The 72,089-nt window shown below is 38.5% G+C and overlaps 3 protein-coding genes across 6 annotated transcripts in view; 2 read left to right on the top strand and 1 right to left on the bottom strand.

Moving 5' to 3' along the window:
- The first annotated feature begins 19,866 nt into the window (after positions 1–19,866).
- On the top strand, positions 19,867–30,629 carry DHRS7C (dehydrogenase/reductase 7C). Its single transcript, XM_026861024.1, has 7 exons — positions 19,867–19,995; positions 20,462–20,617; positions 24,604–24,716; positions 26,107–26,317; positions 26,876–26,968; positions 28,783–28,938; positions 29,447–30,629. The coding sequence occupies exons 2-7, from the start codon at positions 20,464–20,466 to the stop codon at positions 29,653–29,655; spliced, it is 936 nt and encodes a 311-aa protein (XP_026716825.1). The 5' UTR covers positions 19,867–19,995; positions 20,462–20,463; the 3' UTR covers positions 29,656–30,629.
- Positions 30,630–34,939: 4,310 nt separating this feature from the next.
- GSG1L2 (GSG1 like 2) lies at positions 34,940–49,879 on the bottom strand. 4 transcript variants are annotated; one of them, XR_003399653.1, is made up of 6 exons: positions 49,458–49,879; positions 47,798–47,845; positions 45,567–45,719; positions 41,665–41,776; positions 37,137–37,475; positions 34,940–37,103 (listed from the first exon to the last, which is right to left on the bottom strand). XR_003399653.1 is itself a non-coding variant. In XM_026861021.1 (5 exons), exons 1-5 carry the CDS (start codon positions 49,870–49,872, stop codon positions 37,220–37,222), a joined length of 984 nt encoding a protein of 327 aa, XP_026716822.1. In that variant the 5' UTR covers positions 49,873–49,879; the 3' UTR covers positions 37,089–37,219. The 4 variants fall into 4 exon arrangements, 2 of the variants coding, with proteins under 2 accessions (XP_026716822.1, XP_026716824.1); XM_026861021.1 differs by having other exon boundaries at positions 37,089–37,475; XR_003399654.1 differs by lacking the exon at positions 34,940–37,103 and having other exon boundaries at positions 37,357–40,512; positions 40,563–41,776.
- A 4,418-nt stretch (positions 49,880–54,297) lies between these two features.
- GLP2R (glucagon like peptide 2 receptor) overlaps positions 54,298–72,089 on the top strand; it is a 39,982-nt gene continuing 22,190 nt past the window's right edge. The window contains exons 1-6 of the mRNA XM_026861117.1: positions 54,298–54,402; positions 61,246–61,339; positions 66,955–67,059; positions 69,187–69,308; positions 71,692–71,798; positions 72,027–72,089. The exon at positions 72,027–72,089 is cut by the window's right edge and continues 94 nt beyond it. Coding sequence (XP_026716918.1) covers positions 54,298–54,402; positions 61,246–61,339; positions 66,955–67,059; positions 69,187–69,308; positions 71,692–71,798; positions 72,027–72,089 — 596 coding nt within the window. The remainder of the gene's footprint in view (positions 54,403–61,245; positions 61,340–66,954; positions 67,060–69,186; positions 69,309–71,691; positions 71,799–72,026) is intronic.

Here is a 72,089-nt window from a genome sequence, read left to right on the forward strand (position 1 = left end):
ATTCCCCAGGAAGTATATCCCTGCCTCTACTGCATATGCATTTTGTTTTTGTGGTTTAGTTTGTCTAAGAGGTCTTGATTTAGCAACCTGGCCTTCTGCCTCCCCTTCCTGACTTCTTGCACATTGGGATTGAGCTCTTGCACCCTAAGAAAAATGTCTTTAAATATCTCCCAGCTCTCACTTGTTCCTTTATTTCTGAGGGTGGTTTCCCAAGGCATCTCATCACTAGTGCCCTAAACAGCTGAAAGTTTGCTTCTCTAAGATTTAGGGTTCTGACTACTTTTTACCTATCCTGTACCACTCAAGACTGAGAATTGCACCAGGGCATGATTGCTGCAGCCCTGGCTACCTTCAGACACCAAGTTAAAAAGATAAGCTTATTTTACTTTAGTTTAAAGCAGCAGAAGGAATAACTAAGGTAGCACGTGATCATTACTACATAAATTTAGCTATAGTGGTTAAGAAAGATACATCACCCTTTGCCCCAGTACTTTACCATCATCCAGATCCGTACTTCCCCTGGGGAGCCCCATCACAGCAAAGGATCGGAGAAACACTCCCAGCACTCACAGGTGAGGTCTCCATCTTTGCTGTGAGAGGCTCCTGCTTTTATATAGTTTAACAAACAGATTATATATATATATACATATATATATATATATATATATATATATATATGTATATAAGCCCCAAAAAAACCCCAACAAACCAAAAAAACAACAACAACAAAATCCCATGAAAACATCTTGTAGACTGGCTTCACTTCACTCAGGTGCATTCCACATCTGGCCAGGATCCTGGGCACATCTGAGGAGATCCTGTCTTCTAGGAAACAACTGGCTTAGGGCCCAAAAATATATATTCTTGATCTATAGTTTTCAGAGAATATTGCCATGGTCATATTTCATGCTGAAATGATGCTGGTCAGAAGGTTCACTCAGAAGTCAACTCTGGTTTGAGGCCTGTTGTTCAGGCATTTTTATGTCACCTCTCCAATAAGTTCTTCCACATTAGTGAGCAACAGGTCCAGCAGTGCCTCTCCTCTGGTCAGGCTCTCCATCACCTGTTCTAGGAAGTTGTCCTCAACACACTCCAGTAGCGTTCTGGACTGCTTTCTGCCTTCTTAAAATAAATTTCTGTAGTGCGTTCCTAAATAAATGCTGGGGTGGGAGGAGAAGTATATTATTTAGATGTAACATAGCCTAGAATTTTTCAGAATTGTGGTGAAGGTTAGGAGAAGAAATTATAATGAAATGAAGTATATAAGGATCCAAATAGTACAAATACAATTTTTCCTATTTTTTTAGTCCTTGATCTACTTATGAATAAAAAAAGGAAAAATTTCAGAAGCTGTTTTCCTCCCTTCGTGATACTGCAATGTTAATTCAGTTAAGATCAGTCCTGGTTAGAGAGTTGTGGGTGTTTTCATTCAGAAGTGTATGTAGCTACCATGGGTTGTAAATAATTATGTGATAAGACGTTCCCCAACTTCCAAATCAATAAAAGCTCCTGGTTTGCCAGACTTCTTTGAAACACCTTTTCATTGTCTAAACCAATGAATATTGAATTAAATTTTTAAAAATTGAATTGATACTTTCACCTGTGCTGGGAACACTTTACATCTTGATGGGGAGAGATCCTGTGTGACAGAGAAAGACAGCTGACCAGCCTTTCCTATGTCTGCAGCAGCTATAGTGCTCTGCACTTTGTACTGGCGAAGCCAAAGAGCAATTTGTTCACAGGTGATGTACATTAGATGTGTCCCATGGTACAGTAAACCCATCTGGCTGCAGGTGAATGACAAGAGATTTGCAGTGAAGCCAGCACAATGTTCTGTTGGCTATTATATACTGAGAACAGCTGGATCCATGTGCTGTTACGAGAATAAATTCTGCTTTGCTAAAATGAGTGGACTTGTAAAACTTAATTTGTTTCAACTTGTTGAGCAATTATCAGAAGTGTCCTTTAGAAAATTTAAACTTGTCACATGAAACATCTATCCATTTTATTGATGTTTTAAAATTTGTGTTATTTAACACTGAAAATACTTCTCGGTGACTTGAAACTTGATTTACTCTGTGAAAATGTTGTTTTCACATTCTGTAACCAGAGGATTTTTTTAATAAAATATTCAATATTTTTAAGATCTTGCAGATTTCAGTGGGATTTCAGACATGTTCTAGCTGCAGTGCTTATTTGATTGTCAGGACACATACAAAAGATTAAAAAGGAACCTTATTGATCCCTTACATTTTTTGTTGTCCTCCATTTCTAGGTCTGTTACCACATGCTGATGCTGAAAAACAGCTGTATGTTTTCCAGGTATTGGTGTGGCATCTTTCTTAAGTAGCTTCTTGTGTTTTCCTTACTGCTTGTTCAGCTGCCTAAATTGGGAGTACATGTGCCTTAACAAGGAAAAAGTCAGAAATGTAGTTGCTGAGGAGAGGGTTACCATGAATCTGCCAGTAGTCATTGTCCAGGGGGTGATATGTAACAGCCACTTCACTTTCTGAACACAACACTTTGCAAATTCTGTTCTCCTCTTTCTTTGTTACCCTTTCTTCAGGAGTTGTCCAAGGCTGACACTGAAGGGCACTGTGTATGGGTTTCATAATGGGTTTCATAAATATGGATGTGAAAATAAATGAGGAAAATGGAGACCATTAAAAAAAAAAAAAAAAAAAAGTTGAAGTAATGGTTTACTGCATGTTGGTGAAAATATGGACATAAAATTTCTTACATTTTTAAAATAAATGAATAAATAAATATTACACAGTATATCCATTACTATGTTTTGGACCTGTATCAGTTGTATTTTTAGATAAAATATAAGATTTTTTTTTTTTTTTTTTTTCTTGCTGCATGGCTGAAAGAAGTCCAGGTAATACTTTCTTTTCTTTTCTTTTCTTTTCTTTTCTTTTCTTTTCTTTTCTTTTCTTTTCTTTTCTTTTCTTTTCTTTTCTTTTCTTTTCTTTTCTTTTCTTTTCTTTTCTTTTCTTTTCTTTTCTTTTCTTTTCTTTTCTTTTCTTTTCTTTTCTTTTCTTTTCTTTTCTTTTCTTTTCTTTTCTTTTCTTTTCTTTTCTTTTCTTTTCTTTTCTTTTCTTTTCTTTTCTTTTCTTTTCTTTTCTTTTCTTTTCTTTTCTTTTCTTTTCTTTTCTTTTCTTTTCTTTTCTTTTCTTTTCTTTTCTTTTCTTTTCTTTTCTTTTCTTTTCTTTTCTTTTCTTTTCTTTTCTTTTCTTTTCTTTTCTTTTCTTTTCTTTTCTTTTCTTTTCTTTTCTTTTCTTTTCTTTTCTTTTCTTTTCTTTTCTTTTCTTTTCTTTTCTTTTCTTTTCTTTTCTTTTCTTTTCTTTTCTTTTCTTTTCTTTTCTTTTCTTTTCTTTTCTTTTCTTTTCTTTTCTTTTCTTTTCTTTTCTTTTCTTTTCTTTTCTTTTCTTTTCTTTTGTTTTCTTTTCTTTTCTTTTCTTTTGTTTTTCTTTTCCCCATTGCATGAGTATTTATAAAATGTTGTCTTTTAAAGAGAAGTCCTATATGAAGTGGGACAGGAAGTGTTTAAAAATATATAAAAATAAAGGAAAACCAATATTTCATATGTAGCTTACATGTTACAGCACAACAGTGGAGTTTGCAAATGGGCAAATACATACATAAAATATCTGTAGAGTAAAAAAAATAAAGGAAGTTGATGCAAATGACATCTTTAACAAGTCTCATCCAAACACAGTCTTTCTATAGCTCTATAAAATATAAAATTAAAGCTTATCTCTGATAAAAAAAAAGAACTGAGATAACAGTAAAATCAACAGAAAGAAGCAGAATAAATAAAAATAACAAAATTAATCAGAAACAAAGAAATTATCTTATAAATATTTTCATTGATCTTCATAAAATTAATACCTAAATATTATCTCAAATAATGAAAAAGGAAGAGATGAGAAACCCTAACCCAACAACATCAAAGAAAATGAGCAAAAAACAAGCCCATTGAGAAAAAAAAAATATTGACCGTATACAGCCAATAAGATCGGCAGTGAATGGTAGGCTAGATTAACAAGTTTTCTTAAAACAAGTAAAAACAACAAAAAAATGAAAGCCTATAACAAACTTCTGAACTTAGAAAAAACTGAGGAGCAATAATTGGCCAGCCACATGAATAAAACCAGTAAGAAAGAACAGGAAATACTAAACAAATTACTACTTACAATAGGAAATAAGAGGAACAGTCAATGAAGAGCAAAATGAGCAATAAATGGGTGGGAAAATAAATTACTATGATGAAATGATGCAAAGACAAAAGAAAGCATTTAACCACCAACCTGGGTAATAACAGGAAAAGAAAAAAAGGAAAATAGAGATAATGATCACCCTGTAGAAACCAGACAGCACATGAACAAAGACTGTCACTCAAAAAGGAAAAAAAAAAAAAAAAAAAAAGGGAAAATTAGTAAATAGAAATTAACTGTTTCAAGCAAGATGAGAAGCAAAAAAAAGCAAAGTAAGAACTGGGCAAAGAAAGTAGTAAATGATGTTAATGAACAGCAACAATGTTAATGAATAAGGAACATCAGAAAAGAATCCTACTCTCTCAAACAGAAATTAACAAAAAACAGTATATAAAATATTCAAAGTATGTTTTTGCTAAAGCAAAATGATCAACTGAAACACCATTAAAGAAAAGTCTAAACAAAAATATAAACTAAATAAAAAAGAAATTTAGAGCTAATGAGCAGAAGAACCAGTTAAGATGACGGGATGCAACACAAGCTGTGAGAACAGCAATTATTGCACAAAATCTGTGGCAAGCGGCCAAAAGAGACATTATTGCACAGAAAGTGAACAGGAAACAATATTAAAATGGGCAGTAAATAGTCACTGAAAACAAAAGAAAACAAAAAACCCAGCTAGTCTGCTGGTTACTGTGCTGTCAATGCTGTGTAGCTGTAGCTCCATGGATGTCCGTTGTTATATTTACCTGTATGACAGTATCACTTCTGCTGGGGAGTCACTTTGAATACCTGCCTAACAGCTCTGTGTGACCTCATAGATTTAAAAAATGTGAGTTCTGTTACCATCCTTTTAATGCATCAGATTTTTCTTATTTAGCTGAATACAGCTCTTATCCCACCAACCTTTCATCTCACTTCATCCCACCAGCAGTGGGCATCCGGGGCAGTAGCATTCATTGTAAATATTTTACAGCTTTAAAAAGCTAACTAATTCAGTGGTGATGCTGCTTTAGTCTTTCCTTCACAAGATTGCAAAACTGTAGTCCTAAGATATGTCTGGAGCCCTGCTGCAGCTGGGAAACGGCATGTATTTGGGTGCAGCACAAAGGATCAAAAGTTTGGTTCTGGCTTGTCTGTTCCCTTCTTACTTTTAAATAAAGTGATCCTAATTTATACAAGGTAATCAAGCAGGAGCTCGATTTCCTATCTGAATTTAAAACAGAAAAAGTTATGTCTTTGTTGTCAGGCTATTTTTTTGTCTTTTATATATACATATGTATATATAAACCTTTATGAGTCCCTTCCAACTAGGGGTATTCTGTGATTCTATGATTCTATGTATATGTGTATTTATGTGTGTATATAATTTCATGTGTGCATGTTTGTGTATTTATCTATTTCCTCTCTGAAAGCTTCAACTGATACCTTGTCTTGTACTTGCAATGTTTCCCAGGAACTGAGCTTTTAATTAACCTAATATTCATGCACCATAAGCTGCTTCAAGGCCTGCCTTTAAAATCCAGTGAGTCTGCAGTAGAGTTTCAAAGAGCTTTGAGACTTCAGCTGATCTCAGGCAAGGTTCATAGGCAGGATTTGACTTTGGAAAGACCCTGAGCAATGCACTTGGGCTTGCTTTGTCACTTGCACGCTGCTAATTGGGAGGGTCTAACCGACAGCAACCCCAGCACAGAAATCCTGAGCTAACTGATATCCTGTGGCTCCTGAGGAGGGTGTCTGATTGTGTCAGGAATTGCCTTCAGGAGACCCATGCAGACTCAGAAGTTGACACCATTGACAGCACCTGGGAGCTTAGTTTCACCTAGGATGACCCCACCACCCATTATGATGAAGGAAGATTTGATACACCATGTCTCCAGACAGTCAGTGTGCATCAGAGGATTGAGTCTGTTAAAGCAGCAGAGACAGAGATGGGTTTTGCCATAGGTGCCCCCTTAGCAGAGTTCTGAGGAAAGAACTGATCACAAAGGAAACCTGAGCAGCCCACAAACAGGGACTAAACCCCAGTGACCATGGAAGTTACAGTCTGGGTAAGGAGTTAACTACAGATAGTTAAGATCCTGGGGCAGCAGCTGGGACTGGGGTGATCTAAGACAACTCTGTACAGCTGATAGTGTTGGATCTCCAGATATTCAAAATGCAATCTGGTGGATGTAAAGTGAGTCATTAGAGAAGAAAGACTTGATCTCACATGTCTTCAGGAGGCACGATTTGATATCGGCCTCATATTTGAAAAATAGATGAGGAACAGACCTAAGAGGACCCTAAGCATGGTCTGAAGTAAGATTTTCCTTAGTTAACTGCTGAGGAGGCTTCAGGATGGTGCTTCCCACCTAGTAAACCCTACACTGCAGAGTGGCTTGATGGCTGGCTGACCTGAGAGCAGCATGCACTGCCTGTGCTGGATCTCCAGTATCCCATGGGCCACATGGGGACCTCAGCTGGTTGCTCAACACAGTCAAAGGGAAGGGATGGGAGATATGCCACCAGAACCTAAACACGACAAACCAGGGAAGGAGCTGTACCTGGTGGACTTTATGTAAGGGGACACTAGCATCCCCCTCTCCCAGCAGCTCTGCAGGTGGGGAAATCCTGCAAGCCATGCTGTAAGAATTACCATGTCCACTGCTTGTGTGGAAGCAGTTTGCAGCTCTGCTCTCAGCCCCGTGGTGCTGGCTCAGCAGAGGCACTGGCCACCCTCGTCAACAGTGACAACCCCTGCCACTTATGGGGCACTGGGGTGAAGGAACAAGCTCACACAGATATCTGTGGCATGCCTTGAAGCTAAGCCACTTCCCCAGTCCCCAGCTCACTGATAGAACTATAGGATCCTGGGACAAACTCTGCTCAAAGCCTTGTTGGAGTCAAGGTAAACAAGGCTGTCCTGGTTTCAGCTGAGATAGAGTTAACTTTCCTTGGGCTGAGAGGGAGCACAGGTGAAGGGCCAGGTCCCGATCGATCACTGGATCTTTCCCTGGCACGTGATGTTATGCTCAGCACATTGGCAGATGTGCGCTCTCTCATTTGCGTTCGTTGTGTTTCCAGATCAGCAGGGCTTCTCTGGTGTGGTCGGGTCGTTGCTGGGGACGGGCTCTGTACCGGTTGCCGCTCAGTGAGCCACTGCTACATTTTACCCATTTTGGACTACTATTGTTACTGTTGTTTTTGTTAGTATTACTAAAATTTTTTTCATTCAATCGACAAATTTCTTCTTTATTCCCTCCCTTATTTCATGGGGGAAGGCAGCAGGGGAGTAAACAACTGGCCACATAGTGATTTGTTACCGGCTGAGTTCAAACCACAACAAAGATCCACCACTCTCCCCTCATGCACACAGTCAGTCACCTGCTCAGAGAGAGTCGTCAGGTCGAGCAAGCACAATCTGCCCCTGTGAAGGACATCCTGACTGGTTTACTCTGAACAATCCTCTTACAGGCATGAAGGGAAACATCCTACATATGAGGCCAAGACCTCATTGTTGATAAAATTGAAATGGTAAAGACTTCTCCAAGAATCACTGTAAATCCTGATTGAATCATTACAGAAAAAGAAAGAACAACAAAATACAGGGCACTATTACAGAAGAAGTTTTGATAATAGCAATAGCCACGATTGGTTTTCCCATGCTCGCTCCCTGGTATCCACCTCATTCTCTGTAGCTGTGCTTATTCTTCCTCTGTTCCTTTTAGTCTTGAGGTCAACAACATTACTAGGACCCCCTCACTGGAGCACAGTGTGATCACGGGACTTTGAGTCCTTCATCCTTCATCCCATAGGTATCCCACTAACCTTTAGGAGGTACCTCTTCCTGCTGTCCTTTCACATTTCTCTGGGACAAGTTTCCTGGGTAAAGGACCCCTGTAGATGTTGGATGCACTCTGGAACCAGCTGTGCACCAGCCAGAGAGACAGCCTGCAGGGGCAGGACTTTCAACAAGGGCACTTGCTGGCCCATCCCTGTCCAGGATCTATTTACAGAGGCTTCAAAGAGATGTGGAGTTAGGACTGAGGGAAGAAGGAATAAGGCTGTTATAGAGGACTCACGTGATTTTCCAAGGGATAGCTAGAACTGCAGCTGACCTCAGTCTTGGTGCTCAGATCCTACTTATGGAAGCAATGACCATGGTATGGCATCGAGGTCCTGAATGCTGAAGCATTATTCCTGTCCCACATTACACTCATTCAGTCTCATCTGAGTGACTGAGCTTGTGAAAAGCCTGAGAATACTCACCTAGAGTTGTCAGCATACATGTAGAGATTATCAGTCCTAAAGACTTCTAGGTGTGTTTTGAGACAGAAATAAATTCTTGCCCAAGATGCGATTCAAAGCCGTACACTGTCTGTTAGTTGTCAGACAGAGGAACTGCTTGGCCATCATGTGTTGTTCCTATCATACCACATTAGAACTCCAGTTGGTTAGATGTCTGAGATGGAACTGTTCCACTTTTTGTTTCAAAAGTGTTCTGGGGAAATCAACTCACTCCTCTCCCTTCACAGGGGTGGTTCAAACCCCCAGGCACAACCAGAAGACAACAAGGCAGCCTCCTGTTTCTTTGTGAACAACAGATTTTCAACAGAACAAGAACAGGATTTTATCCAGTCTACTCTAAGCAAACACATTTTAAAAGAATTTTTTTTCCTCAGGCCTGACAGATTGTGCCTCTAATAAGTGCTCTCCTCATTTTTCCTGAGTGAAAGGTGTTGCCTAATACCAAGCTTCACATCTGTCTGCACAGATATACAGATTGGGCACCAAAAGTGTCTTCAGTTGTGAGTTCTTCCTATACATCCAGTGAAATTTTATTACAAATTAAAATGAAATCAACTTTTGGAGGTTTACTGCAATAATACTTCACACAATTCAGCTGCTAGAATTTTATGGTAAACTGTGAGTAATTTTTTTTTTTTTTTCTGATTTATTATAATTCATGTAATGTACCAGGTAGCAGCTTGGTCTGAATTATTCTAGATTTTATTACATACTTTTATAAAACTGAAAATAACTCTTCTTACTCCAAGAACATTTATTGAGTTAGCTCAAAAATCTTTTAAAATGTCTAAGACTGAAGTTTTCCAGATTTAGAGAAAGATATGTTGATCACTCATTTAGAGTTCTGGGTAATTCTCAAAAATAATAGGAAAGAGTATATGATTGATTTATTCTAATTCTCTTTTATGAAAGACTATATCCACTGTCAGCTGATTTCTGCTCATCATTCTTAAAGAATGATGCATCTTCTGAGGCATATCTTCTCTCAATTTCTCCTAGGCCATTTGGTATATGCAAAACATTGAAAAGCTTCTGAAGCTTTTGTGAATACTTTTACTCTCCTTAGAGTAGATGTATTAATTTAAAAACCTATTCATGTTTTCCTTGTTCAGTATGACAGCACTTTGTCAGAATTTGCAAAGCTTTTAGCTCTACCCTGGCTAAGATTTTCCTGGGCTGCATTAGGAAGAGTGTTGCCAGCAGGGTGAGAGAGGTGATCCCTCCTTTCTGCTCAGCACTGATGAGGTCATACCCAGAATATTTGTTCAGTTCTGGGCTCCTCAGTACAAGAGAGACATGGACATACTGGAGAGAGTTCAGCAAAGGGCCACCAAGATGACTAAGGGACTGTAGCATCTCTGCTATGAGGAAAGGTTGAGGGAGCTGTGACTGTTCAGCCTGCAGAAGAGGAAGCTCAGGGAAATAACAGTGTATATAAATACTTGAAGGGAGGATGCAAAGAGGACAGACCCAGGCTCTTTTTAGTGTTGCTCAGTGACAGGACCAGAGGCACAAACTGAAGCAAGAGGTTTTTATCTTAATACCAGGAAATATTTTTTCACTTTGAAGGTGACTGAGCACTGGCACAGGTTTCCCTAAGAAGTTGTGGAGTCTACATCCTTGGAGATATTCAGAAGCCATCTGGACATGGTCCTGGGCAACTGGCTCTAGATGGCTCTGCTTGAACAGAGGGGTTGGCCCAGGTGACCTTGAGAGGTCCCTTCCAACCTCATCCATTCTGAGCTTCTGAGTCTGTGATACCCAGACATCCAGGGGAAAACTACAATCTTTCTAACAGTATGAAGTAAATAATCACAAAGTACAATGCCTTTAGAGTTTGAGATCAGGTCTTTCAGAAATTCCTAGAGAGCTCTAGCTAATTTTCCTTAACATGAGCCATAATTTTTTTGTCTCTTTTTTTCCCTTGATATTACTTTCAATATATCATGTGCTTCATATGCCAGGGTATCACAGTAGCATCACTAATTCGGGTGTATTTAGCTTATTACAGATATATTCTCACAATTCCTTCCACATGTTCAGATACTGGGAAGCTACTGAATTTACAATAACATTTTTCTATCAGTCATAAAGAATTCTAGGCAGTTCTAAATAGTTACGTTTCCTAATGCATTCCAATAATCCCTTGAAAAAGTGAACATGCTAATTGATAGATTATGTTGTGTATTTATTAACATTTTGTGGAAATTCAGCACAATGTAAGATACAACCACATTTTAATGATCTAGTCAATAAATATTCATTTATTATGATGGATAGCTATTACACAGTATTTATTGTTACAATGAATTCTTTCTGTAAAACGGGGCTAACTCTGCTTAACTCTAAGCTTTATGAGGCATATTTAATTCTTGAGTTTAATTCTTTTCCTCAACTCTTGTATGTCAAGTACTACAATACTTTGAAGTTTGTGGTAACATCTTCGCATCTTTTTGGGAAACCAGTGAGAATTATAACTTTTCTGAGAAATATTTGTAATTTGCTGGTTTTTATGTAGGCTACATACACAGAACATTTTCACTCATGATGAGTTCTTATCATTATTTGGGGCAATTTCAAGATCTATTTCCCTGCAATGTATTAATTACATAGTATCTATTAACCTAACTTCAAGTAATTGTTTCCATTCTAAACAATTCTTTGTATATCAAGGTTTACTTATCTTTGTCAGCTTGAATATGGCCACATTTCTGATAGCTGTGCTGAAACTTCTGAAGTTATGAAGAGTTCTTTCTCCCATCCAAAGGGATCTAGACTAATTCTGTCATGTACTTGTAAAACTTCCCAGTTATAGACACCTAGTTAGTCCTGTACAAGGAAGTATATTGAAGTTCAAGTCAAATTTGTTTTGTTCAACTTATTAATAGCTATCTGATATATTCCTATGCATTTTATATGTCAAATACTATAGTAATTTTCCCATAGGTTTTTTCCTCACTCCCATGGTATTATGAAGATCACAACTCTTGCTGACTCATTTCAACATCTGTTCAATAGCTCATCATGTATGTATTTTGTCTGAGTTTTCACCTTCATTCCTCAAAAATGTGAATAACTACACATGTTGCAGGGCATACTTGTTTTTGTTGATTCATTTCCACACCATTTTTATCTTAGATCATAGAATGGCTTGGGTTGGAAAGGACCTTAAAGATCATCTAGGCCCAACCCCCCTGCCACAGGCACGGACACCTTCCACTACACCAGGTTTCTCAAAGCCCCGTCCAACCTGGCCTTGAACACTTCCAGGGAGGGGACAGCCACCTGTTCTCTGGGCAAGTTGTTCCAGTTCCTCACCTCCCTCACAAAAATGTTTCTTCCTTATATCTAATCTAAATCTTCCCTCTTTCAGTTTAAAACCATTACCTCTCATCCTATCCCTACACCCTCTGATAAAGAGTCCCTCCCCCCTTTTCTGTAGCCCCCTTTAAGTACTGGGAGGCCTCTATAAGGTCTTCAGAGAGCAATCTCTTCTCTAGGCTGAACACCTCAACTGTCCCAGCCTGTCCTCATATGGAAGGTGTTCCTGATCATCTTTGTGGGCTTCACTGGACCTACTTGAGCAGGTCCGTGTCCTTCTGATGTTGGGGGACCCAGAATTGGACACAGCACTGCAGAGGGGGTCTGATGAGAGCAGAGTAGAGGGGGAAAATCCCCTCCCTCCATCTGCTGGCTACACTCCTCTAGATACAGGTCAGGGTACGGCTGGCTTTCTGGGCTGAGAGCGCACATTGCTGTCTTGTAGTCAGTTTTCCTTCCACTACTGCTCCCAAGTCATTCTCGTGAATGCTGCTCTCAATCCTGCCAGGCACAGAGGTGAGACTGACTGGCCTATAGTTCCTTGGGTATTCTTTATTTTCCTTTTTAAAAATGGGGGTTATGTTTCCCCTTTTCCAGTCATCACAATCCAATCTTCTGGGTTTCTAATGAGTTTTTCTCTTCCTATCAGCCTGATGGAGTTGGAAATAATTCTACAAACTGATAAAAACATTGTAAGTCTAATGATTCGTTTTCCTTACAAACATTTGCATATGCCAGGCATTGTAGCTCATAGTAAGTTCTTCAGTGTATGACTAGATAATACACAGCTATCAGTATTATCTCAAATATCTCTTCCCATTATTCTGTATTTTAAATCCTTTCCATAGCTCTACAAGGCCTTTACAGTCACCATTAAACTAAAAAAATCATTCAAGTCATTCTTGGTATGGACTGAGACCTGCAGAAGATGCCACAGTGTTGTTTAAAAGATATATGTTAGAGGCACTCTCTGGTTATTACATTTGCATTGGGCAGATTTGAAAATAAAAACCTCATGACAAATATAATACAAGCTTAATTTCATTGTTTTCTTAACTGTTGTCTTAAGGAGAAGCACAGGGCCAGGATAAGTGAAAGTAACCAGGATCTTAAACCCAAAGGTCTAAACCTGGGTGAGGTATCCTCAGTTCATCTTCTAGTCACTGGAGAGAATGGCACCCCTAAGCAACTTGTTATCTAATCTAGCTGAGAGACCTGTTCTTAGGTTAAAGCAATTGCTTTAATTAATTGAAGTTAACTGCATCACAAAAGTATTTTTGGATGGAAAATAATTTCAAACAGAGAATTCCTAATTGAGAATTTTTTATTTGACATAAGAACAAGAACACCTTTAAAGGCTTTTCTGAAACACCATGTCCTCCCTGTTTTGCTGGTTATGTGATCATGGAATAACTTTTCCTTATGAGAAGTTGAAGGGTAAGGAAAAAATTGCTGCCAGTGTTCACTGAAAAATTCTCAACACTTACCTTAATGTCCTCTCAAACACTTACTTTCTGACCTCACATGTACTTTTAACAATATCCACTGAGGCATATTAGGAACATGTCTTTAAGTACAATAAATAAAAAACTTTTCAAGACATTTTATCTATTAAAGTCTAAGGCACAAAGCAGAATTTATATGAAGCAACGTATCACTACCACAGAAAAATCATAGTCATTGGTTTAGTTAGTTTACTGGCTCTTCACTTTGTGTGCTGGTCTGTATGTTCACACACAGCTCTCCTAGTGCTGCTGAACTCCAGGCCATGAACACCTGCCTGCATCTCCCTAACTTAACTCTGTCACCTACTGCACTGCAGAAAGCTTTTCCTACACGCATACCCACAGTTCCTGGCACAGAGAAACACTCATTCCAAAACCTAACCAGATATTACTGTCCATACTGCCTAATGGCTACAAACAATGCTCTGGTTTCTAAACCCAGGCACTGACAGATTGAAAATACTACGTAGCCACACTGCTGCAGAATACAGAGTTGCTGTCAGAGCAAGAGCCCACAGCTCTGTTTGGCCTTAGCAAGACCTCAGGATTAAGGCTTATCTGGCTTTGTCTGAAGTTGTCTTGCCTCCCGGGATCTTTCTTTTTTTAAATTAGCTGTAACAGCAGTTTTTGTAATGACCAGGTGGTATGCCTTATTTGTTTTAGTTCTGCTGAAGCTTTGTACAGTATTTTTATATTTTTTAATATTATTTATATTTTAATACACCTGCCAGTAACAAGTAGTTACTCTGTATGGAATTAAATATTGATGACTCTAGAACCATGATGTTATGTAGAGATAGAGGCCCTTATTCTGAATAAATGACATGATACAGAATATATACCTAAATTATATTCTATGTGCAGAATATATAGAATAAAGGCTGATAAAGAACACGAGCCTGTACTCTTCTCTAGCTCCTGTAGAAATACATGCTTCGAAGTGGAGAGATGATAAGTAACATAGACGATCTGTATGTAACAGATCGAGAGATGTGGAGGGATGATATGTAACATAGCATTATGATATACATAACATGATAACATATGACATGATATGTAACAGACATATATGTATGGGATCAGAAAAGAAGCAGGGGTGAGCACTGAACACCTCTGGGCTTTTAACAATTCAGCAATAGTCAGTTAAAGAAATGCAGACCTCTCAGTGGGGCAAAATAATCTCTACCAGTAAGCAAAGACAACACAGGAAAGTACCTAGCATTTTTAAATGTGCCATATAAGGTAAATTTTACTTTAGTGTGGAGTTGCAAACCACTGAAGAAAAAAGAAGGGGTAAGGCACATTTCAGAATACATAAAAAGATCCCTAAGTGGTCCCTAGGTGAGAATGAATAAACCACCACCAGGGCTGGCACTGCCCCCCCCAAGAGGGGCAGAGGAAGGCATTTTTCTGTAATTATTAGATTAGTGGGATTTTTTTTTTATATATATGCACAGAATCAGTGCCGTAAAATATCATTTGCTGCAAGAACGCAGTTCTCCAAGTGCCTTTTGGCTTGACAGCCTAATAACTGAGGGCTGGTATGGATGTAATCATTAATGTGTCTGAGTGTATTTTCTTTCTGAAGTCTGCTCTTTTCTTGCCTCTGACTTAATCAGCTATTCTCAATACAAACTACTACTGAACTGTGGTTTGTGCTTAATCAGTTATTCCATTGGATAATGCTCTCATGTAATTTTGAAAGAAATAAATAAAATTCTTAAAGCTGTTTGAGCAGTGAAATCTCTAAAGCGCCATTGGAGACCTACTGGCTGATGTCAGTGTTCTGCATTTTTCTTAAATGTTACCAGTTACAAGAGGTACAAACTGTGGCTTGTTTTGAAAACTGAACTTACTTCCCAGAAGATTTTCCAGGGCAGGTATTCATGATGCTGAGACCAGCAAGTGCTTTTTTACACCATGAGACCAACATCCATGAAGGTAAACAAGGTTTGCCTCTTGTCATCCATCCTTCAGTAAACCAAATGATGGTTAAAAAACAAGACCAGTACTAACTTCCAAGCTAATGTATAGTGGACAAGCCTCATGTATAATGGTTTCTACATTTATATGACTGTGTGGAAATGAATTAAACAGTCCCTGGATGTAGTGTTGAAAGCACGGTGTGACACGTGTTCAGTCTGGAGCAAAGTAGCAAAGACAATCTCCTGATCTAGATAAGATAGAAAGGGTTTTTAACAGACATAGAATAGGAAGGAAGAGGAGGTTATCTTTTTTCATAGAGCTGGGAAAAGAAAAAAAAAAAAAAAAAAAAAAAAAAAAAAACACCAAGGGAGAGCATGCCACTGCTGTGGATATGTGGGAAGAAAACATCAAAAAAGTAATTGCACAGGCTGAGGAGTGTTTCTGACTTTGAACAGGAAATGTGTTTAACTTGAAGTTCTTCTGTTGACACTATTTCTGATTCAAAGGTTTCTGGTCCTTGCATTGTGATCACAGGACTTTACAAAGAGCAGATTTTTTAGTTCAGAATTGTTAAGATATATATATTTATTTTCTTTTTTACACTGAGAATGGAAATACAGTATGTATCTGCTGTTCCCAGGTCCAAACACAGTGCTGACACCTTTTTCAACCAAGAATTTCTGTGCTTTCTGTCATGGTTTGATCTCAGAGTGCAGCATGCAGCTGCTCACTCACCCCTTTCCTCTCAGGATTGGGAAGAAGAAAATAAAGCAAAAGTCTCAGGAATCAAGATAAGGACAGGAAAAGATGATGCACCCACTATGGTTATGGGCAAAAAATGGGTTCTTTGGGGGAAGAAAAAGAACATAAATTTAATTCAGGCACTAACAATAGACAGAATAGGACAGTGAGAAGCATTACCACATCTTAAAAGCACCTTTCTCAGCCACCACCTTCTTCCCAGGCTCAGCTTTGTTCCCTATTTCTCTACCTCCTCCCCACCAGTGGCACAGGGGGGAGGAAATAGGGGTGTGATCAATCCTGATGTTTCTTCCTCCTCGAGAGGGTCGAGGGAGAACTCCTTGCATTCTTCCCCTGCTCCAGAGTGGTGTCCCTCTCATGGGAGACAGTCCTCTATGAACTTTTTCCAATGTGAGTTCTTCCCACGGGCCAAAGCCCTTCCCCAGCTGCTCAAGTGTGGATCCCTTCCAAGTGTTACAATCCTCCCAGCGCCAAACTACAACAGCAGAGGCTTCTTCCCACAGAGTCCAGGCCTTTTTGGGGAGCAGCTACCTGCTCCAGCATGGGATCCTCCATGGGCTGTGCATGGACATCTGCTCTACCCATGACCTACATGGGCTGCAGGGGGGCATCCCTACATCTCACCATAGGATACAGGGAAGTCTCTGCTCTGGCACATCTCCACCCCTTCCTCTTCCTTCCTTCCATGGACCTTGGTGTTTGCACCTTCTGTAAATCCTCCCCACAACTCCCACTCTTCCTCCCAAGTTCCCCTTCTTAAATATGTTATCACAGAGGCACAGAAACCATCGCTAATTGGCTTGAGCTTGGCAGAGGCAGGTCCAACTTGGAGCTGGGAGAGCTTCGACAAACTTGTCACAGGGAGGCATTGCTGTAGCCCCCTCTTCTGCTACCAAAAATCCCCTCCACACACACAAATCCATCACATTTACTAAGTCTTGAAAATATTCATAGTAATATTACCCAAAAAATGGGCTAATCATGCAAATCAACAACAGCTCTATGAGTAGGGGGGACCAATAAATGGTTATGACATAGGAATTCTAGCAAATGCCAGAAGTATCTTTAAGCAGAAATTGTACTGTCAGTATGCTCATTGATATCAAAGCTATCAAAAGAAAATATAAAGAAAATCAATAAAACAAGAATGGAAGGAAATGGAAACAATGGCTGAGGGGGAAAAATTAGATAATATTCATCTAACTGTGAAAATACTGCAGTCACAGTGAATGCCCTGCAATCTCATGTGGGTGAGACAAATGGGAAACACAGGACTCACTACAACCTACATGTTCTGTTATCAGGAGCATAAGCAGCACAGAGATAAAGTACTTCACCCAGCTACTGCTAGTATTAAAAATGTCTCTGGCTTTGACTGCTAGAAACACATATCCTTGCAAAGTATATGAAAATCTATATGCCTTTCCTTTTCCACTCAAAGGGAGAATTGTATTCTTAGTTGTTAAGCAGCCACTAATTAAAAAAAAAGATCTATGCTGTGAATGAGAACATGCCCATGCTTAGGTAGTTCACAACCCCCAGAAATGATAGCTGTAAAGTTAGGATCATATTTTTGGGGCAGACATGGATTTGAAATTTTAGTTTCTTCTTCCTGGATGAATGCTTTAGCCAACAGTGCCCCTAATCATTGCTTTCTCTGTAGTGTGTTAAACTCTTGTTTCCTCCAAGAAACAAAACCAAACAGAACCACAGACAAAACATTGAAGAACACTCACCCACCCACACACCCAATGCTATGTCCAACACTTCTGAAAAATGTGAAATGTAAGTAATGTAAATATATGTAAGTGCATGCTCATGCTCCCAGACATCCTTCTAGGCTGAGCACTTCAGGGAATTAAGCCCTAGATCTCCATCAAGTTTCACACTTGGACACACACCATTCATCTCTGGTGTCATCTGGGACAGTTCCTGGAGCTCAGCTCTGGACAAAGGGAATCTAGAGACTTTCAGATCTATCTGAAGGAGAGTGAGGACCTCATTTTTGTTCAAGTTTCCCTGTAGATGACTCACCCTTTTTATGGGATATACCCTCTGAAACAATTCATATTCTTGTTTCTCTGGTGTTTCTAAAGGTGCTCTGTAGGTGGCAGTGCAGAATACATTTCTCTAGTACTTCAGTGTGTTTGGTTATTGCAGTCACTGTATGTCTGCAATTTTCCAGATGGCTCAGGAAGTCTTCCTTTACATTTGTTCATTATTAGTAGCAGGAATGTTAGCATTTTGTCATTGCAATCTTATACATTGTTGGTTGTCTAGTTCTTTCAATTGACTTTTTCCTATTCTTGCTCTTACATTACTTGTACCATTGCTCCTGTTCATTTGGAAACAAAGCAAACAAATTACTTGGAACTTCTGTGAATCCTCTTTTGTGCTTTTTTTTTTTTTTTTTTTTTTTTTTTTTTTTTTTTTTTTTTTTAATGTTTCACCTTCACAGAAAAATGTTTCCAGAACTCTGAATAAATGAAACAAACAAGACATCCTGTTCCATAAAAGGAACAAAGCAGCTTCATTACTGATAGGGAAATGCCTGTTTGTTTAAAGCTGATGTTCTGAAAGTAAGCAAAGACAGATGGGGCTTTAGGGGTGATGGAAAATCAGATTTCCTCTTTACTTTTGCAGGTGGCTTGGCATGACTTCCTAGCTCATTTGACTTAATGTTTTTTACATTCTTCTGTGGAAACTGATGTACATTTCAGGACACCATGACCATCTTGTACTGGAAAACAGGTATTCACATCTGTCATTCACTATGAAATCTTTTCAGCTAGAAGTGCATGCAATGTTTCAAACATTGGCACATTGTACAGTTCTGTTGTTTGGACATCTCAAATCTTGATTCCCAACATCATTAGCTTCTAGAGCAAGTTAGATTTACAAACTATGTCTGAAAGTCCCCTCCTATGCTGTCTTGAATAACCTTCTATTCCTTCCCACTCAGTGAAAGTTAACACTCCTCTGGTACCCACAGACCTAACCATGAAGTCTTTGTTCTTGTTACAACATTCCGAATGACTCTCTCATTTGTAGACTTGCCATTCTTTCATTGGAGATGAAAATTGGAACACAGAATTTAGATGACCAGTTACTCAGCACAAACAGGAGTACTGAATCTGGTTGTCAAAACTTACAGTTTAAGGCTGTGATACAGTTCTTTTAAAACAGCAAACTAGGAATGTTTTATGGTAAACCATTCTTTTACCTAGAATCCCAAAGGGCAATTGTGGTTGTCAGGTTAACATATAAGTCTCTTTGCAGGAAATGTAAAAGTTAGATGAGCTACCTAAAGATGATATGGTCCCAAAATTACTGGGTAAGAGGCACCTGTGCCTTGCAGATACCACGAGTGGAAAGTAGCCTGTGGCACCTGGAAGTGCAGTACGACAGCCTGGTATTTGTTCCATCACTCAGCTGTCCACAGCAGCTCTGTGGCTCCCAAGGCAACTTGATCAAAGACCCTCTCCTGACACGTATATACATCATTCATATTGCTGAACAGTGATTATTTCAAGTAGCAACTTCTTTATGGTACCTTTTGCTTGTTTTTGAAGACCTATTCTTATCATGGAGTTTATAAAAATGTCTTTATGTGCAAAGTTAATTGAAGGTCAATGACAAGAAATTGAGACAATCCAAAACTGCAACCAAAGGCAAGACAGAAAGATATTTCTTTGTACAGTTTCACTGATACTGTTCTAAGAGCTTTTACATGACTGTTTAGCTTCTTGGAATAGATAGGTCAGGCAAGTCAATCACACTGTAGATGCTATATTTACTTTTAAAGTATTCCTGTCACATGGCTATACATAGCTATTCTCATTCAGGGCAAGCAGCCTCAACAAATGCAATGCTCTATGAAAGTGCTAAAGTACTTTAATTAAACCTGTAATACAAAATTTACAAAAATACAAAAGAATGTTTTATCTGTACCTGGAGTCTTCATATCCATAGTAAGTGATTCTATTTTCTCTGTCTTTTAGAACAGAAAACACTTCCATTATGTGTTTTATCTGAAATTAAGATTTAAAACTTTTTATCTGTTTTCCTACAATAGCAACATAATTAAAAGTTAAGTGCTATATATTAGCCTATGTTTTGCTTCAAGGCAATATTTGTACTAAAATTCTATAATGTTTTTGCCAACCTAGAGTAATTTGAATAAACAAAATCCAGATTTGGTTAGACCATGAAATGATGAGGAAAACAGACAAACAAACAATATTACTCTGTTTATTAAATAATAATATTAAGGCATTTATTGGGAAACAAGCTTCCCACTGCTTCAAGCCTTTGGCATGCTGATTACTGGATTTTCTATATATGAAAACACTGATCTTTTAGATAAGAATAATTTGAAAAGTAATGAATGCATATTATGATTACTGTTACTCTCATATAGTCTTTTGTTTTCCACAGAGATGGGTATTCTTGCCATACTTGCTCTACCATTGCTTCTCTTAGGAGTCAGTGGAATTATCTATATTTACCAGTCAGTCAGGTGGCTGTTGTCCAAGTCAGCTGTGCAAAACAAGGTGGTGGTGATAACGGATGCCATCTCTGGACTGGGAAAAGGTGAGTTGTCTCATTTCTGCTCAGTGTCAGAGAACAAAAACAGCCAGAGAACCACCCTCTAGGTGATAAAATGTGCATACATTACCTTGTATATATTCATAACTTCCTGGATGAAACAGAAGTTACAAAATATATTTTTAAACAAATCCTATGATATTTAAATGTACATTTTTAGTCCCAGGAACTGTTGGAAAACTTTTAGGAACTGCAGAGCTTTGTATTTATTTAATTCAATAGAATAAGAGGTTCTGTAAACATATTGAGTGCTATTTTTAACATGGTGTTACTATGAGATCTTATTACATAGGCTGTCACTGCAGGGTAGCAGCAAATCAGTATAAACAGGTGTCACCTTACTCTTTACATGTTCCTTCTCAGCCCTTAAGAACTATGATACTTCCTGCTCCCTGTAAAAGTGCTCACTCCTCTGTTCATATCTCTGCCCCCGCTGTCTCCCATGTTACTCCTCTTCCCTTGACATCCTCCAGTACCTCCAAATGGCTTCCTAGAGATGTGTAATGGGGGTTCAGTGGATGGAAAAAAAGGGTATGTGATCATTTATTTGTTTATATAAGCTGATTGACTGAAGGGCCAGCCACTTAGCATATACCTCCTGCCTACACGGTGCTGCCAGATTAAAGGTACTGGGTCATATATTGCTTATGTACAGTCCTGCCCTAGTCGTCTCTTGAGGAGCAGTGGATGCCAGTGCCTTATAAGGCAAACAAAGCTTGAAGCTACAGTTTGGTGTTTTCAGTGAAGACTTGCTATATGTTGTAAACCTGGCACTCCCAAGCAGAAAATGGATGGGGAAAGAGGATGCTCTTGCAGAATTACTCCTTAGCAGAACAGACCAGAGACCTGCAACAGAAATGCACACAACACTGGCAAGGTGTGCTTTATCAGAGTCTCTTAGAGCAAGGTATGAAATAACCCCGACCTCCATATCCCACCTGGTCTTTCCCTTTCCCTGACACACTTCAGTTTCAGTTGAAGATAATATTAACATGCATTTTCTCTCATTGGTTATATTTCAGTATTTTTATTTCAAGAGGCATGATTTAGAGTTCTCCAGCTGAAAATGCATGTCTCATAGAATCACAGGGTGCCTGGAGGTTTCTAGACAAAAGTTCTGCTTGGAGCAAATGTATAGCCAGTGTTAGATCTGGCTGCATGTGGCTTCAAGCCAAATCCTGGAAACATGCAAAGATAAGGAACGTTTATTGAACATTTCTCCAGGTATCTTGCTCCAGCACTGCACAACCCCTGGGGAAGATTTTCTTATTAATTTTTTTGTTTTGTTTTGTGACTGCTACTTTGCTCGAGGCTACAAAGACAATTACCTCCCCCCACCCCCCCCACCCTCTTTTTCACATAGATGAAAACGAAAGTATCTCAAAGCAATTTTATTTTAATATTCTAAACATATCTACTGCCAGTATCCCAGAGGGTGATACCAAGAAGTTATTTGCAGTCTTGAACGATTCCAAATCATGCAGAATTTACTGTGCAGTCCACTCATGCATATGTGATGGTCATTTGTCCAGAGCTTTAAAATACCAGCTGTCTGGACAGCTGCTGCATATTTGAGCTCTTAGGCAATCATCAAATTCCTTTTACCACATGTCAGAATTTCTGGACTAAAAATTACATAAAAGTTAAAAAAGATAAACAAAACCTGTGATGATTGAAGCTGTTTACAATGGTTTATGGTTGTTATTTAAAACTAATTCCTGTTTCTTTTCAGTGCTAGAACTCAGAAAAGTCCAGAATATTTCTAGAGGAGAACATCAACAGCTTCCCTTTTTTCATTTTACTGCTTTTCACACAGTTGTCACACAGTATTCACAAGGGTGCCCCAACTGTTATGTTCATAGGAAAAATACTGGTGTAGTTGTCCTAATACTGACAAATAATCTTTTGGGCTTTAAATCAAAAATCTTTCTATGTTAGGAAAAAAAAGAAAATTAAAGACATTAATTAAATTACTATTGTAAATAGTGAAAAAGATTACACAAATAAAAGTCTCCAGCTGCACAAATTTACAAAAACAGAAGAGTGGATCCAGAAGTGCTTCCACACGTATATTAAGAATCTAACATATGCAATTAAGATACCTAGGACAAGTATATTAACATAACTGGATTTACCTGTGGGTATTGAAGTCTGAAGAAAATGCTTTTTGGAGGATGGACAGCTATAGCACTGGAGTTGTACTGTTGATCATTCAACAAAGACCATAGGAGCTAAGACAGATCAAACAGGCTGAAAGGCATAAGAGTAATTGTAAAACCATATTCCTGTTCTTCCCATGCTGAATATGTAACTGTCATACAGATTTGATTTAGGGACCAAATATGAGGGCTGCAAGGCTGAGAGTTTTTTTGGAAGACCTAGTCAGGGGAAGAAAACATGAATGGAAAAATAACTCCTGATTTCCAATCCTACCAGCACAGATAACCCACTGTCAACTAATTGTCTGGCTACACCCAAATGAGAGATCTGGTGGGCACATCATCAATCACATCCTCAGGCCTATCTGCAAGACATTATCTATTCCAAGAAAGAAAAGGCAGGAAATTGTGTACTTTTCCTGGACAGGAAGAAAACCTTGACAGATTTCTGGATTGATAGCCACTATTTCAGTTCAGCTGAGCTGGAACATACACCCTATAGCAGCCTATAACAGCCAAAAGGATACAACTGACACTGAATTCCTAAAAGATGCACATGAAATATCTGTTCTGTGTTTTTAAATACCTTTGTTTAGTCAAACTGACAGGACAGTGAGGAATATATTCTCCCTCAACACCACCTAGAGAAGAAAATAGGCCAGAAACACATGTCAAGATGCTCCAGCCTGCTATTTTGTTAATCTAGATTCAGTTGATCACATACTCCCATGAAGACCTGAACTAGTGAGTTGGCTTCAGTCTTCTAGGCAGTGCTGAGGTAGGATAATAGTTAATGCTGACTGCAGTTCCTTCTGGTATGTGAGTGCCCACTTTCAGAAAAGCATAATCATAGTTCACTTGCATAAGAAAAGGAGAAGAATCCTCCTCAGAGACCTAGTTTAAACTGGGGTGAATCCCTAACTCAGAATATCCCTAAATATACAGAGAAAAAACAGTGCCAGCCCAGCTTACCCAGAAATTTATCAATGACTTTTTCAGGAAGGTTTCAGGGAATGCAACTGAACAAGAAGTAGCTCAATCTGGTCCCTGATGCCTTTGCTGACTACTGGGAAGGTGTAATACTCAGGAGATAAAGGTCTTGGGATGGATTACATATGGAGGAAAGGGTCTGTAGAAGAAAGGCCTCTCTCATTGGTGCTTCATCTGTGGGCCTGTGGGTGGTAAGGTTCTCTATATTAATCTTTCTCAAAGTTGTAGATGAGTTTCACGTTGCCAAGAGTTTCATGAAGGTAGCATACAGAGCTAGTTCTATTATTTACTGGGGTTGATTTGTTTCTTCTTTATAATTGCAGTAGACATGAAGGGGTGCAAAAGATGCAGTTTGTATTGTAACAAGCTTAAGCATTTATTTTTGTATATTATTTAGAGCAAGTGTGTATGTAGGTGGAAAGAGTTAAGGAAGAAAGAAAATCAAAACAATTTTCTAAGAAGTCAAACCCATTATCAGTTAACTGTCATACTGTTATTTTCTTAATCAAATTTTTATTAAATCCCATGACTAAACAGTACTGTTATGCTGTACCATTGATTGTGAATTATATGCTTACATTTAATTTTAATTTATTGCTCAGATATATATTGACATTTAATGTTTTCTTTTTATATTTTATATATATTTAATATATATGAATATATATTTAATATTTTTATATATTTATTCTTTCAAAATTAATGGATTTTAAAGCATAGATTAAACATCATTAGCAAAAACATCATCTCAGTTCAAGAAAAATAAACAAAACCAAATTTTTATTATTGTTACTATTTCTTTAGAATATCTTTCTCTCCTAGAATGTTCTCGGGTGTTTCACACAGGAGGAGCAAGGCTTGTGTTGTGTGGCAGGACATGGGAAAAGTTAGAAGCCTTGTATGATGCTTTAATTAGCGTGGCAGACCCCAGTATGGTAAGTATTTTCCCATTCTGCTTTGAAAATTCACAACTTGAGGTAAACACCTTGTTCTGGTACACAAGGGCTTTTAAATCCAGTAAAACCAGGTACATGAGACGTGATTCACTGTTAATGGTGATTTTGATCACCCAGATAACACACCCACCACAGTCCAGAGAGAGAGAGAAAAAAAAAAAACCTCCTCTGAAGGTCTTCAAAGCATTATGTCAAAAGTCAGAAATCCTTCTCTCTTGAGCTAATTCAAGGTAATTACTGTAGAACAACTGAGTCATCCTGCATTTTGAACAAGCCACCCCACTAGAAATGCTAGGCAGAGGAATTTGCCTGTAAATTTGGATGGAAGGGATCCAAAGTGCTTCATTTAATCACAGGAACTACCATTCATTTTTCACATAAGAGTGCTCAAGGAATGGCAGATGGGTCTAAAGACTGAATTAATTTTTAGTTTCTCCACAACTTTGAAGCATATGAATAAGAGTGTCATTTCCTCATTACCACTGACTGGGTCACTATGGATGTAGACATGTAATGCTGACCCTGCTGCCAGTTCTTTGGAAGGTGTTTCTTTGATGCTTGTGGGAAAGCTTTCCTCTGTGACCAACAGATAGCTGATTCATTTCAGGGCACAGGTGTTTCTGAAGGCATCACACAAATTCTACAGCCACTGTTCACCAGACCAACAAATATTTCCTTTTTTTTTTTTTTTTTTTTTTTTTTTTTTTCAGTGAGTTTCATTCATCTACATACATAAACCATAAAAGTAGTGTGTTCACGTTAGTGTGTGCAGACTCGGCTATGAAAAATACACTGAGGGACCAGCACTACATTGACATATTAATATAGTAAGAGAAGATACTCAGAGCTCATTCCTCTGCTTCATAGCAGATCTACATCTTTGCAGAAATCATACAGTTTGGATATTTCAGCTGTTTGGATAACCTATGGCTGGACAAACCATTCCTGCCTTCCAACTGCCCCCCAAGTATATATAAATTATCTATCAAAGCACTGTATCCTAGACTCTGTGGTCAACAAAGTTCCCCAGGGGCCTGCTTACAGAAAGACCATAACTTGGAAGTGGTAGGAGTCGTCCCCTGTGCCTAATGTCGGTCTCCACTGATTACAAGAGAGACAGAACTCGATAACGTAGATCTAGTCCAGCCTATCCTAGCCATGGTTTTCTCTTTGTCTGAATTTCAGAGTCTATGAATACCCATTGCTGAACTACCTTCTTTCTAGAGTGGGTTAAAAGAACAGATTAAAGTTTTTGGGAAAATGACAAAAAAATTTTCTTCAGCTATCAAGGTAAATTAATTTTCAAGACAAGTACATAGAAATACATTTTTATTTAACAGGTATCCTTGAAATGTCTTTTCTTTATTAGACATATGCACCAAAGCTCATACTTCTGGATATCTCAGACATAAACTGCATTCAAGATGTAGCTAAGGAAATTCTGAATTGCTATGGCTGTGTGGATATACTGATTAACAATGCAAGTATGAAGGTGAAAGGAGCAGTGCAGAGCATTTCATTGGAACTTGATAAAAAGATAATGGATGCCAACTATTTTGGACCTATAACATTAACAAAAGGTATTTTTTTTTGTCCCTGTTTTGCTGTTGCCACTTAAAGCTTTAGATCCAATTCACTGGCATTACACTGTTTCACTTGCACTTGTATTTGCCTTTTTCACTATAATCAAGAGCAACTCTGTGAAAATCAATGGATAGAAATTAAGGTTAAGATCAAAATCAGAGTGCCTGTGTTTGGAAATAGATTGGTCAAGAAATATATAAGCAGGTGTTTGAAAGATAGACTTCTTAAAAATGTCTGCTTATTTTATTTTTCATGTGGTGACTCCTTTATTTACGTGCTTGCTGCCTTTGGTACAATTGTTTTCAAAACCCTTGCAAGGATACAGACAGTCTGACAATTAAATGTGATAATACTGCACTCAAATCTGCATGTAGAATCCAAGTGAAGTCTTTATGACTGTCAATTTCCAACTATTGGATTTTGTGATACTTTTGATTGTAGGATTGAGACAACCTTCATTAAAGTTGTGCTATCTACACCTGTCACTTCTTTTCACTAAATACATTGAGCTCTTTTACCTATGTGGCTCTTTCTTTTATTTCTTTTTTTTCCAGCCATTCTTCCCAACATGATTTCAAGAAGAACTGGCCAAATTGTTCTAATTAACAGTATCCAAGGGAAAATAGGAATCCCATTTCGTGCAGCTTGTAAGTTATATATAGCAAAAATGTGCGTTTGAATGCAAATAGATTGTATTACATGGCACTAATCAGTTATTAAAAGTGTTAATTTGCATCCTATTCCAGTAAACTACTAATACACTATTTGGCTGAAAAGTTTTCAAAGTAGAACTCAAGGATAGTTTAAAATGCTGTCTTTGGAGTATAACTACCTCCTAAGGTACTTGAGGACAAGAGGATATCATATGTGACAGCAAGGGGTTTTTTATGATCTTAGGAGACATTCAAGAACCAGCAGACTTGTAGGCCTAACATTTGTACTGGGCATATTGGTAGAAACCAAAATGAATACTGAAGCAGTGTATAAATATTACATACTTGTAGATACTAGCTACTGTTTTGTAAAGGGAGACTCATGGATTTCTGTGTGGGAGTTTAATATGAGATGTAGTAATTGTATGCTGCTTGACTTTCCACAAAATTTTCAAGAAGGTCTTTCATCCAAATCTCCTAATGAAACTAGGCTGTCCTGAGTTATGGTGAAAGGTCTATGCATTAATAAAGTTCAAAGTTAGTGGACAGAAAATATAGGACAGATGTATAGGATTTAACTGTGACAGGAGGTCAGAGTGGATGATGGCCTCTGAATTAAAAGGTCTGTGAGACCTCAGGATTGCGACTTATAGTTCCATGAAAGGAAAATTTAATGGGAAAAGTGACAGAAACTGTAAGGAAAACAATAGAGAGGAAAAAAAATATTGTATTTATGCCTTTGTATAAATGTGTGCAGTGCCCACATCTTGAACACTGTGTGCAATTCTGGTCACTCCATCTGAAAAGAAGTGTAAGAGCTACAGAAAAGTCTCAGAAAAGAAACAACACATTGATGGGACATCTGGAATGGTTTTCATCTAGGAAACAGCCAATTGTGTCAAGATACATTGTATGTGTATAGAATCATGAGTAGCAGAAGATCTAACAGAGATAGATAGTTTCTACAATGCCTCTATTTATGTTGCATGAAATGAAGCTGCCAGAAGAAGGAATGTCAAAACAAATGAATGGAGAGGCTTCTTCCCATTCCTGGAGCCCACCTGCCATTTTTTAGCTTATATTATGCACAGGTTGATTTTCACTGCAAACTGAATCAAATACAAGGTGGATGAGTGCTTTGTGCAGCTCTGCTGTGCTTAACACTTAGTTCTGCTTTTGGTCAAGGTTCACAAACTATCATCCTTCTTTAATATCATTCTCAATAAAAAGACACTAAGAGCAGTTAAAAAAATTCTTTAACATTCAGTTACTTTAAAATTAACTTTAATATTAAAGGCATCTTGGATTACTGTTGCAGGGCAAAAGCTTAATTAGTTTACAAAATTTTAGTACTCCTGCATTCCAGAAATGGACATCTATTTCATTGCATTTTATTGATGTGTCACAAACTGCAGCAACAGATGGTGTGGAAACTCATCTCAGGGACAGCTGTTCATCCACCAAAGACACTTTTAAACTGTGGAAGTAATACAAGTAATATTCCTTAACCCAGGACTTAATATTTCCAATTGGGAAATCCAGACACAGGCTCTTTGACATGTCTAGGGAGACTGACTGCATACCACATGCATAATTGTCCCGTACAAACAATTTTCTCTTGTTTGTTTTAAATACATGATATGAGATTTTCACTGGGTGAAATAATTCACTGTTCTTTTGCTTTTTGGTTAATCATTCCATACTCAATTTTCCAAACATCTGTGTTTTATGGAGCTCTATCATACATCTATATCCATACATTCATATATCCAAGCATACATATGTGGGTTATTTTAATTTTCTTTTAGATGCTGCTTCTAAGCATGCTGCTCTAGGCTTTTTTGATTGCCTTAGAGCTGAAATGGAAGAATTTGGTATTTCTGTCAACACTGTGAATCCGACCTTCATCTGTTCATACCATCGCCAACCAGCACCTGGCAACTGGGAGGCATCTATTTGGAAATGTAAGGTTTGATGCACCAAGAGAGATGGTAGATGAGGCCCATATAGCAGTATGGAGGCTTTTCCTTGGGGGAAGAAAAGAGCATAAGAAAAATAATGGAAATGACAGAAAGGATGGACAGGTTAGGGGAGCAAAAGAAAAGGAAGACTGGAGAGATCAGATGATCCTGGTGAAAAGAGAAGGAACATGAAAAGAGACAAAGTTATGTGAGAAAATAAATACACCAGGGCATGGGGGAATGGAGGTGGAGCAGAGTATGAAAGGTCTCAAGGGAGAGTTCCACTGCACTCAAATTGCTCCTTCTCTTACAGACTGTGAGGATTTTATTTCAAAATTGGAAAAAATATCTTAGGGACATAATGATGAGAGGAAGGGAAGGGGTAATGGATTAAAAGAGTGTAGGGTTTTAATTAACTCAACTGATGCACTAGCTGTTTATCTTTTCACCACCACTCCCTCAAATGTGTGTATCTGTCTGTATCTCTTATTCTCCTCTGTTTTATTTGCAGTCTTCTTCAGAAAGGTGGCATATGGTGTGCATCCAGTGGAGGTGGCAGAGGAAGTCTTGTGCACAGTGAGCAGTAAGAAGCAGGAGGTGCTTATGGCCAACCCTATCCCCAGAGCAGCCATTTACATTCGCACCTTCTTCCCTGAGCTGTTTTTTGCCATTGTTGCCTCCGGAATTAGGGAAAAGGTGAAGACAGAAGAGGAAAATTGATTTTGTTCAGTTCTTTTCCCTACTTTTGACCTGAAAAGAAAGATTATGTTTCAAATGTCAATTACTTCTGCTTCTCACTATGGGTAGAATAAAGCAGGAGACTTTATTAAACATGAACCAGCCGATGTCTCAGTGATTCACTGCCATTGACACACATTCATCTGTGGGATTTCTAGTCTTGTAGATTTAGTGAATATGACAAGATATCATTGTCTGCACTTCAGCAGTAAGGGGAAAACTCTACTAGGAACTCTATGACTGCTTTAAGAGAGTGATTCTAAATAAGTAGAAAAAAGATTGGGGACCTGCAGCAACTTATAGAATAGTCTGTCAGTGCTAAGACTGATGGGAACTTATGGGAACAAAGGGATGGGAAAGGAGTGAGATGTGGGAGACAGAAGAGTAAAAATGTGTGGAAAGTGGGGTTAGAGCCTGGATCATAGTGTTCCTCAGATGTGCTTTTTGGAAGTACGTACAGGACATGGAAACGATGAGCCCAAATAAGGACTTATTAAGTTCAATATCTCATCCATGACAGGAGCCTGGAGTACATGCTTGAAAGACAGATAATAAGAATGGGGCAATAATATGTATTATACTCTCCCAGGTTCTGCTAATCTGTTACACAGTTTGAAACAGAATTTGTCTCTGCATCTTGTTAAGCTATCAATTTTTCAGACAAATTTTTCAAATTCCTATTTGAAAGATTCCATCCCTGAGGAAAGGAACTAATTATATATTAAAAAAATACTTCCTTATGTTTACTTTGAACCTGGTGTCAAATAACATTCTCTGATATCTCCTACTTATTTTACTGTGAGAGACAAAAAGTAATGGTACTCAATTCATTCACTCCCAGTCATGCATGTCCATCATACTTTCCATGCTGTTACCTGTTTTCCAAGTTGGAAGAACCCTGTTATCTATTTACTCTCCCTTTGTGAGAAGCCTGGATTATTCTTCATGTTCTTTTTTATATATTTTCTTTGTTTATATATATATATATATATATATATATATATTAAGGTGGGCAGGCTACAGATACATGCAGCAATCAAGAAAGATAAAGAATCTGGTTTCACAGGCATACAGATGCTTCCTGAGTTTTTTACTTCTTTGCTTCTTTTACATCTCTTATACAAATTCTTGGTTTTGAGATATTTTTCTGCCACTGAGCATTGGGTTCCCTTGTCCACTCTGCTACATGTGGTAATTAATCAACATGTCCTTCATGAACGTGGCCATTATTCATGTCAATTATCTAAATTCCATATAGTCTCAAAGTTTTCTCACTCCTCATCATTCTAGGCTTCTCTTCCCTGTCACATTTCCCAATTCATGCTGAGGACTTACCCCCTTATTATCACATCCTGTTAGCTGAACCAGAATAGAAACAAAGCTAATGCAATGTTGTCCAGATCTTCAGTTTCATATCTAAGCTTAAATTCTGTCTGCCAAACCCTCCCCTGGTCTTTCTTGTGTCATCAGTACTCACAGAGATCATGATCACCTACTTTTTTGCAGACACTGTCAAAATGCCTTGCTTGCAGAATACTTACAAAGGAAATACCTACTCAGAAAAAGTGCAACCAAACCACTTGCTGCTACAACAAGTCCTGTTGTTCATACAACTTTCAACAGCAGCTGCACTTATCACTTTTTATCAGTAAGGATCACCAAACATGAATGGAATCCTCAGTGAAATGAGATGGTTACCATCTTTCTGGGATATTAACCTTTTCTTGTATGTCCAGTTCAGTTTCTCTGGCTTCAGGAAACACGCAGGCATCTACCTCACCCAGGTAAATAATTCACAACTAGTGAGAAATAGCCAGTTCCTGCAGTACCTGATGGAGTTCCATCTATTTTCTGTTGTAGCACTGTGCTTTTAGTGTTGTTTGAATTACTATGCCATAACTGTGAAGTTAAACATTTACTTTGTCCAAAATTTTCTTGCTCCTCACCAGAACTCTACTCCCTCAAACAAATGGGATTTTACTCTGGTCTCAGTTATACTTGTGTCTGTATCTCAGCAACAGCCAAGCCCTTCCCAACTCCACAAAAACAAACTATGGAATAACTGGGTAATTTCATCAGAAAAGGATCAGAGAATCATAGGATATCACAGCTAAACATGGATCAGAATTATTTTGATTTGTTGTAAAAACAAGTCGATTGCATGTTAAAATAAGCTGAATAATGTTTCTGCTGCGTTTTGCACTTTCTAGATATCAGCACAAATTCTTCAGTGGTTTTGAATATTTCACTTCAAAAATGTGGAACAGTTCCAGAAACCACAATGAAAAGCAGTCAGAGTGACAAAGGTAAAATAACACTTGTGATGTATCAAGAAATTTTAAAAGAACAAATATATTTTAATCTAGAAAGTAGAAGAAAATTCTATCTAAACAGTTTTCAAATACCTAAAATGTACTGCCAGGAGGATCAAACTGAAGCATTCTCAATTTATGCTGTAGTAAGACAACGTGCTACAATTACTGCAAAGGAGATTTACAGGGAAAGAATTTTCTGCTAAGAATATTTAAGCATGAAAGATAAATTGCCATAGAAATTCTAGAATGCCTGTCTTTGGAAGCTTTAAAAAAAAAAAAAAAAAAAAAAAAAAAAAAAAAAAACCACCAACCTATGTAGCTTTAGTTTATCCTGCCTAGAGGAAAAGGAGGATTAGGTGACCTTGTAAATGTGTCACACTTTTCTACAGTTCTGTGGTTTACTGAACAAGGTTTCTCTACTGGTATTTCTGAAGTAATTCTTTTTCCTCAGGGGAAATCTATTGTTTAATCTGAACTTTTCTATTTCATTTACCCATCTCTGCCTCACTGTCTAAATACCTGTGGATATATGTTGCGCATAAAAAAAATATTATAATGACAAAAAGAAATAGTATGACATGAGTTCATTAAGAGATATTTTCTGTGAACTTCACTCAGCCATATTTTAATCTATGTACACTACTTATTAATACTAACTTTTATAAATGAGGACAAAACTAGGCGTGCGGATTGAGTTGTGGAAGTCATAGGAGACAGCTATTCAACTGCAGCTTCTTTGATTTTTTTAAGCTTCCCACATGCCTAAAGGGCACATAAGGTTCTGATATGAGCTGCAGTTGCACTGTTTTAAATCTATGAAGTTTTTTGTGGAGATCAACTGCTTCTTGGTGAAAATTGGCATTGCTGGACATAAGGGCCCTTGAAGTAAGGAAGAATTTTAAAGAATGTTAAGACTGGAAAGTCTTAACAGTGAGGAGATTCTTGTCTGATTTTAGACATCTGTCCTAGATATAGCCTACCCAGAATTAACCTCCCAGATCCCCTTCTTAAGCAGTGAAAGAAACAGGTGCCTGTAACCCGTGATTTATCTGACATTATTTACAGATAAATTTACAGATTTATCTGACTAATAGAAGTGCCTATTTCTTTTGTTAACTTTCACTGGACTCTAAGTAACCAGCACAACTGTAGATCTGTGTATCTGCCACAGGCATCTGAAGTTTACTGAGGTGCCATGTTCATCAAGATTGGTTGGGTCAAATGAACTGAAATAAAAATGCCACAGTATTTGATAAGTTGTAGTTTGGTTGTTGAGGGCTTTTTGCCTGCTTTCAAATAATGTGGTTTCAGGAATTACCCCAGAATTATTGACGCCTACAATCTGTGAGTCAAAAGTTAAAATAAGGGCCAGAATGTGAAAACATGTGTTGCAAACAAGGATAAGAAGTCTTGCATTTCACTGAGTGATTTTGTTTACCAGACATCCACAGAAGACCTTCTCGAATGTGAGAAAAACAGGTCATCTGAGATTTAAGAACTGATCAGGATGGGGGTCCTATTGCACAATTATTTAAAAGCTCTTGTCCACATACAGTATTTTATATGAGCACAAACCACTGTGAGAAACAATCCTGAAGAAAGAGCATATGGTAGAGACTACCACTCTGTGTTTATAAACTGCACAAAAAAAAAAAAAAAAAAAAAAAAAAAAAAAAAGCAGTTAAATTAGATCATTTAAAGATCTTTCAAAGGTTTTGTAGGCACCAAGCAAATACGCTCCTGGATAAGGTGGAAATTCATCAGTGACACCCAGGAACAACATGAGATAGGTAAAAATCTAATGTAAAAAGACCACAGTTATTATAAAAGAAGAAAAGAAGAAAGTCAGATGAAATAATGAATAATTCCTCTATCAGTGAAGATGTTAGAAACAGAAACAATATGTGAAACAGAAACAGTATGTGAAACAAACGGAAGGAATAAAAAAAAAATCTTGTGTTCTGTTCAAGGGATTGAGACTACTTCTACTAGAGTGGATACCAAACTCACTCTCAACTGCTTTTTTTCATCTGCAGAGTGGAAGGTAACAGCTTCAGAACACTCGGCATGCTGCAATGAACAAAATACTTTTCTAATAATGAAAAGGGAAATCTTACTGCTTTCTACCGCTACCTAGCGGGATGATACAGATAAGATGGAGCCAGACTTCTCAGATGTACATAATGGAAGAAAAAAAGATAATGGACACAAATTGGAACACATGAAATTCTGATTAAATATCAGGAACTATTTTTTCCAGAATTACAGTAGTTAAGCACTGGGACAAGTTGCCAGTGAAGTCAGAAAATCTCACTTCTTTAATATACTCAAAACTGAACTGTTCAAGGCTCTAAACAACATCTAATTGGTCTGGCTTTGAGAGAGGAGGTTAGGCCAGCAACTTCCAAAGGTACTTTTTAACTTAAATTGTTCTATAATTCTGTGTGAGTCTATAGGTATAGTTGAGTTGTGCTGTTGGTCTCCAACCAAGAAAATTTTGATATTATCCCAGACAGAAAATGTGATTCTGTCAGTTTTTCTACTGGATGGGAAAATTTGGATGAAAACCAAATGCTGAAAATGCTGAAAATTAAAGTGCAGAAAAGTTAGGTAGAGTAAAACAAGCAAACCCTGGTGAAGGGACCAGGAGATGACGTTGGGTATAAATACCTGACTGACTTCCTTTAGTGAGTCCCACAGTGCTCCATAAAATAAGGTCTTGGCTGGCAGGACACAGTCTACCCCAGTCACAGATGCCATTTTTCATTTGTTTATTTGTTTTTAAGGAGTTCATGAATGCTTAGAAGTTGGTAATAGACTATACAGCCTCTTCTGGACAGCCTGTTTCTCTGCTTGACAGTCTTCATCACAGGGAAGTATCTTCTTATATGCAGTCCAAGCCTCTCTTATCTGAAACTATGCCCAGTGTTTCTCATTCTCCTACAATGGAATCATAGTCTGAAGGTTGGACAGGCTTCAGCAGTCTCCCTGAAACACCTCAGATCTAAGCCCCCAACAAACAGCAAACATCCCTGCATAGCAAGTCAGGAAACCAGATAGTGGCTTCCAACCCCCAAAGGGCGCAGCATCCCTCTAGTGTCACTTGCCATGCTCCACTGCTTCTGCTGCATGTTTCAGGCTTAGCTGGTTCTAATTGCTCCCAAGACAGAGCTTTCAGCCTCTTGCCTGTGGTCACAGAACAAAATCTATCTTCAGTTGCAGATAGAGAAAGAGTCATCTTCTTATCAGAAGCCACTATATCCAGCATTCCTGCTCCTGGGAATCTCCAGTGAGCACAGCCTCCGGATGGTCTTCTTTCTGTCCATTACAGGAGCTCAGGCTTCTCACCTTTGCAGTGTCTCTGTGAAGATCCTGTCAGTCTTTTTTTCATCATCCCTTGTGCTATGCAGCCTTCTCACCACCTCCCACAGCTCCTTAACTTCAATAGAGCTTCACAGTCAGAGCACACCTTCTACAGACATGGGTGCTGCCTTCACCTGCTCCAGCTCCAGCAAGGGGACCCAGACCCAGACAGAGGCTTTCATCTTTCCTCAGGAGCCCAGTCTGGGTCAAGACCTCTGATGTTCCTGGAACAATTGTTCAGGTTGGTGCTGGGGGCAACGCCTGCTGACATGTCACCACCAGTGCTGAACACCCACACACTGCCTTCAGCAGAGTTTCTTCTGCTTTGAAGAGTGATGCTCTGGGCCTTAGGCTTGCAGTCAAGCAGTTATATAGCTCTCTCCCTAGGAGTAGCTGCATGAGTGCCTGAAAGTCCCTGATTGGGAGTCAGCTTTTCCCACCTGCAACCTGGATCTGACTAGCTTTGAACTTGTTCCAAGAAGAACTAGAAGCAGAGCCCAGAACTCTTGTGCAAACTGCAAGCACCAGCAGCCAGCAATAGTCCAAGCAGTGTCTGAGGCCTCTGCCTGCATCCTGCCCACAGACTGCCTGTCCTGAGGTCACAGCACTCCCAAAGGCCAGTTACATGGCAGATGGAGGCTGGGCCCAGGTGCCTGCCACCTACCCCTTGGTGGACTTCCTATCACCAACCACCTCCCTTCTGAGGAGACTGGCTTATGTCATCTCACTTTATTGTCTCTCAATGTTCCACTCTTGCCACTAACGGGACATTAGTTCCTTCTGAGCTAATTGGGTTTTGTTGTGATAATCTATTATCAACTCCATCATCACTGGCCATAAACTGATATACTAGGGGTTCTGCTGGCATAACAAGTTCAAACTATGTTTATGTTAGGATCATTTTGCCTGAAAAAAAAAAAAAAGTATAGTGATTTTTCTAAAACCCAGAGTTGCTCAGTAAGGCCTCTGCTACCCACCATTCACAAGTGCGTTTCCTAAAGGGTTCATTCGTGGGAGGATTCATACAACAATGAAGAAAAACTGGTATCCAAGAGACTAGGTACACGTGGCCTAGTTCCATGGGGAAACTCCACACCCATCTTGAGAGTGGAGCAGCTGCAAATTCCTGATCTATGACAAACGTAATAATTTCTACTTTCCCATCTTTAATGTGACTGTGGATTATTCTTCATGTATAATAATCACAAATCAAATTTTGATTCTTTCTGTCACTGTTGCCAGAATGATACCTAGAGAATTTCACAGGTGAGCTGTGTGCTGGCTACAACCATGTGTCTTCCAGCTTTCTGTTTGCTTTCCTAACCATATTAAATGACTAATATTTACACTGAAAGCCTCTTCACTCTATTAGCCTTTCTTTCACAACAAATCCTACCTCTATGCATATGATGAAACTCTTGAATCTTAAGCTGTAATACACAGATTTTCGTGGAGAGATTGTACCTTTAATAACAAATAAATTATTCAAACCATGCACCACATGTGAATTGCATTATTGCTGCCTTACTCTTTGTGGATTTGGGTGTTGGGATGGGATTTTTTACAGTCTTTTCAATAAAGGAAATCCATAATGCTCTGAAATTCTAACAAACTCACATACTTATATTAATGCTAGAGACTGCATAAGAATCAGAGCAGTGGAGAACCTGTGTCACCGTCATTTCCTGAACTGGGACACCAGAAACTACTTTTAAATACGAAGACTTCCTTGAAACATTCATGGAAATATAATTTATTTGTTAAGAAAAATAAATAGTGCTATATAAATACACATTTTCATTAGCTAATACTGTTTCATTCTGATCTAGCATTACGATTTACAGGATGCCTTGAGATATGCTTCAGATTTACAGAACTGAAACAGTGGTCAGTTGATGCAAGCCTTTTATTGGGTGTGCATGGTCTTCTGTACTGTTGTGAAAAGAGTTCACATACACATTCCAAGCTTTCTCTGGACCTGTATGATCAGAAAACTTGTATTTAATCTTTAAACTCCTTGCCAGCGTTTTTCTTTTGTGCTTGAATTCCAAAATAGTTTTTGTATATTTATTAATAGTGGTGACAGCTGCAGCCATACAGCAAGCAAAGGAAGCCCATGCGAGGCTATAAACAAAAAGGTTTAACAGAAATTAGCACATTTCCATACATCCTTCAATTTTATTTTTGAAAACACTGCATGCACATGATTATATCAGTGTGTGTCAGGGAGAGAAGCATAGTTGGGAAGAAAGAAAGATTCTTGGTTAATAACCATTTACATACCTGACTAATGTAGTTGACCTCTACATATTGGTTATTCACATTTAATATTCCTGTTTATTGAAACCCTACCTCAGAATTTCCATTTACTCCACTTAAAGCTTAATATCAGAAAGAGGAACTATTAAAAAAAAAAAAAAGAGGATGTGTAAAAATTTTAAAGGTGCAGTTACTGAGGCTACAAATCTCACAAGTGACAATGAGAAAAATGCGTGCCAGGTATCCAAAAGGGTTAAAAGAAAACAGAAGGCACAATTGAATAGCTGTCTAAAAAAGTCACTGAAACACATTCCTGAGAAAATACAAGTCCTGACTAAACAGAAAGAAAAGAACATGAACTCTGAAATGTTAAAAGTAAAATTATAAGAAGACAGAACTAAAAAATTACATTGAGGTACAATTTGCTAAAAATGTGTGAAACTTCCAGACTACTGAAATGGCAATGGATGCTGAAGGTATAAAAGTAATAGGTAAACACATGGCCACAGCAGAAGGAATTGGAGTTCATAGTGGAGAAACTTACTTATGAGAGCCGTTCTTAGCATGACAAGGTCATGATTATCTAACAAAACCATGTGGTTTCATGGAGAAATCAATTTAAGAAACACCTGCTTATCTCTCCTTTCCCTTAGAGATGTTTGTTCCCACATCCTTGCTGTAGTTCAAGAAATTTTTTTTTTTTTTTTTTTTTTTTTTTTAGCATTATTTGTAGCCAGGATTGGTTTCCACAGTGATCAGACAACCAGATGTGTTGACAGAGTTTGATGATGGTGGAGTCTGACACATAGATGTGAATGACTCCTAGAAGTGGGGAGAAGGGGAGCAGTTTAAACTATCTTTGCTCCTGAAGTCAGTCAGGCTACACCCTGACTAACTCTCAGATGCAGAGAGCTTTTATAACAGAGATAGCAAGAATAGGGGAAGATCACCAGAAGCAGGTAGATTTACTCTCGCACTCAAATGGAGCAAGAATAGGAAAGCAGACCTACCTGTGGTAGTGTGTAACCTGTGGATTAAACCAACTGAATAACTGAAACAGTAGGATTAGTAGACAAAGTGATAGAACTGATATTATGAAGGACATCTTTTGTTGAAGGTGCTTTTCCTAATCCATCTGTTGAAGCCCTTTGAAGGACTCAGTCACATGAGGGTAAGAAACCAATTTCAAGAAATCTTCTATAAAGGCCTCTTAGCAAAGACTGAAAGAAATTAATCTCTTATGATCAGATTCTCTTGAAGGTCAATACTGTGTTAAAAGAGAAATATCAAAAGACAGAAATAAATGGTTTCCTTTGACAATGAGAGAAGTATATCACTGTAATTCTTCAAAGTTTTTGCCAGAAATGTTTGGAAAAAATACAAAGCCTCCCATCTGACAAGAGAGAACTGAGGAAGGAAGTGAATGAAGTCTTGCCAATGAGAGAGTCAGAGAGTAAAGGGCAGTTTGGCTGCAGTGGAAATTCAGCTTCAAGAAGGCGAGTATTCAATTTCAATTCTGCCCAAAGAATAACAAAAGGCTCAACAAAGAAACAAACTAAAGCAACCAGTCATTCATCTGCATAAGAGAAATGCTGATAGAAGCTCAGATGGATTATGAGTTTTTCTTTTACTACATGGAGTATCCTGTATGAGGTGTGTATGGGAATTTAGTACAGGGCAGGGCTTTAGAGAGAAAATGTTATCTCTTGATGTGAGGATGCCTCAATCTGATAAACACAAGGAGAGTGAGAGATCACCAATAATAGAAACATCTTCCAAACTCTAGGAAAGCTGCTGAAGAAAAGAGAGATATGGATAGATTTATTAAAGGGATGTGAGTCTACTTATCATTAGTAATTCCAACACTGTAAAGGAAAAAGAAAGGTCTTCATGCTTCCTAGGCCAGGTGGAAAAAAACTGGCCACAGCAGCTGGATGCAAGGACAGAGAAGGAACTGTGACAGCTGCTCTGTGAGGTCTTGTGATTGGGGTGAAAAGCTGCTGCCATGGACCAAATTCTTTGTGTTTTTTTGGTTACTGAGGAGATCATTTTAAGTCCCAATGTAAAAGTGGCAAAGTCTTTGCCTGTACTTCTTCCTGCCCATGCCCCTGTCATGGTCTTGGTGACATTGTTGGCCACAAGTGGGTGCTGAGGCAATTAGAAAGGGAGTCTCAGCTATAATCATTGATGCCCCTTTTTTTGGCATCTGTTCTCTTTCTTCTTGTAAAAGACAAATAGCTTCAACATCCTTCCTGTCTCACCATCAGACAAGATTCTCATATACAGTCAATGGGAGAGCAGCCAAGGGAGACTGAAAATAAGGGTTCATACAACAGAAAAGGAGATGCAGATGTAGGTATCAGAAGAGGTAAGAGGAAAGAAACTGAGAGGCATCTGGGAGGAGACAATGAGGTACCTGTATGTATGCTTTGATTTATTTTTAGATTACTATCAAAAAGCATGATGCAGCTGCCTTTAGGCTAAAAAAAAAAATAGGAAAGAAGAAAGTGATTCTTGACAGAAAAATGAATTGATTAGAAAACAGGCACCACACAGACCATCTCCTCGATGTCTTCCTGTATGCAGGTACCAATGGCTTGGAAAGTCTTGTGTTGGTAGAAGTGTTTCCTTGGACATTCAACAGCCCAGGCTGCTCTGAATCATTAGAAGGCAGCCATGAAATCCTCAGTTCCTGAGTAGGTGCCACATGATTAAAGTCCAGGAGCTCAGAAGGCAGCTGGCTGTAGTACATGAACACAATGATGTTGACAATAGTGGCATCAGTGGAGTTGTGTCAGAAACAGCAATAGTGGCAGTGATTTGAGTGGTTTTCTTCTCCTCCCAGTGGGATGGAAAGGAGGGAACAGGCTTCTCAGTACCAGTCTGCAATTTTTTGTTTCCACTCCCATGGGAAGGGGGAAGTAATGAAGGAACACTCCTCTTTCCACTGACCACTGTTCAGTGGAAAACATGAATGAATGGAAGTGAGAGTCAAAGAAAAAAAAAAGTATCTAAGTTTGAAAGGAGAGAAGAAAACGGTGTTTGAGGATCTTACACAGTTCCTATGTTACCCATTGAGGTATCCAAGTAGCCCCTGGACTTTATCCAGGATGTTGTCTGGATATTTGGTATTGGACTTTCTCAGACCAGTTCTTCCTGACAGAAGGGGGATCACTCTTTCCAATTCCAGCAAGTGAGTGACATATGGATGATGGGCTACCTCATCTGCTGGACAAACAGGATGAGATACACCATTTGTCATGATCTGGTTAATCTCCATCTTGGGAGCACTGACCAGGCCCATTCTTCAGTGATTTGAGAGCACTAGAGAAACAACTCCATTTATAAACATATAACAGCAGCTTCAAACAAACCACTACGACTTGGGAAGCAGACTCCTGGAAAGATTCAAAACAATATACAGTGACCTCTGAATGGGATTTGAATTCTTAGGAAGGTGAAAAGTAACAGAACAAAAGACAGAAGAAACCCCTTATTTCACTGCAAAAATCCCTAGGAAGCCTGCATCATAAATTCTTGTCAGTACAATAAAAAGAAAGAATGAGCGACAATGAGCTGTGATCTCAGCTGCCAGAGCACATATAAGAGAGACAAACAGTTTAAGCTCTGTTCTACTGACGCAAAATTTTGGTCCTGATTGATTTTTGATTTACGCTCCATGTACAACCTGAAGCATATATCTGATAAGGAAAAAATCAACCTAAATGGCTAAAACTGGAAGAGTTTTAAACAACTTATGCAAGGTAGATAATCTGGGAAATTAGGGTACTAAACCTGGATCTGATGTGTATGGAGAAGAACCTCTGCTTCATGCAGAGCAGTTGGAAGTCTCTGCACTGTCTAAAGGATGGCAAATGCAAAATTCACAAGCTTATACATTCTATGCAACAATAAAATAACTGAACTTGGAGAAAAACAGCTGCATCCCCAGAACTTAAATAAGATAGACCCATTCCTTATAAATTAGTTACATTCCTTGAACATAGGGTGAAGTGACTGAAATGTAACGGAAGAACCAAATATAAATAGGTACCAATAGGACCAGCCATAATCCCATGTGTGAGGTCTCCAGTCTTCAGGACCAAGATTCACAGTCATTTGAAATACAGTTGTGTACATCATGTGAGCAACCATGCCCAGGAGACCTAAAAAATACAATATCATAACAACATTAGAACATGTAAATTGAAGGCATTCTTCTTTCTCAACTTTTTACAGTTGTGCCTTGAATACTTGAGGCATGGAGTCATATGCCCTTTCCCAGGGCCTTAATTGCAGCCAGATTTATCAAAGTTATGTAGGTGAATGAAAAAGTGAACGAACACTTAATGGCCATTAAAAAGCACTGGAAGTTTAGATTATGAAAGGGGCTTATATTTAATAAGTTAATTTTCAAAATTGCTGCTAGGCTGCTGACTAATCTTAAGGGCATTGGTTTTCCTTTAACATTTTATCTTCCAGTAGTGAGCTTCCCTGTGAACGTGTATTTTTTTATTTCCAGCTTCACTGACAAATCCATAAATACCTTTGCAGTAATCAACTATCCCACTGTCTAAAACAGATTAGCTTTCCAGAGCAGACAGTCCTCCACCAAACTCTCAGGACCAATTTGTTCGGTGTTCCCAAAGTAGGTCTGTTTCATGAATTCTTACAAAACTAGCTAGCTAGCACACATCTCCCAGTCTAGGACACATGTTCTCAGGCGTAACAAGTCAGGGCTGATAATGACCTGGCTTCAGTAATCACTGGGAAATGGTCTTCCCTGAAGTACTGGTATTGCCTGAAGCATGTAGCACAAAACCCAAGAGGCTTCATGCTGTGAACATGTATTTGGTAGTTAACTGGCACCCTGATAGCACATTCCTTAATAAACTGTCCGCAGAGAGTAGCCTGACTTACCAGTGTGGCTATTAGAGAATGGAGACCAGTCGTTCACCTCTCACCAGAGAGGTGGTACCTCATCGCTATTTTTGATTTACACAAATGTCTGTCCTGAATCCTCCGGTGTAGCTGCCTAGAAGTGCATATAAGTGGAGTGTGAACATGAGCTCCAGCACAGGAGCTCTCCTCTTAGCTCTTGTACAAGGATTAAATTCTGAGTCATGCTCAAATTTCAGCAGTGGCATCAGGGCAGTTTGGTGCTTGAGAAATTATGAAAGATTAACTAATATAGATATATTAGATATAGATGTAATAGATTCATAGATAGGCACACACAGTCATAGATGGGTGACTGTCAATGTTCATTTTCAACAAAGGCCACTGAAGGCAGCAGGACAGTGGTATCAATAATGTGTATCTCATAGCGGCGGAGTTAACTAGCAGTGCACATGTATTTAAGAGAAAACATTCACAGATCAGAATAATCGTTTCTGTAGAGTCAAAAGCTTCATGTGGGATGTTATAAACCCACATAACTATAGCAAGAAAATTTCACACTGTGATTTTTCTTTTAAATCACCATGTTCTGCACAAGATGGAACACACATTTTAGGATTTTATTCAATCAGTGCTAAAGACTGAAGAAACTGAGAAGGTCAAACCCTAGCTTTAACATGCTTTTTTCAATAGTTAAATACTGTAACAGGTTTTTTTAATTGTGTTTTCAATATAGCTAGAATTATGCAGGTACTGTTTCCAGTAGCTGAATTTTAATTTGCATTTGTCCACTAGAATAAAGAGCATAAGAAATTATATCTTCATTACAGATTACGGCAACTAGATTTGGTTTATATCTACAAAGGATTTATACATGTTTAATAGCTAAGACAGATGCTCTTCCACTTTTTAATATTTAAAAAAAAATTCCTAGAGGAAGTAAAAGAATGTCCAGGAAAAGCTTGTTGTGTAAGCCTCCTTAATACTGTACATGCCCAAACCAAAAAGATTATTAATAAAATTGAATATTTATGATTATTGGGAGAGGGAAAATCTGATAGTGGGCAAAACTATCTAAACAGTTGAATAAAACTCACTATTTCTTTGGAAATAGACATGACAGTGGCTTATGAGGTTTGGTGAGATAAAGGAGAAAGGGGGGGGGGGAGGTAATTAGTAGAACTGGTGAGAATAGCGATTTTTAACTAGTTGAACACCTTTCAGGAAAGTCATTCAGAAGAAAGGAGATATTCCAGCAGGTTCTCAGAGTTCACAGGCAGCAAAGTCCAAGAATTGCTCTCTGAACTCTAGGGAGCTGAGAGAGAAATCTTCAGATGTGTAAAAGTTAACTGCAAGGACGAAGGAATCATCTGCTCTCTGTTGCACGTGGGTAAACGAAAAGAAATGTTGCAAAAAAATTACAGCAGCTGGGGCTTTAGATTAGACATGAAGAAAATATTTAGAACAGTATGAATTGGAATAAATTTCCTAAGAAGGTGACAGAAACTTTAGTTCCAAAGAGAGAACATTGGTTTGTTGTGGGGTTTTTTTGGTGATGGGTTTTTTTTGGCCTTGGGGATTTTTTAAGATGAGGGTAGACAATTATCTGTCAGGAAAGGTTTAAGAGAGTTTGGACTAACTCAAGGCAGAGTCATGGGTCCCCAGAAGCTTTACACTTCCAAAAAATTAAGCAAAATTAGAGTGTTTCTGAAGTCACCATCTGGAATATAAAATGTGTTTGTTAAAGTCCTTGGTTGTTCAGCATGATGTCCACATTTAGCACTGCCCTCTAGGAATATTGTGCAAAAACAGGGCTAGAGAAAGACTAGAGAATCAAGAGTGATCTTAGAAATACATGTGAAGTCATACGATATATTTCTCAAACATTTCTTTTAGAGAAGATGGAGACATGTAATTAGTTGTCTGCAACTATGCAAAGGCTTCTGCAGAAGATAATTATTTCTTCTGCATTATCATGGTCAGATGTTTAATGAATTTAAATTATTTAGTAAACAAAAATGAGATTAGTAAATTAATTACATTTGTGATCATGTTTAATAGGATAAAGTATAATAAAAATCTTTAAATCATGAAGAAAAGCACAATAATCACAAATGTATGAACGCTAAATCCAGAAACATTAGGATTAGGATCAAGGTCCAAAATTTTGACCAAGACAATCTTGAGATTAATTCATCATCTGGCAGGTGTTTGACTTGCAATTAGATGCCATACTAAAAGATATGTTTTCTCCATGTACAAATCACTTTGAATTCTAAACAAGCCTGACCATATGAAGCACAGTGGCATGTGTTCCACAAGAAATTATAGTAAATAAATAGTATGATTGCTTCTGGTTATAAATTTAATGACTCTAGGATACATTTTCCGTGTTACCCTTAACTGCTGGTTTTACTGCAACATTCCTCAGTAACAATTCTATAATGTAGACAGAGTCGGAGTACTTCAGCTGCAAGACACCTTCAGAAGTCTCTGGTCCAACTTCTTCCCACTCAACACAACTCAGACCAGATCCCTTAGACTGGACAAGGAAACCTCTGAAGTTTCTTCCAAACTGAATTTGCCTAGGATAACATGGTTAAATAGCACTGGATAAAGAAGTAACATGCAGAAAATGAAAGACAATTTTCATAATTATTCTCTACTAACAGTTATCCAATTACATTTTATTCCTTCCTAAAAATCTTATTTTAATTTGATTATTCCTAATTTTATACTTAACATGTTGGAATTTTAAAAAATCAAGCTATTTGGAAGAGTATGTTACTTTTTACCTTTGACAACCTACCTGTCAATGAAAATTATAAAGTTAAAATAATTAAAATAGTAAAATCTATAAATAAGTATTAAAATAATCATATTGCAAAATGCTTAATTAAAAATAACATTTTCCATTAAATTTTTCTACATCTTGTATTGTTAGCATCTCCATAGGTATTGTAATAGTTTTGAAACTTGAACACTTACTAATTTTCAGGTGGACATCTATCTATGTTGCATTTTCTGGATGCAATAAATTGAGATCCTTAACTGTACCTGCTAATACGGTGACTACTGCTGAAAAGGCGTTGATCTTTAGCCCATCAATGACACCACTGCAGTAGCACATTTCTACTGACATAAGAATGGCTCCAGTCAGAAGCAAAATGATGTACAGAAACTCTGCTACAATGGACAGCCAGAAAACCCCTGGAAAATCAAATTAATAACACTGATGTTATAAGCAGTCATTCAGTATCTTCACCATTTCTTTCTTCTTCATTTATATTGTTTGCACAACATTAAACAAAAGTTCAGAGGCTTTGAGGATGCTGTTATAACACCTATAGGAAGACTTCAAGGTCAATGGACACCCTAAATTATAATTCCCTCGACTGTTTTGTCTGTTTAGTGGAAGAGCACTTGCACATTCCTGCTATACAGCTAAGAAACTTACAGTACAGGTGGGGCAGTATGGTTTTATACTCAGTAGCTACTAAAAAATTACAATGAACCAAAGTTCATTCAATTATCTAGCTGTTGACATCATGGTTGCCGAGTCCAGAAAGAACTGTACCAAAACAAAAAGACCATGTTAGCCCACTAGCAAACTGAAGGCTGCACACACAGCCACATGGCCTGAGGGTCTAGTCATTAAATAAAATCTTCCCAGTAGGTTTAATTTTCCACCAAATAGGATCTTGATTTTTTTAGACAGAAACACCTTTGTTAGCCTCCAGATATCACTGAGATTCATTTTTCTGCATATCTTCTAATTAATCTCTTTCTGATTATCTGTTAATTATGTCTTATGCAAGAAGTTAATCTTTCCACTAAAGTCTCTCAACCTGCTGTTTTACTATTAGCATGCTAATGTCCCACAGTCAGGAGCAGGAGGCCTTCTTGTGTACAGATCATAGCAACCTTCCCAAACCTTTTTAAAAACAAGTAAGTGTGGCCTGAGACACCTGGTTGTAGATTCAAATAGTGATTACATGTGAAGGTATATACTAACAGGGATAGCATTTTTTCTGGTTTTAAGTTAAGACATGTAATTGATTACTAAACACTACATATGTCAGGAAACAATGTTTGTGTGGTAAATAAGCCCTACTGTGGGCTTTCAAAGGCCATTTAGACATTAAATTCTTGGTCCAGGCTGTGTGTAGGGGTTGCTGGACAAGGTTTGTTTCTCAAAAAATTCTTTTCCTCAATACACAGTTCTGATTTTGTTCAAGAACTCCAGTTCTTACATTGCCCAACAGTATTGGCTGCTCCAGCTATGAGAGTTTGCATCTCAGCATGTTTGATAAGCGATAATTGTTACATATGCACTAGCCAGCTGTGATAATCCCTGGGTATGATGCCTAGGGATAATAAATTCAGGAGGGGTGCACCTGACGCATCCCGAGTTCTGTGTGCACAGCAGTTATATGCATGTGCAGAACACAAACTCCGTCTTCTGTGTGGGGCAGGAGTCTATTCCCACAGGGGATTTCACTGCCAAGGGATAGCTTCTCAGTGTGGTTATCAGGTACCTAGATGTTGTCTTAAGTGTCCTGATCTGACTTGCCTGTGGCATTTGCCAATGCTGTTCACAGAGTTAGTTTCAACACTATGTCCACCAGTGGTTTCACGTGTGAGGAGCTTTCAGGGCAGGGTCATAATCTACCGCTCCTTAGACTATGTGACTAAGAACCACAGCTTGTTTATATTTTTTTCACATGGTATAAAAATCTTGAATTATTTCTGCAGTGACAAATAGAGGGAAGGAGAACTAGCCTTCAGACACTGAGTATTTCTCCTACCCCAAGGGGCTGAAAAAGCCTATGTAGGTAAGTACTAGTATCCTGGACATGCAGTTTCAACTCCATGGAGAAGGAAGACTTTGTTCTGAATCAGCCACTTGCAAAGTGACTGGTCTAACTGCATCAGTGATATGGTTTACATTAGAGGGGAGAGATTAACAGCATCTGCAGGCACGTTTTGTAGGAACATGAACTGTTATTTGAAAGAAAGAGGGCAACTCTGCTTCCAGGAGAATGGAAATTCCTCCTTGCAGATCCATGTAAGGTACTGGGAGAGGATTCAGACTGCTATCAAGACACACGTCCTTCAAGCCCCCTCAGCATACTGCCTGCTCTTCACACTGAACAAAACTGAACTTCACACAGTGAACAAAAAAATGGGATTAAAGCAAGCATTTCTGATATAAAAATTCAGTATATTTATCTTAGTAAATGTGATCAGGAAAGTTTTATTTTACACAAAAAAATATGCATACCTACCTCGATCAGAAGCTGGAGTCAGACTGATGAAGCTTCTACACTTCTCACCTAATAAAATTTAAAAATAATATTCAGGATTATTTTTTATTCTGTAATGAAATAGATTAATATAAAGCAGAAAATGCAAAGTCTATCATAAAGTCACAAACTGAGAAACAAACTGAGATCCGGAGAAACTCTTTCTGATGTATATTTACACACACACACAGACTCTTGTACATGGACATACTCCTGGGACTTAACTAGAGAATCCTTTTAGACTTTAGGGCAGAACCAGAGTCTGAGAGATTTAGAGAAAAGCTATGAATTGATTTCTAAAAAGTTGTAGCTCTGAACGCCAGAATGGGAAAATGATGAACTCCTTTGAAAGACTGGCAGTCTGTACACCATCTTCCTTCCCTGTGAAAGAAGACTTGCTTTCCTTACAGCAACAAGGCTGCTGCTCACACAAATTTCTTCTAAGATTGACTCCAATTTCTTTCTGTAAGCTTTGATTTTCAAACTCATATGACCTCCTGATCCCCACACAGATGCTGTGAACAAAGCTCTTTGAATTAATCTGTTCTGCTTTGAAAACACAGGGTGTGGGGTTTTTTTAGTTTCTAACTGCACCAAGTTGAAAGAAAAAAAAAAAAAACAAAACAAAACTTCCATAGCAGATGCACAAATTGAACAGCTTCACTATCCATAGCAGTCACCACCTGTAAGATGTCATTTGGACATGTACTTTGCTCTGATTTTCAACATCTACAACTTTAAAATTGCACAATTTACAAGACCTTCTGGTAGAACTGGACTTTGAGGACAGGTGACTGCAAAAGTATTTTCATTTTATAACACAGATGACAGCTGATTTGATTTCTCTGAAGTTTTGTTATAGTTGTCATTTGTAAACTGATCAAGGCAATAAGGGAAAAAGCTTAGTGTTGATTTGAATTTACAATAAATGCCCTACTTCTTGACCCAGTTAAGCAATTCCCTTATATAAAGATGCAAATTTAGCTAGAAACTATCTTTAATGGCAAGCTAATTTCATTCTACTGATATTTACATACACAGAGAGAAGCAATTAAATGCCACCACTCATGACTAGTAATTCTCCAAATTATGTTTTAGCAGTTTGAAAATAATTGTCACTGCTCTGATTTATGAAAGGTGAGATCACAGTAAGAAAGTAGGAATACCTGTGATTAAGAAGAAATCCGTGAAATATCTCACTGATATTATTGATCAAATGATTTTTAAAACCAAAAATCACATTGTACTTTTATGTTGCCATAGGGGATTGTAAGCAACCATTTAAGGTGAATACATTCATTTTTGCCTAAGGGACTAAAACCATCAGAAAAATAAAACACTTTCATGTTAAAGTAACTTAACTTTGCTTCTTTGGTTAGAAGAATACAAAAAAAAAAAAAAAAAAAAAAAAAAAAAATCTGTACTACAACATGTCACTCTAAAGTTCTTTACAGAATTTACTAGCAATTTTTTAGGAATTGGCTAGGTAGCACCCTTTAAGATCTCCCTTTCCAGAGAAGATCAACTTTTAAAGGATACTTTTTCATTTAAAATGCATACATATTGCAGCAAATAGGAATGTGACACCAAATAAGTAGGAAGAACTCCGATTACTTAAGTAAATTTACATGGATTTACTCACCTTCTTCATTTATAATTTCTTCACAGGAATACCAAATCCCAGCATGAAACTTCCGGTCAATAAACTTGTCATCTCCTGTCTCCCAAATGTACTGCACAGCATTGCTGTTGCTGGCATTAGGGCTACTAGAGTGGATGCAGTGATGCCCTTTGCTCTGTCCTGTACAGAAAGGTTTGGCAACTTTTCTTGCTCCTTCACACCAGTAACTGCTACTGAATGCTGTAACGGACAAGGCTAAAGAGAGAAAACTGAGAGAAAATGCTGCTAAGGCTCTCTGCCGTCTGTCTGCAGCTGGAACTGACACTGGCATCCTCCAGGACTCCACTGTCAACTGTTCTAGAAACAATCTTTTACAAAGCTGTGTTGATATCTGCCTGGTGAAACACCTGCTTGCATTTACAATTTCATTCTTCATTCCTCTCAGAAAATTGTACCAGCTTAGTAGTTAAGACAGAAAGCACAGATATGGGCATGTCCAGAAATCATGTGGCAGGAGAGATTAAGGATATTGGACAGTGCTGCTTAGCAGTAAAGTCTTGTGAAAGAAATATGAGGAGGCAGGACAATAAATTATAGTTCGTACAATGACTCAGCGGAGTAAAGATACACAGAATAACACAGAAGCATCGGAAGTACCCCAGTACGTGATCAGAAAATTCTTATTTATATAAACAAATTATTCATTTTTAAGTTGATCAGCAGGTGTAGTCAGACTGATCAAACTCCTCCATTTCTCAGCTAGCAAATAAACAAATCTTGCAGTTCTAAATGCTGCTGGTTCACTGAACACTGATTTAATTGAATGAGTTGTGAATCTTACTACAAAGAAGTTCCTAAGGAGATAAAACTAGACTAAGTGTACTAGTTTGAAAACAAAACTAGTGGGAGACACCAAGTCAGAATAACAATTTAATAGGGAAATAAAAAGAGGGAAAAAAAATATAAAGGCAAATAACACTGGGTTAAACTAACAGAGTCAGGATACAACCTGACACCCTGTTAATGCTGGCTGCAGTCCCCCTGAAGTGATGATCCTGTGAAAGAAGGTCTGCTCTTCCTCAGAAAGTCCAGTGTAAAAGGAGGGTCTCTGGTATTTAGAATCTCAGATTATATCCAGGATGGAATGCTTGGTTCCTCCCTCTGGACCATCTTCTGTTAATGAGCTTAATCAACATGACTCATTATCCCATTGTGAGATGCTCCACCCAGAGGGAGGAACCAATGCTGCATGGCATTGATGGGCCATTAACAGAAAGACAGTCTGGGGGGAGGCGGCAAGGAAACACTGCCCTACCTGATTTCAGTAGTTCCTGAGGATGGTAATAAAATATGCTGCAACCCAGGACACTAAGTTAGAGCATTCCACAGCCTTAGAGCACTTTTTAAGACCACTGAGAAGGTGACTGCATCTGTTTGAAGTTCCACCAGTGACAAAGGAAAGTCAGAAGTTACATGACTTCACTATTGATGGGCTTCTGGACACTGTCTAGTCTGCCTCCATGAACACATAATAGAAGTGTTCCTTGGTTAGGTGAAACAGTAGAGAAAAAGCTGAATTATCTGATTGTCCATCTGTGATATCTGTGAAATAGCATTTTTTTTCCTTCATCTAAGAAACATTGCCCACCTCGACATGTTATATATGTTGCTTTTTTCTGCCTGTTGGGTTTTTGTTTGGGTTTTTTGGGGTTTTGGTTGGTTTGTTGGTTGGTTTGTTTTTTTTTTTTCCTTAATGAAAATGAGTGATGCTAAGAACCAGAAGGAGCAGGAGTGTTAGTAAATGATTGCTTCATTTTATAACCGTAAGGCCAAAACACATGCCCGAAGGGAGAGAGATACCTCAGGATAGACATTTGTGTATCTTTTAATGAAAATAGTTCTGTATTTTAAGACAAATCTCTACCCAGAAGAAGTCAGGGTTGGAGAAACATGTGGCTAGACAAGTCCCAGCAATGAAACTCAAAGAAACAGGATAGATGCCTGCTTTAGTCTGTTACAAAGATCTCCAACTGAAGAGCTGCTCAGCAACAGAGTGAAAGACCAAGCAGGTATCTAGACTAAAAAGACAGATCAGATCTCACACCCTGAAAAGCGGACTGCAGATTGAGCCAGGAGTTATTTTTTCCCTACAGCTCTGTGTTACTGGATTTTCACAAGGATGTAGCACTCCATGGGAATCCTCTGTGCATTGCTACTGCTTCCGGACAGCATTACCAACTGCCCAGGAAGTCTGAGAACAGGATCAGAGGGAGGGAATGAAGGAGGGAGAAACATTCTTCTAAGGATTAAACACTTATCTACGTTCCTATTCCCAGGAGTAATCTGCATATGGCAGTATTCAAACATATTTTGAGCCTGTGAAACTCAAGGAAGTTGAGTTGACTTGGGAATAATACCAACACCTCTTCAATATGTACAAACTTTGCAGTTTTATATGCCCATTATAAAATTTAACTAGCATAAATGTCAGAGTGTTGTTGTCTTTTCTGACTAAATAGACCTTGTACTAGGCTGTGAATCAGTCTCTGGAGACTTCAGAAAAAGCTCTCCCAATTGATATCTTCTGATTGACAACTGTAATCAGATTTTTCACTGAGCCAGTTTTCTGCTTATGCCCTATCAATGTTAGTACCACAAATTTTAAACCAGTTTGCCATGTAAGAATGCTCTGTATAAAAGGAGAAATGTATTGCATGAACATTTATTGGTTAGACCTCTCATACTGTGAAAACATAAAGAACATAAAAGAGAAGCACATAGATAAACTGGACCTTCCTTCAAACACAGTGCTATAATAATTGATTTTTGCTGGGGTAAAGTTGAGATTGAATGAGGGTGGGCAGCTGTGGCTAGCATTCAGCATTATGACCTTCCTGATTTATGTTGTTCTAGTAAACACTCTGAACAGTAACTTAGAAATTCAAACTTCAGCTCTGCATTCTGACTTCACTACCTAGTGCCACAATTTATTAGCGTAATTACAGTACAAGGATACTTTAATGTGGGTCTCCTGCACTGAACTGCTCCTGGGTAGCACTAACTAGAAAGGGACCACAGAGCTTCTTCAAGTATAAACTTCAGAGGATTTTTAAAAGTGAGCAGGTAAAAACTATTAACCTGTAGAAGTCAAAAACTGAAAAGAGAGCCTCAGCTGCTGAGTGCTAGCTATCAGTGGAGAAGACAAGAGGACTTGCCTGCTACTGAGCAATACTGAGGATGTGCTTCAGTAGACCCTGTGCATCTGCTCATCTAGGAAGACTTCAGGCTTTCTTGAGCACTAGGACATGTCTTATGGTGATCTCAGAACAGCTCCAATGCCAGAGCGCTGTTCAGGTCTCCTGGCTTTAACCTGCTACAGAGCTGATCTTACTAATATGGCTCTTAGGAAATGGGCTTCTATCCCTTGTAGCAATACACAGATGAGCAGTTACTGGCGGGGTCTTTGAAGTACCTTTCCCTGGTCCCCAGAGTTGCCCTTGGATATGGCAGGGAGTAATATGTGTACTGACACATCCACCCAGGAGGCAGGGTAGTGTAGAGCAGCCAGTGCCCTTACTGCCAGGCCTCTAGAGCAGGCTGAATGCACTTCCACCTTGAAATACTTGTCCCCAGAGCACTTCCATACCCTATGTCCCAGTACTCTTTTTTTACCACATCCAGACTCCATGTAAAGATGAGGCATGAATGTACATAATTTCCTTCCTCTCCTGGATTCCTCCAGAAGAAAGTTTTGACATGTGTGTAGACAGGAAGTCAGGTCATGCTGCTGGGCAGGTTGATGGGGTGTTCTGCAAGGTGTATCTGCCACACAGTTTGGGTTGAGCCTGTCTGGCATTGAAAACTGGGCTACTGCTGGCCTCCCCAGTCCTAATGTTGTACCTCTGTTCTCCAGCTTAGCTGCTTGGGATGTCTGGGAGTTCTGGGAAGGGCACGGGCCATCCTCCAGTACAAATAGCCACAAGTTTCGTTACCCTTGCAAATGGAGGAGGCAACATCTGTTTGACTCTCCATTTTGCCAACTCAAACCATGACAATTGTGAGACCCTAAAATTATTATATTATAAATGGTTCAATTTCTTCAGCCTGCCTAACACATAGATTTATTAATGTTCTCAGGTTTTTCTCTGCAACTAGAAAAGTGGCAAACAATTTTTTTGAAAATTAAAGATTACATTCATTGGTAGTTTCTCCAACATTGCATTTGAAGCTGTACAAAAACCACTGAATGTCACAAGAATTGTAGTAAAACTCTAACTGTTGGTAACATTATATTTTGTACATTTAGATTCTCCCCAATCTTGCATTGACTGTGCATATTTGACAAAATATGATCAGAAAGGATAAAACCAGCTATTGCTGAACTACTTCCTAACAACCAACTAGATTCAGCAAGCTTCTGACACAAAGATTTTTTTTTGTGTTCTAGGGTATCTTTTAATGGTTTCATGAGGTGTATATAAATATATTTATATGTATTTATGGAGTTGGATTGCGTTCTTGTGAAACCACTGGCAAAATTCCCATGGAGTCTCAAGGAAACAGGATCAGCCCTTAAATGTTTTAATAGTTTTCTGACTTCTTATTGGCTAAAGGACAAGCTACAGTAAGCAGACTTTCTGTGAAGTTTAGAGTAAATTCTCTCTGCCTCTAATCAGAAAAAAACACAGCTAGTTGAAGTCTAGCAAGCCTAGACACTTTACTAGTCGTCCTCTTATTTGTAAGAAGATTCATGAAACAGTTGCACTCATAAGAATTTTCTACCTTTTTTTCACAGGACAGGGCGATATAATTGATCTATAGTAGAGTGAAATAACAGCATATTGGGGACAAATTTGTTAGAATGGGTATGGTGACACTTTTTGGTCTCTGTTCCAGCATGGGACTCTGGTTCCGAATACCTCCTGCATCTGCCAGCTCTGTCATGATATTGTTTCTAGTGGAACAGGTAAGATAATTCAATAATTAATAATGGACAGTATAAACATGTGTTCCTATCACACAACATTTTAGCCTTCACAAACAGCATGTTTCAAAAATAATTCTGACAATTTATGTTTATTAAAGGTAGTAGTGAGAAAAGTTGACTGAGAAGATGTAGAGTTTTGCATTAGAACTCACTCTAACTTGGTAATTTATTAGATTTTTTTCTATTAATGATCATTCATACAGTGAATAAATAGTGTTTACATCCATTTATACAATCTTTTATCATATTGGTATTCATCAGTATTGAATTATTTTTATTTTTCAGTTTTCTTACCAGATATAAATACTATTGCAAAACATGTTTATTTTCTACTGGATTTCCTCTGTTCTAAAACCAGCTTTGTTTTGCTGCTAGCATTATCTTTTAGACTACAAGGGGTGAGCATTGAATCTCACATTTGTGAAATTTGGTGGTGTTGGTTTCATTCTGCACCTCAGCTTCTTACAGAAGGAATTTGTATGCAATTCCTACTTTTATTTCTTGTAGAGACCTACTAAAGTATTAACTTTTTTTTTTTTTCCTACATCTATAAAGAACCCTGAAAGCTTACTTCTTTGGCTATATTGTCTTATAATTTGGAAGAGACTTAGGTATTTAATCAGAAAATAACTCGGTGTAATTCACTTTAAGGAATTTTTCACTTATGTTTTTAATCATTATTTATTAATACCAACTGATTTTGATAAATTAAAAAAAATTACTAAGATGTAGTAATTTTCAATTCATCTGAATAAAATTCATATATAGATTTAGGGTACATTTCTATGACATAAATGTACATGAGAATAAGTGTAATTGATAGGCTTACTTTAAACTGAAAGTAATAAGGTATTTCTATCCACTCATCCTCCATTTAGCTGTGTTACTAAGCAAGTGGGTTTGCATGTATGTGCTATAGAGATGGTAATTATATTTCTAGCTTTTTTTATGCAGAAAAAGTTTCCAAGAGACACATATTTTGTTTGGGTTTTTCATAGAAAATAATCCTAATGCTTTTGTATAATTCAAACCTAGAGCTTCTCTCACATAAATTAATACAGAACTGAAACAATTCTCAGGTTTATGAGACACCTTAAATCTGTAAGACAGCTCAACCAAAGCACTGGTTCCATCAATGCTAACAGAAAATCTCCCAATGACTTCTGTGAGATCAAAATTTTACAAGACTATAAATCACAGTAAATTACTTTGTCATAGTGATTCCTGTAACTTGTTTAAAGAAACATGTGTTACATCTCTTTATATTTTATTTCATAAGAAATAAAAATTTAAATTAATAAAAATCCTACATCATTATATCCATATACTCTAACAAACATCTATATAGATATAAAAAATATCAATCAGAATAAACCAGTATCATAACTGAAAGAACAAGTAAATATCTTATTTCTAGTTTATATCTAAATTGAAGGGTTTTCTGTCCATAATAGCATAGTCTGAATAAGCAGAAATATTTAATTTCTTTTTATTTCATTAATATAAGAAATTAAAAAGGTGAAAGCCTGATTTTACTGTAGTCAGTTATGAAAAAAATAAATTTAAACCAGTGTGTTTGCAACCTTGGAGGTTTATTATTATAATCCACTTCCTAAGTGAGAGCTTCAGGCAGTGTTTTCTGCTGCATCCAACATATTTTTAAAGAGTGGTGTCATCTTGTGCAGTTTGTGGGCTCTGAGCAAACCAAATGAACTGAAAGAACTGTTCAGAGATGTTTGATCAAATTTCAGTACAAGTGAACTTTGGCTTGAATGGGGTGCCAGGGTTTCAGGCAGAGGCAGTTCGTTTGCTACCAACAAAACTTCAGCCTGAAGTGATGTCCAGTGTAAGCCAAAACATCATGGACTTTCTGAGTTTCTGTCTTGCATGTTGGATTTTAATTTCTTCTGACTTGGAAGTCCTGTTTAAATGCTAGTGGGTGAATGACAGCTGAAAAATAAAACTGAGAACAAAACCCATGCTCAGCTGCATGTTGCCAATGCTTGAGATGACAGTAGATTTACCTGAAAACTTGTATTTCTAGCACTGAGCATGCATTGTAATCTAAATTTTGGTAGCACTCAGTAGCCCAAAACTTAATAATCACAATAAATCATAACAAAACCTTACTGGGATCTGTAGTCACAGACACATGTCTGATGCAGGGAGAAGTTTGTCAGTTCTTCTCAGAACTGGGCCTCCTCTCACACGTGCAAAAGCAGGAAAAGCCCCCTGCCATCTCAGCAGTGATTGCTGTGCTCCTCACATTGACCCAGACTGAGAGAATCTGGGCCCCTCTCCAAAGAATAATATTGACAAGCCTGTCTCTTTGATTTCTTTGTTGAATTCTGTTTGCTTAGTTAAACAGACATACGACATCATGGTGTCCCAAGTCCTTAATTTCCCCTTCCCTCTTAAGGCCTTGTCACCAGCCCATGAAGTTTGCCTCCTCACTGGACAGTGACTGGCTCTCTAGTATACTTAATATAGAAGTGCCTCAACAGGATGTCCCACTGCAGAAAACACTAAAGTCTTCTGCCCTAGGCACCTGCATCAATCCCTTTCAAGCCAAGAAGGAAAAACAAGCTGTTTTTTCCTTATTCCAAGGTAGTGCCAACATTCTTCAGCCTTTCTCTCTATATATGTCCTTATAGATTTTTCCCCTGAGAGAGTGGAGACCACTGCAGACTAAATAATAACATTCAAACAGCAAGCTTGCTTTTTTTAGCTGCTTTTGGTAGACCCTGTGCAAGTAGCTGGTGATCAGTTCACAACTTGCTGCCATTAAAGCCATCATGGTTTGCTGTGGAATATCTGTTTATAATTTTTTTGATAATATAAAACTATGGGGATATCTTAGTCTTTGAGTTTAATGATTAAAACCACTCCAGCACTTTCCCACAACTTGCAAATATATCACCATCTCTTTAGAGGCATGATCATCAGAGTTATACTATCCAGGCAGAGTTGCAGCAGGGACAAATGCTGTGCGTTAATGTTGTCTTGTGCCCCTTTTCAACATCATCCTTGTATGTACAATTCAAAAAATGTCAATAATCTGCTGTACTGCAACATTGTCTACAGGTGGCTCATGTCACTTCATTTCTACAACTAAATATAAATTCTCAGAAAGTCCTGACATTGGGCTTCTAGGAGTAAAATGTTGCATTATGTCTCTCACGGTGCATTCTCTCACCCACGGAGGGGTTCATGTTTCTCTGTGACTGAAATGACCCTTATTAACTGGTCATTGTCTGCTCCGCTGTTAATCTCCAATCATCTGCACATTTTTTGATTAATAATTGAAATTATTTTGTGCATTCTTCTAACTATATTTCAAATTAACTTTTAAGGTCAGCTGACACCTTTTATAATTTTGTAAGGTGCAGCTCTGATTTTATATAGACTTGATTTGGGTTTTTCATCAGAAACACTTATGGTAGAAAGTGAAGCCTCTCACAGATATTTACATCAGCAGTATGGGCTGTCTGCCTCTGCCTGCAGTTTTGCAGAAACCGACAATTACAAACAGAAGTGATATGAAACTGTTATTTACGCCTCAGCTGCTCCTCACTCTTGCTGAGTGATCTTCATGACTGTATGTCAACCTTGTCTCTAGGAATGGAACCAGACAATCAGACAGGTAGTTACTGTGAGGCTTTTCTTGCATTTCCTTGGCTGTTTAATGCATTTGTTTATTAGAAACTGAAGTGTTATTCCTTAAATCAAGCAGTCTTTTCTACAAATGCGTCATCTCCATGTCTTTGCCTCTTCAAATGTGGTTCACTGACCCAGGAGTGTCTGAAGAACCTCCCCTGGCTCCCAGCATTTTGAGGCCTACATGAGGGAAATGTCAAGATGCTTTTTATTTTGGAAACATACATTCCTTTCTCATGGCTGCTGTAAATATTCTCTCCTTATCTTGCAAGACCATCAAAGGAAGAATAATTATAGTCTTTCTACCGCCTGGAATTTAAAGTAGGGTGTCTGGAAAGTGGCTGAGACTAAAAGCAGGGTATTGGACAGGCAACATTTTACACAGAAAAAACATGCATGAGAGAGTGGTCTCATGTAACAGCTAGCATATAGTCTCCACTGTTCTTGTTTTGAAAGTAAATAAATATGATTTTATTTATCTTTACAACAAACATATGTCTGAAGGAAAAGATAGAGGTGAAGTTCACAACCTTACATTGTCCTGGTTATTTATCTCAGTCCTTGGCACATTGCCAAGCTCAGAGAAGCTCAGGACATGTGTGAAAAACAGTTTCTTAAAAAGGGTCCAGTCCAGACAAAAGGACATCGATTTTCCCTGGAGAGCTTAAAACCATCCTTTGGTATAAGGATTGTTGCTTTTTAAAAAACTTATATTTAGTCTGCTTTCCATAATTTGGTCATTACAATTGGAAACATTTTCAAGCAGGAGAGAATTTTTAATTTTTGATGACTTATAGTGACAGTGTTCTTTTACTACATGCCCGCCTCTGGCATCTCAAAGCCTGGGTTTCAGAACGGCAGCTGGCATACTACACAGAGACTGCTTAGGCTGATGTTCTTTTCCCTGGGATAAACAGTGATCAAGTCATCACGCTGATACTGAACTATAAGCAGCCTCTAGCATTATCCTTTCTCTACCGCTTTTCTTCTAATAGGGCATTTCTTCAACAGCCCAAATCTAACACATCACCAAGCACTTTTCATTTAACACTTCCATTTTTAGCCATTCTTTCCTAAACATTAATTAACAGTTATGGCCTTCTTAAAGGCCGCTGCAGTCAGTGTTGTGTGACAGAGATGTGTCAGAAATACATTTGCAGAAAGCAAGTTAAAATATGAGAGTCCCCTCGGGACAACTGAAACGCTTACACTGATAACCTGTATGCCACAGATGTCTGCCATACCCTACTGTTTACAGCTGGGAATTTAAATTTTTTAACAGCGGAGAAGATTTTATATTATGAGTGATTTTATCAGTGGAGACTAATTTTTCTTCTCTGTGCTAGCAACTCTTGACCCCTGATCTCACCTTTTCATGCTAACATCTAGGTCTCTTTCCTTTCTGTTTATCTGCTTCGTGCTGCCAAGGGAGTGACTCAAGGTCAGCATGTCCAAGCAGGACTCCTAAGCCTCTCCTCTCATTCCCTTTTCAAACATCACTCACAATCCCCTCAACCTCTGTGTTACTTCTGCATGTTTCTGTGGTTGTAGTGCCATCCATGTCTTACAAATGCAGCAATCCTCTCCACACATCCTGCAAGAATTAGATCAAGTGTCCATTTAGACACTGACACACTTTTTTGCTTCATTTGTATTCTCAGCCTATATTCACCCAGAAAAGAAGAGAGAGGGTGATAATTCTGTCACCCTGTGAAGATGGGTTCTTCTTGCTTTTAGGAACAGTTAGACACATTTTGGGACAGAAACTTCCAGAACACAGCACAGGGTGAACAGGTAAAGACAGAGAGCCAGGAGCCTGCAGCACAGGAGCAGCCAAGAGGAGCAAGAAGCTCTTGTAATCATGGGATGTTTGATTTCCAGATACCAGAGGGGGCCCTGTAGAATTTGCTGTCATTGAACTGACTAAATGCAAAGTTGATCCTGTCTTCAAGGCTACACTAGTAAAAGGGAGATTGTTCCTGAAGCACTTTTATTTGTATTGTCTCTAAACAGATCACTTCAGTGCAGTTGTTCCAGATCATATTCTCTTCAGAAATCTAGCTTTGCAGAATTTAAAGGAATTCTTGACCTCCTCTGGGGTTGTCACTATAATAGGAAGGCCTAGGCAAAACAAGCTTTGAAGATTACTAAAACAGTTTTAAAAAAATGTACTTACAAAACCTCAGAACATTAAAATGCAGTTGTGTGAGATGTGTTATATGGAGAAAATTTTGGCACATATAAAAATTACACTCCTTTTCACTGCGTAAGAAATATTTGAGTACAAAGACTCTTCTCCCCTCCAGACACACAATGACAGCAAAACTATGCCCTGTCCAGGCAAAAACAGCAACACAGTTGGTGCAGCTGGGCAAGTAAAACTAGATTTACAATTCTGTTTTCTTAAAAAAAAAAAAAAAAAAAAAAAAAAAAAAAAAAAAAAAAAAAAAAAAAAAAAAAAAAAAAAAAAGCAAAAGAAAGATGCCTATGGCATAGTTGCAGCTGTTGGAGAAAAAAATGGTCTTTGAAGTGCTAGGCAGGAGAACAGAATGCACTGGAGAAAAGGTGTTAGTAGCTAAATGGTATTACTTATTCATTACTCTAATTCAATGTTTTACTGTACTATTCAAGCAGGTATGATTGATTATCATTAAAAATACTGTTAAAAATAACAGTCCTCAAAATTACCATCAATTAGATTCCTAATCTAGTAGAAACATAAATACATGAGAAATATTACCTGACCTTGGTATAAATTGACTATTAATAGCCTGTAAAGACTGTAAATTTTGTGAAGATAAGCACTCATTGTCTACAGGGGAGGAATGAAATGCCAATGTTTTTGGTGCAGGTCCTCGCAATTACAGATCTGTGTGGATTTTTGAAAAGGGACTTTACAGAAGTTGAATAGATTTCTGTAATAATACAGCACCATGGCAATACATTTCTTGCTCAGGCAAAGACAGCAACTGAAGAAAATTCACTAACAGTTTCCTGGAGAAGGAAGGGGTCTGTCTCCCTGCTTACCTGCTATTCCTCCATTCTCCTCTCCTCTCTTGTCTTCACTCTTCTCCTCTTAAATTTCTCATAATGGAAATAAACTTGACACTAAAAGACCACAAGGTTCTAACTGATTTTCCTTGTGTTCAGTATTTTCACTCACAGGCCAAAGGATCTCTGCTGGAAAAAACCACTACTGGGTGGAACAAATATAAACAAGAATGCTTGAAAATGTTACAGGAATCAACTGTAGATACTGGTAAGGAAACAAACAGCACAATGAAGCAATGTATTAAGTAACATTGATGAATATGCAAATATTCTTTTACTTGCTTTGCAGAAGTGTTTGTAAGTTCTAAATGTAGGACAGTCAGCTGTGATGAGACATGCAAACATGCAGTCATGAAGTTAATGGCTATCTTTTGTCCTGGAACATATTAGGTTCCTATATATAATGGTTCAGAAATGAACCAATGAACCATGAACCACTGTGCTGAGCTACCACTATGGTGTAGCACTGAGTGCCTGGTCAGAAGGTAGCTGCTACCCATTATTGTTAAGAATCATGTCCCTAGGATAAGGGAGACCAGTTTTCACTTCCTTTTTCAACCTGGGTCAGATCCATGTTTTTGCCAAAGAGAAGTTTATAACCTGTGACTATTTCACTCTTAAAAGTATAAATTCTGCTCAGCTAGGTATCTGTCTTCAGGAAAGGATAACAAAGTCTTCGTTTGAGTAGCTGGAGTTGACTGCAGTCGCCAAGGAAAGGAGTGAAACTGTGCTCTATGTTTTGTACTCACTGGCTATAGGCAGGTCTCTGCTCTTGTGCTCAAGTGATACTCCCATAGTCATCCTGCCTGGTGGCTACCTCACTCCATCAAATTCACAGGGAGACTCCAGGATGATAACATGAGCTCTGACTAACTTTGCTAGTGGCAGAAACCTGCATTTATGACATTGTAGTGTGCAACTTTGTCAGCCAGAATATATCGTCTGATTAAGATCAATGTGTGTATTTTTCATCATTTAAAATGCATTTAGAAGTTGGAAATCAATCCAAAGCATTGGCCTGAGAATTTTAAATGGCAGGGATAAAAGAGAGAGGTTTTCAAAACTATATTATGTAATATTTTGTTTTAAAGTTCCTTAAACTTTTCTCAGAATATTGAAATCTCTAACTTTCACAGGCCTTTGAAAAGCAAAAGGGAAGATATACCCTGTGAGTCAACTATTTTTAGTGATCACATTCAATAACAGGTTTTTTTCTTCTTTCAACTGAATTAGGAGTTGCTGAAAATGAGCAGTTCTGCTTGGGCATGGCAGCATGCTAAAGGAACGAATCCTCATGCTCTCCAGCCCTCATCACTGATCTGCTCCAGAAGCAGCTGCAACTCCTGGTAGCCACAACAGAATGAGCTAATTGCCTCAGGTTATGCTGTAAAGCTGTACCAGCTTGGGAAACAAAGCAACACCCCATTCTTATTTCTGAACCCCATCACCATCAAGAACTTGTTCCTGCTTTCAGAGTATATGTAGCATAGGAAATGTCCACTTATTCTTCCTGAGCTTTTAGGTGTGCTTAAAGCAGAAAAGAAACATACTGGCTATGAAAAGGTGGCCAAATACCCATTGAGGACTACCAGAACTTTGTTAAGGCATGCAGAGATGCAGTCAGGAGCTAAGGCTCATCTAGAACTGAAATTGTCCAGGGATGTTAAGAACAACAACACACATAAGCAGATGCAAAGAGAAGACATAGGCTCATTATTAAACAGGGCAGGGAAAACAGTCACTAATAAAGGAGGACCCAGGAAACTACAGGCTCATTAGTCTTACTTCAATCCCTGGGAAAGTAATGGAATGATTCCTCCTAGAAACTGTTACTAATCAAATGGAGCAGGTGATTGGGAAAAGCCAACATGACTTACCAAAAGCAAATCATGCCTGAATAACCTGATCACTTTCTACAACAAGGTAACATCTACTGTTGATGTGGGGAGAACAGTGGATGTTGCTTACCTGGACTTCAGCAAAGCATTCGACACTGCTTCCCGCAGACTTCTCCAGGACAAGCTGACAGGCACAGATTGGATGGAGGGCTGTGAGATGGGTAGCAAACTGGCTAACAGACCACACTCAAGCAGTGGTGAAAAATATTTTTGACTCAGGCTGGCAGTCTGTCACAAGTGGGGTCCCCCAGGGATCGATGCCGAGCCCCATCCTGTTCAACACCTTCATAAATGATCTGGGCACAGTGACATTGAAAGCACCCTCACCACATTTGCTGATGATGCCAAACTGGGTGGTGAGGGGGGACATATCAGAAGGTGTAGCCATCTTAGAGACCAGGACAGGCTGGAAGAATGGACTAGCAAGAACCATACGAAGTTTAACAAAGGCATAACCAAAGAGCTCAGTACAGGCTAGGATGTGTGTGGCTGGGGAGCAGTCTTACTGAAAGAGATCTGGGGTTCTGGTGGCCAACAATCTGAGCATAAGTCAGCAGTGTACTGCTGCCTCAGCAAAAGCACATTGAAACATGGGCTACATCCTTGGGGGCATTACTAGCAGAGACAGTGATCATCCCACTCCACTCAGCATTTGTCAGACCACATGTGAAGTACTGTGTCCAGTTCTCATCCCCACAACTCAAGAAAGACATGAATAGACTGGAGAGGGTCCAAAGGAGGGCCATGCAGATGACTGAAGGGCTGGAGAACCTGCCCTGTGAGGAAAGACTGAAGGAGTTAGGTCTTTTCACCCTGGAGAAGAGAAGATGCAGGTGGAATCTCATCAATGTAAAATGCAGCTACAGAGAAGACAGAGGTTCTCTCTTCACAAAAAGCCACATGGAGAGGTCAAGGGGCACTGAGGACAAGTTACATCAGAAGAGGTTTCTCCTTGATGTAAAAAAGACATTTTTTACAGTGAGAACAATCACTCACTGTAACAACCTCCCCAGGGATGTGGTGGAGTCCCCATCACTGGAGGTTTTTAAGATGCGATTGGACAGGGTGCTAGATAATCTCATCTAGGCTCTGTTTCCCACAAAAGGCTGGACCAGATCTTTTGAGGTGCCTTCCAACCTGGCTGTTCTGTGATTCTGTGGTATTTTAGGAAAGCATGCTAACCACTGGGCCACTTGAAGGAGGTAGGATAACACTTCTTCAAGTTGACCCACTATGTATCCTACAGTGATAGCTGGGGGAAATTAGGAGTTCCAGTCACAGTTCTCCGTGTTGTTTATGTATTTTTTATGGGCAGGCACTGGATGAAAACAGAAGTAATCTGGGATGTGGAACACCCTGGATTCAGCTTCCACCAGCTTACAAGAGGGTAATAAAAATTATGTGAATAATGTCCTGAAGTAGTCTAGCAATTACCGTGAAAAAGAAAGAAAAATCAACAGTGTTTAAAGCCAGTTCTTCCAGTATGTGTTTCCATGCTGAGAACTTAGAATCTGGGAAACTTTGTAGTTTAGGGACTTGCATGATGGCATATAATTTCTGAGTCCCAAGCAGTTCAAGTTGGGAAAACCACGCAGTTACCTCTGTCAAAATTGTTATGCTTCTAGTACAATGCAGTGTCAATTTGAGCACATAACAAAATGTTTGCCAGCAATGTGATGCATCCATGTTGTCTTAGGTCCCAAAAAAAACGTAGGTAGGCAGGTTTGGATTTGTTCCCTTGGAAGCAAAAAATTAACTTCTTATGGTTACCATGCAGGATGTTACCATGTAGGAGAGTCACTGTACCAAAAACACATGCAGGAAGGGTCAGTTGAAGTATTCAGTTATCTATTTCTTCATTGTCCACTTCATCATGCTAGACTTTTATGTGATGATAAAATAATACTCATTGCTAGAGGCTGGCAATATAATTATATGTTCTCCTTATGTGTTCTGTAAATATTTATCTGAATTCAGGGTTTCAAAGGTGAATAACCAGAAGTCAGAAAAGTACTAATGAAGATGTACAGTAAGATGTTAAGCAGATTTTCTCAGAAAGAAAGGTGTATCTGTGACAGAGGAGTAATCAGAACAGTGTGTATGGCCACTATGATATCAAAGCTGAGTTACACTTACCTCTAATAAAATTCACATTCTAGGAAGTCTGATCATCCCTAGGAGTGTGCTTTCTAGTAGCAGGATGCAAGTAACAAGAAAAGTATAATATTAGTCTCAGAATTTTGGGGTTTTTTTGTTCTTTGACATTTTTGGAAATGCTTTTTCTGCCTTGCCTTGCATTGCCATGCTTTGCCTTGCATTGCCATGCTGTGCCTTGCCTTGCCTTGCCATGCCTTGCTTTGCCTTGCTTTGCCTTGCTTTGCCTTCCCTTTCCTTCCCTCTCCTCCCCTCCCCTTCTTCTGCTTACTTTGGCTGTGGGAAACAAGGAAGGGGGGAAAAAAAGAAAAAAAAAAAGGTCAGACAAAGAAGCTGTCATAAATTACAGACTATGTGACTACACTCAGAGAGGCAAGAAAACAGTAATAAAAATTGGTTAGGGGAAAAAGTTTTTCTGGAAAAGAAGGGAAGAAAAGCACACGATCAGCCCAGACAGTACACCTGCAGGATAGCCTACAACGAGTTGTCAAGAAAGAAAAAAGTAGTGAGAAGCTACAGATCAGTGAGCTGTGGTGAAAACTGGTGTGCAGAAACTCTTAGGATGATGCAAAAGATTGGTGGCAAAAAAAATGTTTTTATGGTGGGAAGGCAGAAAATGGTGGCTTTTGGTGGCAGTTAGAACTAAGCCAGATGACCCAGGAGGTCAAAAGCAGTGACAAAAAGCAAGATGTTAGAGGGCAGTAGTTTGTAGCTGGTGATCAGGAGAACTACAGGGACTCAGAAATCCAGTTTTCATGAAATGGAGAAAAAACTATTTTTCTCCTGGCAGCCTACCCAATCTGCATTTGAACAAACCTTGATCAGGTATCAGGGAAAGGAACAAGAAAAAATAAGCTATAAATGTTAAAAACTACACAATTCATAAGGCAGATGGGGCCACAGATATTCAGCCTCAAAGATACAAGGGAATTACTAAGAATGTACATACTGTGCTCTGTATTTTAGGAGCAGCACTCCAGAAAGATGATGGTGAGATAGCACACAGCTATCTTTGTTTCTCTCTCACAAAAGGTTCTCAAAGTATTGCTAAGTATTATGGCAAATGAAGCAGAATATGGTCTTCGAGTTTTGGATGGGCAAAACAATTGATGTTAAGAGACAACTTGAGTTTATCCTGGAAGAAAGACAGAAACTAACCAAAGCAAGAGCAGACATTAATGCATTTTGTTTTATCTTACTGTAACTTGATGGCACCATTTTAGTTCTGCATTGTCAAATGTTTTATCTTAATCTTAAATCCTGGTAGAAGAGTGATGATACCCGTGAATCTTAAAAGTGAGATAATCTGAGATATTGCCAGCTCCCTAACTTTTATGGCCCAAAGACTAAGAGGAGTGCCTACCTGAGAATCTGACAGTGATCTGAGCTGAGAACCAGTGCCACAGTGGTCATGAAAGGTGGAATATCTCCCATTTACCAGCAAAAAGTCTGCAGCATGTACAGCGAGTACAGTGAGTGAGATCACAGCTTGAATCTGTTACATTTGGATAACAGAGGCCTCAGGATGATTTGGAGCAATATCCTTATCCCATAACAAAGCATGTAAAACCTGCTGCTGTTGTGTAAATGCAGGGAAGAAGGGTAGCAGCCATTTCCGTCCTGTGCACTGAGCATTGCTCAGTGAATGCACGGAATTTATCTGCTACATCTTGTAAATACTCTGGAGTAGCTTGCAGGTTACCTGAAACAGTGTACAATCGTTTTCATGATTGTCCATTTTCTGAATAAGTTTATTTGATTCTCTCCCCAGGAATACATTGTAATGGGACGTTTGATCGATTTGTTTGCTGGCCTTACTCACCTCCAGGAAATGTCTCTGTTCCTTGTCCTTCATATTTACCGTGGTTGGAAAATGGTAATGTGAAAGTGGTTAACTTCCATCTGAGTTTATGCTGGGAATCCAACTAAAGGACAGATAGTGCTTGTTTCTCTTGTTCCCGTGTCCTTCGAAGTGTCTGAGAGCTTTCTTGTCTCATCTCTTTTCACCTCTTTTCTGAACTGAGGCACAAAATTGTTGTCAATGTTTAGTTATTTACTCTTTTTCTCCATCTGTGCTTGTTACAGCTCCAGATTGCCTGCTATAAAGCAACTTTTCCAAGACCGTGTAACTTTACTGCCAGGCCTTTATTAGCAGTAACAGATTTGGGGTTCAGCTTCTAAGGTTCAACTTCTGGGGTCTCCAATGACCCCAGACATGAATCTTTCTCCCAGAAAACTAGAATAACTGAACAAAGCAGCAGTCCAAGCAGTCAGCCCTCCAGTAGGACAAACCACACATGAGCAACTGGTGTGGTGAAAAACAAGCTTCCCAAGCAGCCTTTTCCTGAAGGGACTGCAGCAGGGAGACTTTCAGGAAGGGAAAAAGAGTAACATCTGCAGCAGCAAACCTGTCTAAAAGCAAACAACATTCCCTTTCTGCCAAAGAAATGGAAGGACATTCCTTCCACTGCAGCCTAGCATTTCTGAATCCTGCTACACAGCCTTTCTTAGCTATGTGTGACTTTCTTAGCTGCATTTCTAATACCACTTAGAAGAACCAATTGTGTCTGAGTCCTTTACTTTATGGGAGACTACTACGGTCTGCTTATCCTAGCTTTCTCCAGCCCACCCCTCACGTGATTTTGCTGTAATGCCATATTTTGTAATTTTTTGTGCTGCTAAACAGAAAGCAACCCAGCTTCTATCTAGTTTCACAAACAACAGCTTCTGCCAGCCATTTAGAACAGATTCAGCTCTTCATAATTATAAAAGCATCTTCCTTCCTTCCTTGTAATGGAGACTCTTTTTCTCTCCTTTTCTGTCTAAATTTCTACAAAAGCAGGATGTAAGACATTGCATCAGGTTATGAAGCTTTTAATTGTGTTCACAGTGGGTAACACAGTGGCCCTGCTGTGTTACAGCATTATCTGGCATTCTCATCCATACCACAGCACCATAGGAGAAGAGGCATTAGAAACAGCCCAGCTGTCTGTTTGTCCTATAGATTTTTGCAGGACTGGGGTTAGGGTTGTTTGTGGTCTCTGTTTCCATTGCTGGTCCCATTTCTGAGAAACAGCTATGTGTGTTCTGAAACACCAGTGGACCTGGACCAGAAACGTTTGGAAGTTCAAAGTAATTTTATTGTGGATTGTCATCACTGTCAAGTCTGAGCACAGAAAAATTAGGATAGTCTAGAAATGAGATTTCTGACCACATTTCACAAATATGGTCAGGGTTTTTTCAGTGTCTAGTCTCCACACAGAGCTCCTGCTCCATCACAGCAAACTGAGCTCCCAAAGCAGTTCTCTCAGTTCCAGTTATCCTGAGCAAAATGAGATATTCTGGTTGTTGCTGCAACCCTTAAACACTTTCTAATTCAAAAGTGAATGAAAAAGCTCAAGTCTGATTAGAAATAAATGGAAGGCATCTGTTCAGGACATCAAACAAACATCAACCAGGGTCCCCATATATTATTCAGATGGAAAATCCTTAATTAGTATAAACTAGGATAATGCGGTGGAAGCCAGGAAAGCTTCATGGGTTCACATCACCTGCTGATAGGTCCCCAAAGCACCTAAATAAAACACCAGCCACAGGTGTTTCAGAGAAAGATAATTCCAGAATCAAACCAAACTCTTCCTCCTACAATTTTGACTCACAACCTGGGCAATGTGCTACCCATACTTGATGGAATTTATGATCTTAATGAAGAAAAAGGAATAAAGTGAGATGTAGGCTTTTATTTTGGGTGTTATAACTGTATTTTTTGTAAATTCCAGGTACATTCTGGGAGTTTATTTCTGCTAGATTGCACTTGTACTTTGTCTTATGTAAATATGAAAAATATACTGTCAAATACAAGAGAAAAGTGGGGTTTATTCCTTTTTTGAGTGGGGGTGGTGTGGTGTCTATTGCTATGGTGTAAGGGAGAAATCTTTAGAATGTGCATGAAAAATGAAATCTTTATTTTGACCTTTCAGACTAAACTTCTGTTTACTTTCAGGAAGTGTAGGAAACGTATACAGAGTCTGCTTGGATGAAGGGACTTGGCAAACAAAGGAAAACTCCACAGACATTTGGCGTGATAGTTCAGAATGTTCTGAGAAAAATCATTTCAAAAAAAATGTAAGTAACATTCATATTGTGGTTTAATACTGTAATCTTCTTAATCCCTTCTTGAGTAACAGATAAAACATTTCCACTGAATACCTGCAAAAAAAAAATGTTCAGATTTTATTTAGATTGCCAAATAGAAACCTGTTATTTCATTTAGAAGAAGCAGAGGAGGAAAGCTTAAGGAGGGGGATTCTTGCTTTCTATGTTACAAATTATTTTCTGTTCAGAGTCCAGTGACCACATGTGCTCAGTTTTGCCTGATAAAACTGAACAAGTCTGAAGCTTGACAAGCAAATAACTTAAATTCAAAGGATTCTATCATCTGCCCCAAGTCTGTAGTCTGCAAAACGCAGACAACTTCATTTCCAGCGGCTTCCTGAGGCTTTTAGCATTTAATGAGCTGTTAACTGGTCCTTTCAAATTTAGGTAATCACAGACTGGAGGATTTATCAGAATGCCAATGCTATCCTTCCCGGTCTGATATCGCACGCAGCTCAAGTGCTGGGCTTTGTCAGAAGGGCAAATTGGCTCTCCTGAGCTGAATTAAGAGCAGACTAGACTCTCACCTCGACAGAGCTCAACTCTTTGTACTGAAGATAAATTACAATAATTACTGATAAGATCTGGTTTGTGAAGCTGGGAATCACATCCTTGCTCTGTATCCGCAAAGAAGCCTGGCTTGTGTTCTCTGTGGTAAGGCAGTTTGCAATCCAGCAAACTCACTTCCACCACCCAAGATATGTTTAAGGTAAAGGATGGTTAAAGCAGCAAAACAGGGATCTGATCCCGTTGCCTGTTTGCACAACTGAGCAATGACTTGAAACGAATGCAGCCATTTCAGATAACAGTAAAGCATGCAGCTTATCTGGTTTCATCTTCTTGTAACTTCATTTGCCACAGAGTTCATCTTGGCTGATGTCAAAATTAAGTCTCTTAGGTAAGCACTATTACTGTTGATTTTTTTTTTTTTTTTACTTTTTACTATTTTATTGGGTGAGCACTGTTGCTACTTATTACTTTATTGAGTAACATTAATTTATTGAGTACTTTATTAAACAGTTCAGGATCCCCATGTGCTACTAAGTTTTTACTAAACTTGGTGAGTACATGAACTTCCAAACTTACAGTTTATTTATACAAGTGTGATAAATACTTGTAAGTACTGAGAGTTTTCCATGGTTTGTTGACCATTCTGGATTGCAAACTTGTGGGTGGGAGACACATTAATTTGTCTTGTGTGACAGCAGACGATTTCTCTGAAAGCTTTAATCGGCTTTCTTACCAATGCTAAATGTGGTTTTGTACTTGTTTGCTATATTTAATGGAAAGCTCCAAGATATTAGAAATAAGCCAAAGCTACTACATGCACACATCAGAGGAATCAGCTTGATTTCAGTTGCAAAATTGGCACAGTCATGATGATAACTTGTGGTTTTGATTAGGTTCGTGCCTGTTTGACTGTTTTCATGGAGCAGTGACTAATGGCCATGCTACAGGAATCTTCTGCACCCACACTGCTCTCCCTGGGCACTTTCCCTCTCTCCAAGAGAGGCACAGTTTTTACCCAAGCTGTCTAGACAGTACTCATTAGCATAAATTGATTAGAAATAGCTACTGGTAGGAAGACAGTGCTAAAATCACTGGGGCTGAATAGTAAAGCAATTCACAAAGAAAACAACAGAATCACTGAGGAAAAGATAGAGGTTCCAAGAAGATCTCTGCAGGCCAGATATGGATTATGAAAGTCACATATCCTCTGCCTCCATGTCCCTCTGCAGAGAAACTTTTCTTGAGCTAGAAAAGCCATATGAAGAGATGAGAGGTAGACATAAGCAGCTAACTGGAAAAACTTATCAAGAAGAAATGTTAATGAAGCAAAGTAGATAGTGTGAATGCCCCCCTTCCTCCTCCGAGGTCTTTGTCATTCAAAGACATTCTAGACAGCCCTAATTTAATAATTTTGATTTTTTTTTTTTCTTTTTAACTCACTGCAGAAGTAAGTCTATTTCAATGTCTCTAGTCAGAGCTAACTCCCAGAATTGCAGGGACACAACTGATCTGTAACTGTGTCTCCAGGCCACACACAGTTATTAAACCACCAGGATCCATTTGGTGCATGTAATCATGGCAATGATTAGCTGTAAATCAGACCCTGAATGGTGTTTGTGCAGGATCAATCTGGAAATGAGACAGTGAGTGCCTTCAAATTTAAAAAGAAATAAGGCTGTCTGCAGGTGTCTCTGCCATGCCGTGATTTCATCGGGCAGTGCAGCGAGCAGGCATCAGAAACCTTCCCACGATACCTTGTAACACAGAAAAGTTGAGTCTGAGCCCTGTTTGTGCTCTGCCCACTTGCCTGCATGTGTAACACATTTTTCTTCTTTGTTCCTAGGAAGAAGACCATAAATTACTTACCACATTACAGCTTTTGTACACTATAGGACATTATTTTTCTCTCATCTCACTTGTATTAGCACTCCTTATACTTTCTTTACTCAGGTTAGTACAAATTTACATGCATTTTAAAAGTACAGATCCCAGTATTCAGATTCTTCTTTCCATGTAATTGAGTTTCTCTCTTAGCTTCCTATGTAAATAACTCCTATTTTCCTAATAAGCTTTATAAAAGCAATTCCTAAGCAAAATCCATTGATGAATACAACTTTTTTTCATTTATGCAAACTAAGTGTATTCCATAGGATTCATACATTATTTTTTCTCCCACAGAAAACTGCATTGCACAAGAAACTACATTCATATGAATTTATTTGCATCTTTTATCTTGCGCAC

Source organism: Athene cunicularia (assembly GCF_003259725.1).
Source record: "Athene cunicularia isolate RWA chromosome 18 unlocalized genomic scaffold, athCun1 chr18_part1, whole genome shotgun sequence".
NCBI lineage: Eukaryota > Metazoa > Chordata > Aves > Strigiformes > Strigidae > Athene > Athene cunicularia.

Excerpts from the sequence above, each read along its gene's own strand:
- GSG1L2 (XM_026861021.1), bottom strand. The coding sequence starts at position 49,872 with ATGAAGAATGAAATTGTAAATGCAAGCAGGTGTTTCACCAGGCAGATA. Across the intron at positions 47,846-49,457 it reads AGAAATTATAAATGAAGAAG|GTGAGAAGTGTAGAAGCTTC; the intron begins GTGAGTAAATCC and ends AAATTTTATTAG. Across the intron at positions 41,777-45,566 it reads AGTAGTCACCGTATTAGCAG|GTCTCCTGGGCATGGTTGCT; the intron begins GTACAGTTAAGG and ends TGTATTTTTTAG.
- DHRS7C (XM_026861024.1), top strand. The coding sequence starts at position 20,464 with ATGGGTATTCTTGCCATACTTGCTCTACCATTGCTTCTCTTAGGAGTC. Across the intron at positions 26,969-28,782 it reads AATCCCATTTCGTGCAGCTT|ATGCTGCTTCTAAGCATGCT; the intron begins GTAAGTTATATA and ends ATTTTCTTTTAG. Across the intron at positions 28,939-29,446 it reads GGAGGCATCTATTTGGAAAT|TCTTCTTCAGAAAGGTGGCA; the intron begins GTAAGGTTTGAT and ends TTTTATTTGCAG.